This window comes from Prunus mume, linkage group LG3 (assembly GCF_029339155.1).
Source record: "Prunus mume cultivar Tortuosa linkage group LG3, ASM2933915v1, whole genome shotgun sequence".
Taxonomy (NCBI): Eukaryota; Viridiplantae; Streptophyta; class Magnoliopsida; order Rosales; family Rosaceae; genus Prunus; species Prunus mume.
In genome coordinates this window covers 23087436-23159524 of record NC_142700.1, presented here as the reverse complement: position 1 = coordinate 23159524, position 72089 = coordinate 23087436, and the positions used below count along the sequence as shown (strand labels likewise).

Sequence of the window (72089 nt, the reverse complement as noted above, 5' to 3'; positions counted from 1 at the left end):
GCTTTCAAAATTGAAGCCCTTCCCATCCTATTCTAGATTTTCGGAGGATAATGTGCACGTGACGGAGGGCCTCACAAGGAAAGAAATCAAGGGAGTTTTTATAGTAACTCCGAGTGTTCCAAAACAAGGAAGAATCAAGCCTGTCAGAATATCAACGCAATCTCACGGATTTAGGAGGGCTTCGAAAGGAAAGATTTTAAAGAAGAGTTGACATTTGGCCATTCAATGGCTAGCCCATGGGCTGACGAGTGCCCTATATAAACCTTGCTCCATGAAGACATCAGACACACAACATCAGACAAACAAACCTATCTTTCGTCTCGCACTTTTCTTTTCCTAGACTTAGGATTTTATTTTTCAAGCACCTAGTGTAGTGAGTTCCTCGTTTTGCTAGTGTAAGTTTAATATTTTCCTTGTCATTTAAATTCTTGTTTCAGTTTATATTTCTTGTCGTTTCAATTCAAGTTTATTTCAATTCCTTTACATTTAATTGTTATCGACTTCGATTAAATTTAATTTCAAGTTTATTTCCTTTTCGTCCTTATTGTTCTTATTGCTTTTATTTCGTTTTCGCTTTACTTATCGCTTTGATTTATTTTATTGCATTTCAATTCTTGTCTTTACGTTTATACGCATATTTAGTTTAATCGCATTATTTTTACCTAAACCATAAAAATCACAAAAATATCCGTACGAAACCTAACCATTCTCGAGCCCGAGAAAGTGAAAGAATCTAGGCCAAGAAGAGGTTCCTTGCTTGGTCGATCAATCGTTTGCTCAGAAGTTAGAAGTGCAACACATCCATCTATTCTCATTCCATTCAAGCCTAATTTCGGGGCTTGGTGGTGGCACGCCCCGCATCCAAAAGAAGAAGGACCAAAAGTTCCTTCCGTTGGCCGCCCCGGCCGAAAAGAGGGTAACATAATTTGGCACGCCCAGTGGGACCACTAGGTTTTGTATGGTCGTAAACACTAGGAGGAATCCTAGAAGAGATCAAGAATTTGAAGAGTCTAGACTTCGGTCGGAATCAGAGACAAGCATGGCTGGTTCACTCCCTTTGAATACTCAGCCACAAAATGTTCCGACCACTCAAGAGCAAAATGGCCCCGGCCAAACACGGCCGTTGGCCACGATCACGTGGTGGTTGAGGATATTACTAAGTCGCGGGGACCAGATTGAGGCCGAATCCGGCCACTTCATTGGAACTCCAACAACTCATGCGTGTCATGGAGACAATGGCCCAAACGATGGCCACTCAAAGTGCTCAGATCAACGAGAGATTTGATCGATGGTTAGGCCAGCAAAATGGCCAAAATGGAAACCAAGGGGCGCCTATTGGAGCACCAGCGGTTGGGCCACAAGTGGAGGCCCAACCAAATGGTTTTGGAGTAAATCGCCCCAACTTAATCCACCAAATGGGGCAACCAAGCCCTGGTTAATATTCCGCCGATGGGCAACAACCCATATGCGGCGGTCAACCAATTTCAAGTGTTCCCGCCATATAATCAATTCCGCCCACAAGCTCACCAAGCGGCTGGGGCCAATTTCGCTGGGCCTCATATCAACCAATTCGGAGTTGGTGGTTGGAATAACCCCGGCGGGAATGCTAACAACCCATTGCTAGGGAATCAAGCAATCGACCGAGGTGCGGTCGAACAAATGATTCAAGATATGGTGCCCCATGCTAGGAGGATTGGTAGGCCAGTCTACCGAAGGCCATATCCGGAGCATTTTGATCAAGAGGAATTTCCGAGGGGCTTCAAGGTTCGGATTTCGCACTATTTTTAGAGATGGGCTCCATCGACCGTTGAGCACATTGGCCGATTCACGGCCCAATGCGCGGAGATTGGGCATCGCGAGGCCTTGAAACTAAGGCTATTTTCGAGTACCCTTACGGGGGCAGCTTTTTCATGGTATGTTAAGCTTCCACAAAATTCCGTCCCGAATTGGCAAGTTATGGAGCAAGTCTTCCACGAGCAATTTTATCGACCGGAGCCGGAAGTCTCAATGGCCGACTTGGCAAAGATAAGTCGAAGCCAAGTGAGTCGGTCCAAGAATATTTGGGGCGGTTTAGAGAAGCAAGGGCTAGGTGTACGGTCAATATGCCGGAGCACGAGTTTGCAAAATTGGCCCAAGGAGGATTGTTGCTTGACCTCCGAAAGAAATTCGAAGGAATTGAGTTCCGCGACATTTATGATCTCTTACTTCGGGTGGATCGATACGAAGCCCTTCTAAAGGAGAAGCAACAAAAAGGGCGGCGGCACCGGCCGACATTTTATAGGATTCAACCAAACCTTCCGGGTCTAGGACCACGGCGGTCCACGCTGTAGACATTGGAGATATAGACTCAGAAGAAAGAGGTGATGAAGTTTACTTAGAGGAGGAAGAACAGTCGGCCGAGGTAAACTTGGTTGAGATTGTGGCCAAAGGGCCATATGTGTGCAAGGCTTTGTCTAAAGCCTCTAAGGATCAAAGGCCGACCACGGCCCAAATGTCCAAGTTTAGTGGAACCTCCCAAAAGGCGATCGTGACTAAGTCCTACACATTTGATATTTCTAAAGCCGAACAAATTTTCGACCAACTCTTGAAAGAAAAGATCATAAAATTATCTAATGATCATGATATTCCGTCGGCTAACGAACTTAGAAATAAAACTTATTGCAAGTTTCACAATGTGTGGTCTCATACGACTAACAATTGTTTGGTTTTTCGGAATGCCGTGCAGGATCTCATCGATCGGAAGATCTTGAAGTTTCCGGAGAAAGCTACAATGGGTGTCGACCAGAATCCTTTCCCAAATGCTCAAGTCAACATGGTGAATGCTAACTTCCCAAGGCCAGACCAACCTAGGCCTAGGTTGGACTTGGGTGGCTCAAAGAAGGCTGCGTGAAAGAAGGGCAAGGGAAATTCCGGCGGATCCTAAGGTGAAGGGCAAGGCTAAAATGTACCCTGAGGTGGCCAAGGTTCCCGAGACAAAAGTTTTGACCAAGGAAGAACCTCCAAAGGCCATTGTGCTATGTAGTCGATGCCAATGTGAGGTGACTCTCGAAGTGGTTTCGCCAAAGCCCAAGGGGCCAACCAATGAACCCATTAAGGGGCTGATTAAGGAGCAAACCAAGGATCAAGTCCAAGTGGGCAGATCTAGGAGTTTTGAAAAGAAGGTGATAACAAGTCCGGCCGAGAATTACGGCCCACATAGCCCAAGGGGCGAAATGGAAGTAAGGTCGAACAAACGGCCATTGCATGAGTACCAAGATAGGTATGAGAGGCCGAGATATCAGCCGAATAGGAGAAATCAACATGCCCCTTTAAGATATGAAGACATTGATTCACCCAATTCAAGCCAAAACCGAAGCATGTGGATTTCGGTGGGAGAAGGCAAAAGCCGAGATGTGGCATATGTATCAAGACCCCGCCCCGCGGACGGTAGTGGTGTCCCAACTTTCAAGGTGCCAAACACAAAGGTGGGCCAATGGTATAGAAGCAGGGGCCCAAAACTCCCGCCTGTACCTTTGAGTAAGACTCAAACAAGAAGGGCTCAAAGGCAATATGCCAACACTTGCAAGGCAGAATTAGATTGGGCGGATAAAAGGCAAGCTCAACTTGACCGATTGGTCGAGCCGCGAAAAACCGATTGGAGGAGTTGGAGTTGGCCAAGGCCGATGCCGTCGCTTCTTTGGAGGCAGCCGCGGCCGAGGAGATGAAAATACGTCGAGAATGGGTGAATGGCCGAGTTGTGGTAACGGCCCCAGAAGAGCCAATCTCGGAATTGGAGGCCCATTTGACTGGGGCTTTCGAGGCAAATAACTCTAAAGTGGAAGCTAGTGAACCGACTAAGAGGAGAGGAGATAAACCTCTCAAGGTTCAAAAGGCAAGGGAGGCTCCACCAAAAGCCAAGCCTCTGGTCGCCAAGGCCCCGACCATGACCAAAGTGGCTCAACCCACCAAGGTTGAGAGTAAAGAAGAAAATGACCAAAACATGGTCCAAGAAGTTGGGGATGTGCCCCATAAAATAGTAAGCGAGCCTAGGGCGGAAGAAGACCAAGTTATGGTCGACGCTGAAATTAATGTGGTAGAAGAAGAGGCCGAGCACACGGCCGAGGAAGAAGCTAAGGAGCCATTGGAAAATCTCGAAGGTTCAAGTGGCCGAAGACGAAGAGATATATGGGAAGATGAGGAGTATGCGGACTACGAATACTTAGAGGATCTGTCGGAGGAAGCTATAGAACACTTAGAGAAAGAACGGAATGAATAGATGGCCAAGTTTGAGAATGAGCTAAAAGTGGGCAAGGTCAAAGTAAAGTTTGGAGACTTTGACGAGGTAAATGCCATGGTTTTACACTCCCATTATTTTTCGAAGCTCGGCCGGATCAACCTAATTTTATGGACGGAGATGTGTTCGATGAGGTTGAGTCCATGGTCCAAATGGAAGGGGCCAAAGAAATTGGGATGGCCCAAGAAACTCCAAAGGAAGGGAATGCCCAACCTTGCATCATGGTGCCCGAAAAGGAGGAGAAAGTGCCCAAGAAGGTGTGCTATGACATGCCCACCAAGAAAATGTCCTCCCACCTTAAGCCCTTGTATGTGGGAGCTCATTTCGATGGAGTTCCGGTGAGTAAAGTCCTTGTGGATATGGGGGCTACGGTCAACATCCTACCAGCCTCAATCATGAGGAAATTAAAGAAAGGCTCAGATGAGTTAATCCCGACCGAGACAACGGTCAGCGGGTTCGTGGGAGACACCACGACTTCAAAGGGAATTCTCCCACTCCAAGTTAGAGTGGGGCAAAAAGTTAGAATGACTGCCTTCTTTGTGGTGGAGACAACGGCCCATTTCAATGCTTTGTTGGGCTGAGATTGGATCCATGGAAGCATGTGCGTGCCCTCTTCACTTCATCAATTTTTACAATTTTGGCATGAGGATGGAAGTGTAGAGATTGTTCAGGCCGATGTACGGCCCTTTATGGCCTCCGCCAATGCGGTAGAGGCAAAGTTTTATGAAGATGACATTGGGCCCCTTTATTTTACGGGGTCAGATAAGAACGGCCGACCTACGGGAGTCTCGGCCCAAAAGTTGATAGACTTGGGGGCACATGATGCCCAAGCGAATGGGGAGCGTCCCACTATAGCTGATTTTTTCTCCCCAATGAATGATACAAACATAGAGGAAGAGAAGAGGGCCGCGGTGGAGGACACTTTGAGACGGCTATATGGTTTTTGGGCCGAAAGAGTGGCCGAGCATGGGTCCACCGCCAACTTGGTGGAATTTCTTCATGAAGGCCCGGAGGATGATGCACTTGAGCTCGAAGAGGTAGAGTTGGCACCAAGCGAGATGGATGATTCGAAGGCGGAAGTCCAAGACCCTTTGTTAGAAATCAACTTGGGGACGGAAGACAACCATCGACCAATCTACATCAGTGGTCTAATGGAGCCAGAACTTCGGGCCAAGATGGAAGAGCTTTTGAGAGAATTCAAGGATTGCTTCTCTTGGGATTACACCGAGATTCCCTGATTGAGTCGTGACTTAGTCGAGCATCGCTACCAATGGTGGAAGATTTCAAGCCCTTCAAGCAGCCTTCACGGATGTCGGCGTATAGAATTACAGTTAAGGAAGAAATTGTAAGGCTTGCAAAGCCAAATTTATTAGGCCAGCTAGATATGTAGAATGGCTTTCAAATATTGTACCTGTAAAGAAAAAAACGGGAGCAATAAGAATATGTGTTGATTTTCGCAATCTTAATCTTGCAACTCCCAAAGATGAATATCCCATGCCCATGGCCGACCTCTTAGTCGATGGGGCGGCCAAGCATGAAATTTTATCATTCATGGATGGGCACTCCGGCTATAACCAAATTTTTATAGCCGAGGAGGATGTCCACAAGACAGCCTTCAGGTGCCCCGGATCCATTGGAACTTTTGAGTATGTAGTGATGCCCTTCGGCCTGAAAAATGCCGGGGCCACATATCAGCGGGCAATGAACGCTATTTTCCATGACATGATCGGTCGAAATTTAGAAGTTTACATCGACGATGTTGTTATAAAATCGGAGTCTAGACTAGGCCACTTGGATGACCTCCGGTCGGCCTTTGAAAGAATGCGGCGGCATCAATTGAAAATGAACCCAAAAAAGTGTGCTTTTGGGGTATCCGCCGGAAATTTCTTAGGATTCTTGGTGCACCAAAGGGGGATTGAGATTGATAAAAATAAGGCGAAGGCTATCATTGATGCGCCCCCTCCAAAAAACAAGAAAGGAGTGCAAAGTTTATTGGGCCAAATTAACTTCCTTCGAAGGTTTATAGCCAACTCCGCAGGGAAAGTTGAGCCTTTCTCATCTTTGCTAAAGCTCAAAGATGAAGAGAAATTTCGGTGGGAAGAGATTCACCAAAGAGCATTTGACGCCATTAAAGAATATTTGGCCAAGCCTCCGGTGCTCATTCCACCAAAGCGTGGCCGACCCTTGAAACTATATATTTCGCCGCGGAAAACTCCATCGGAAGTTTACTAGCCCAAGACAATGATGAGAAGAAAGAGCAAGCGGTATACTACCTCAGCCGAATTCTAACGGCCACCGAGAGGAAATATTCTCCGGTGGAGAAACTTTGCTTGGCCCTGTATTTTACTGCGACCAAGTGCTAAGGCATTACATGTTGCCCTCCGTGGTGCATATAATCGCCAAGACTGATTTGATAAAATATATGCTCACTCGCCCAATCATTAGAGGGCGAATAGGAAAATGGACAATGGCATTGGCGGAATTCACTTTCCGATATGTGCCCCAGAGGCCGTATAAGGGGCAAGCTTTGGCCGATTTCTTGGCCCACCCTTGTGTTGATATGGTGGAGATGGATTTCGAGGTGGGCACATTGAGTTTATTTCCATGGCGCCTTTATTTTGACGAGTCTCGAACATTTAACATGGGCGGGGCAGGTGTCATCATTGAAACGCCCAATGGATTCCGAACTCGTTATTCTTTTCAATTGGACTTTGATTGTACCAACAATCAGGCCGAATACGAGGCCCTGATCATAGGGTTGGAAATTTTGAAAGAGCTTGGGGTAAAAAGTGTGGCGGTCATGGGAGACTCAATGTTGGTCTTAAAACAATTGTCCGCGACTACAAGGTGACTAGCCAAGCTTTGCTTGGATATCATGCGTTGGCCAGCCAATTGATGGAAGATTTCGATGATGTGAGACTCGCCCACTTACCGAGAGAATATAACACTCAGGCCAACGCCATGGCCCAATTAGCATCCGGAGTGGAGATCTCCGAAGGGCTCTCTGAGGAGCTTTTTAAAGTTGAGAAGAGGTCTCTCCCCTCCGTCTTTGAAAGAGGGTTCCAATAGAAGTTATGGTGTTAACCATAGCACCGGAGGATTGGAGGCACGACATCGTGCGTATTTGAAAAATCCAAATGGGTCATATAGCCAACAAATTCGGCGGAGGGCCCAATATTATGTGATAAGGGATGAAGTATTGTTCCGCATAGGTTCCGATGACTTGCTCATGAAATGTTTGGGCAAAAAGGAACAACTCGTAGCAATGACCGAGGTCCACGAGGGGATATGCGGTGCTCATCAAGCTGGCATCAAGATGAGGTGGCTTTTAAGAAGGCACGGTTATTATTGGCCGACTATCCTCAAAGATTGCATTGAATATGCCAAGGGTTGCAAAGACTGTCAAAGGCATGGGCCGATCCAACATGTCCCGGCCGGACCAATGAATCCCATTGTCAAGGCTTGGCCTTTCAAAGGTTGGGCAATGGATGTGATTGGCCAAATATACCCAAAGTCATCTAAGGGCCATAAGTATATATTAGTGGCCACCGATTTTTTCACAAAGTGGGTGGAGGCTGTCCCACTCAAGCAAGTTACTCAAGTTGAGGTGATAGAATTCATTGAGAAGAATATCATCCATCGATTTGGCTTGCCCGAGTCCATCATGACTGACCGAGGAACGGCGTTCATGGGCGAGGCTGTTCAAGCCGCCGCGAGAAATTGGGGAATTAGGATGGTTCAATCCACCCCATACAATCCCCAATCAAATGGCCAAGCGGAGGCTAGTAATAAGGTGATAAAAGGGATTTTGGAAAAAATGATTGATAAAAATCCCAAGGAATGGCACTCTCTTCTTTCCAACTCTCTATGGGCGTATAGAACCTCGAAAAGGTCTGCCACGCAAACAACGCCATTCGCCCTCACCTATGGCCATGATGCCGTCTTGCCACTTGAGATTTCGGTTAAGTCCTTAAGAGTGGTTCGCCATGCCGAATGGAGTGAGGACGAATACGGGCAAGCCATGACACAAGAGTTAGATGACCTTGACGAGGTCAGATTGGGCGCTTTAGATAGATTGAAGGCTCAAAAAGAGGCCGTGGCTCGAGCATACGATAGGAAGACCAAGGCCAAGAGTTTTGGGGTCGGAGATTTAGTATGGAAGACCATTCTTCCGGTGGGATCAAAGGATCCAAAATTTGGCAAGTGGTCTCCAACTTGGGAAGGCCCATTTCTCGTCCACCAAGTGTTAGGAAAAGGGGCATACAAGTTAAGTGACCAAAATCGGTCGGGTCCATGATGCGCCGATCAATGGTCGATTTTTGAAAAAATATTACCCAACGGTTTGGGAAATGGCGGAGAGATAACCTGCCACGAAGAAATATATCATAATAAAATAATAATCTTTATTGGAAGAATGGGCATCATAAAAGAATTTCTTCCAAAAGATATCACATATATATATAGGTGAGCAAAAGTCTACAACAAAATGGGGCCAAGTAATGGCCTAGATATCCACCAAAGGTTCAAGAAATAAAAATCTCAAATTTCAGAAATTGAAAAGTTTTGGGTTTCAATTTGCTTACCTCTACACCAATTCCGAAGCTAAACAAATCGGGGGGCAATGTTTGGGGGTGGTGGAAACCCACCTAATCCGGGCACGGGATATTGATGGGCACGAAAGAATTGCGGCTGCTAGTGCATATGGATTGTTCCGCTGGGCACGGCCAGATTGGAGGAGTTCGTAGGCGACTGGAAGTTCGTGGAGGCGGTGGAAGTTTGTAGCGCACTGGAAGTTCGTGGCAGTCGCAGGGTGGAAGTTCGTAGTCGCAATTGAAGTTCGTGAGCCGCGCACTGGAAGTTCGTGAGCCGTGGAAGTTCGCGCCGGGCACTGGAAGACCGCGCCGCACTGGAAGGTTGTAGCCGGCAGAATGGAAGACCGCGCCGTGCACTGGAAGACCGAGCCGGGCAGATTGGAAGATCGCGGCGGGCGAATCGAAGACCGCGGCCGGCAGAATCGGAAGATCGCGCCGGGCAGAATCGGAAGATCGCCACGGGCAGACGGAAGATCGCCGCGAATTAAGATCGCGCGGTGTGATGAATATGCGGCGGGTGTGATGAATAGGCAGCTGGACACAATTTAGTGCGGCCGGATGAATATGCGGCTGGGCATAAAAGGGATGAATGCGGCTGCCAACTTATTGACCTAATATATATATATATATAATATTGTATATCACAATGGATGGCTTCACTTTATGAGCCCATCCGCATGGGCCAGGCATTTCAACCAAGCTGTCTTGATTCATTCTCCCATATATGCATATATTGGTATATATATATATAATTATTTGTATACATATACAAATATGTGTAAACTAAGGAAACTGTTGGGCACGACCAGCTTTCAAAATTGAAGCCCTTCCCATCCTATTCTAGATTTTCGGAGGATAATGTGCACGTGACGGAGGGCCTCACAAGGAAAGAAATCAAGGGAGTTTTTATAGTAATTCCGAGTGTTCCAAAACAAGGAAGAATCAAGCCTGTCAGAATATCAATGCAATCTCACGGATTTAGGAGGGCTTCGAAAGGAAAGATTTTAAAGAAGAGTTGACATTTGGCCATTCAATGGCTAGCCCATGGGCTGACGAGTGCCCTATATAAACCTTGCTCCATGAAGACATCGACACACAACATCAGACAAACAAACCTATCTTTCGTCTCGCACTTTTCTTTTCCCGACTTAGGATTTTAATTTTCAAGCACCTAGTGTAGTGAGTTCCTCGTTTTGCTAGTGTAAGTTTAATATTTTCCTTGTCATTTAAATTCTTGTTTCAGTTTATATTTCTTGTCGTTTCAATTCAAGTTTATTTCAATTCCTTTACATTTAATTGTTATCGCACTTCGATTAAATTTAATTTCAAGTTTATTTCCTTTTCGTTCTTATTGTTCTTATTGCTTTTATTTCGTTTTCGCTTTACTTATCGCTTTGATTTATTTTATTGCATTTCAATTCTTGTCTTTACGTTTATACGCATATTTAGTTTAATCGCATTATTTTTACCTAAACCATAAAAATCACAAAAATATCCGTACGAAACCTAACCATTCTCGAGCCCGAGAAAGTGAAAGAATCTAGGCCAAGAAGAGGTTCCTTGCTTGGTCGATCAATCGTTTGCTCAGAAGTTAGAAGCGCAACACATCCATCTATTCTCATTCCATTCAAGCCCAATTTCGGGGCTTGGTGGTGGCACGCCCCGCATCCAAAAGAAGAAGGACCAAAAGTTCCTTCCGTGGCCGCCTTACGAAAAGAGGGTAACATATATATATATTAATATTGTATATCACAATGGATGGCTTCACTTTATGAGCCCATCCGCATGGGCTGCATTTCAACCAAGCTGTCTTGATTCATTCTCCCATATATGCATATATTGGTATATATATATATATATAATTATTTGTATACATATACAAATATGTGTAAACTAAGGAAACTGTTAGGCACGACCAGCTTTCAAAATTGAAGCCCTTCCCATCCTATTCTAGATTTTCGGAGGATAATGTGCACGTGACGGAGGACCTCACAAGGAAAGAAATCAAGGGAGTTTTTATAGTAACTCCGAGTGTTCCAAAACAAGGAAGAATCAAGCCTGTCAGAATATCAACGCAATCTCACGGATTTAGGAGGGCTTCGAAAGGAAAGATTTTAAAGAAGAGTTGACATTTGGCCATTCAATGGCTAGCCCATGGGCTGACGAGTGCCCTATATAAACCTTGCTCCATGAAGACATCAGACACACAACATCAGACAAACAAACCTATCTTTCGTCTCGCACTTTTCTTTTCCTAGACTTAGGATTTTATTTTTCAAGCACCTAGTGTAGTGAGTTCCTCGTTTTGCTAGTGTAAGTTTAATATTTTCCTTGTCATTTAAATTCTTGTATCAGTTTATATTTCTTGTCGTTTCAATTCAAGTTTATTTCAATTCCTTTACATTTAATTGTTATCGCACTTCGATTAAATTTAATTTCAAGTTTATTTCCTTTTCGTTCTTATTGTTCTTATTGCTTTTATTTCGTTTTCGCTTTACTTATCGCTTTGATTTATTTTATTGCATTTCAATTCTTGTCTTTACGTTTATACGCATATTTAGTTCAATCGCATTATTTTTACCTAAACCATAAAAATCACAAAAATATCCGTACGAAACCTAACCATTCTCAAGCCCGAGAAAGTGAAAGAATCTAGGCCAAGAAGAGGTTCCTTGCTTGGTCGATCAATCGTTTGCTCAGAAGTTAGAAGCGCAACACATCCATCTATTCTCATTCCATTCAAGCCTAATTTCGGGGCTTGGTGGTGGCACGCCATCCAAAAGAAGAAGGACCAAAAGTTCCTTCCGTCGGCCGCCCCGGCCGAAAAGAGGGTAACATATATATATATATTAATATTGTATATCACAATGGATGGCTTCACTTTATGAGCCCATCCGCATGGGCCAGGCATTTCAACCAAGCTGTCTTGATTCATTCTCCCATATATGCATATATTGGTGTATATATATATATATAATTATTTGTATACATATACAAATATGTGTAAACTAAGGAAACTGTTGGGCACGACCAGCTTTCAAAATTGAAGCCCTTCCCATCCTATTCTAGATTTTCGGAGGATAATGTGCACGTGACGGAGGGCCTCACAAGGAAAGAAATCAAGGGAGTTTTTATGGTAACTCCGAGTGTTCCAAAACAAGGAAGAATCAAGCCTGTCAGAATATCAACGCAATCTCACGGATTTAGGAGGGCTTCGAAAGGAAAGATTTTAAAGAAGAGTTGACATTTGGCCATTCAATGGCTAGCCCATGGGCTGACGAGTGCCCTATATAAACCTTGCTCCATGAAGACATCAGACACACAACATCAGACAAACAAACCTATCTTTCGTCTCGCACTTTTCTTTTCCTAGACTTAGGATTTTATTTTTCAAGCACTTAGTGTAGTGAGTTCTTCGTTTTGCTAGTGTAAGTTTATATTTTCCTTGTCGTTTAAATTCTTGTTTCAGTTTATATTTCTTGTCGTTTCAATTCAAGTTTATTTCAATTCCTTTACATTTAATTGTTATCGCACTTCGATTAAATTTAATTTCAAGTTTATTTCCTTTTCGTTCTTATTGTTCTTATTGCTTTTATTTCGTTTTCGCTTTACTTATCGCTTGATTTATTTTATTGCATTTCAATTCTTGTCTTTACGTTTATACGCATATTTAGTTTAATCGCATTATTTTTACCTAAACCATAAAAATCACAAAAATATCCGTACGAAACCTAACCATTCTCGAGCCCGAGAAAGTGAAAGAATCTAGGCCAAGAAGAGGTTCCTTGCTTGGTCGATCAATCGTTTGCTCAGAAGTTAGAAGCGCAACACATCCATCTATTCTCATTCCATTCAAGCCCAATTTCGGGGCTTGGTGGTGGCACGCCCGCATCCAAAAGAAGAAGGACCAAAGTTCTTCCGTGGCCGCCCGACGAAAAGAGGGTAACATATATATATTAATATTGTATATCACAATGGATGGCTTCACTTTATGAGCCCATCCGCATGGGCCAGGCATTTCAACCAAGCTGTCTTGATTCATTCTCCCATATATGCATATATTGGTATATATATATATATATATATATATTATTTGTATACATATACAAATATGTGTAAACTAAGGAAACTGTTGGGCACGACCAGCTTTCAAAATTGAAGCCCTTCCCATCCTATTCTAGATTTTCGGAGGATAATGTGCACGTGACGGAGGGCCTCACAAGGAAAGAAATCAAGAGAGTTTTTATGGTAACTCCGAGTGTTCCAAAACAAGGAAGAATCAAGCCTGTCAGAATATCAACGCAATCTCACGGATTTAGGAGGGCTTCAAAGGAAAGATTTTAAAGAAGAGTTGACATTTGGCCATTCAATGGCTAGCCCATGGGTTGACGAGTGCCCTATATAAACCTTGCTCCATGAAGACATCAGACACACAACATCAGACAAACAAACCTATCTTTCGTCTCGCACTTTTCTTTTCCTAGACTTAGGATTTTATTTTTCAAGCACTTAGTGTAGTGAGTTCTTCGTTTTGCTAGTGTAAGTTTATATTTTCCTTGTCGTTTAAATTCTTGTTTCAGTTTATATTTCTTGTCGTTTCAATTCAAGTTTATTTCAATTCCTTTACATTTAATTGTTATCGCACTTCGATTAAATTTAATTTCAAGTTTATTTCCTTTTCGTTCTTATTGTTCTTATTGCTTTTATTTCGTTCTCGCTTTATTTATCGCTTTGATTTATTTTATTGCATTTCAATTCTTGTCTTTACGTTTATACGCATATTTAGTTTAATTGCATTATTTTTACATAAACCATAAAAATCACAAAAACATCCGTACGAAACCTAACCATTCTCGAGCCCGAGAAAGTGAAAGAATCTAGGCCAAGAAGAGGTTCCTTGCTTGGTCGATCAATCGTTTGCTCAGAAGTTAGAAGCGCAACACATCCATCTATTCTCATTCCATTCAAGCCCAATTTCGGGGCTTGGTGGTGGCACGCCCCGCATCCAAAAGAAGAAGGACCAAAAGTTCCTTCCGTGGCCGCCCCGGCCGAAAAGAGGGTAACATAATTTGGCACGCCCAGTGGGACCACTAGGTTTTGTATGGTCGTAAACACTAGGAGGAATCCTAGAAGAGATCAAGAATTTGAAGAGTCTAGACTTCGGTCGGAATCAGAGACAAGCATGGCTGGTTCACTCCCTTTGAATACTCAGCCACAAAATGTTCCGGCCACTCAAGAGCAAAATGGCCCCGGCCAAACACGGCCGTTGGCCACGATCACGTGGTGGTTGAGGATATTACGGAAGTCGCTGGGGACCAGATTGAGGCCGAATCCGGCCACTTCATTGGAACTCCAACAACTCATGCGTGTCATGGAGACAATGGCCCAAACGATGGCCACTCAAAGTGCTCAGATCAACGAGAGATTTGATCGATGGTTAGGCCAGCAAAAATGGCCAAAATGGAAACCGAGGGGCTTATTGGAGCACCAGCGGTTGGGCCACAAGTGGAGGCCCAACCAAATGGTTTTGGAGTAATCTGCCCCAACTTAATCCACCTGGGGCAACCAAGCCCGGTGGTTAATATTCACCGATGGGCAACAACCCATACGCGGTCAACCAATTTCAAGTGTTCCCGCCATATAATCAATTCCGCCACAAGCTCACTGCGGTGGGGCCAATTTCCTGGGCCTCATATCAACCAATTCGGAGTTGGTGGTTGGAATAACCCCGGCGGGAATGCTAACAACCCATTGCTAGGGAATCAAGCAATCGACCGAGGTGCGGTCGAACAAATGATTCAAGATATGGTGCCCCATGCTAGAGGATTGGTAGGCCAGTCCACCAAGGCCATATCCAGAGCATTTTGATCAAGAGGAATTTCCGAGGGCTTCAAGGTTCCGGATTTCGACTATTTTCTGGAGATGGGCTCCAATCGACGTTGAGCACATTGGCGATTCACGCCCAATGCGCGGAGATTGGGCATCGCGAGGCCTTGAAACTAAGGTTATTTCGAGTACTTTACGGGGCAGCTTTCATGGTATGTTAAGCTTCCACAAAATTCCGTCCCGAATTGGCAAGTTATGGAGCAAGTCTTCCACGAGCAATTTTATCGACCGGAGCCGGAAGTCTCAATGGCCGACTTGGCAAAGATAAGTCAGAAGCCAAGTGAGTCGGTCCAAGAATATTTGGGGCGGTTTAGAGAAGCAAGGGCTAGGTGTACGGTCAATATGCCGGAGCACGAGTTTGCAAAATTGGCCCAAGGAGGATTGTTGCTTGACCTCCGAAAGAAATTCGAAGGAATTGAGTTCCGCGACATTTATGATCTCTTACTTCGGGTGGATCGATACGAAGCCCTTCTAAAGGAGGAGCAACAAAGAGCGGCCGCACCCCAGGCCGACATTTTATAGGATTCAACTAAACCTTCCGGGTCTAGGACTACGCGGTCCACGCTGAGACATTGGAGATATAGACTCGTAAGAAAGAGGTGATGAAGTTTACTTAGAGGAGGAAGAACAGTGGCCGAGGTAAAGTTGGCCGAGATTGTGGCCAAAGGGCCATATGTGTGCAAGGCTTTGTCTAAAGCCTCTAAGGATCAAAGGCCGACCACGGCCCAAATGTCCAAGTTTAGTGGAACCTCCCAAAAGGCGGTCGTGACTAAGTCCTACACATTTGATATTTCTAAAGCCGAACAAATTTTCGACCAACTTTTGAAAGAAAAGATCATAAAATTATCTAATGATCATGATATTCCGTCGGCTAACGAACTTAGAAATAAAACTTATTGCAAGTTTCACAATGTGTGGTCTCATACGACTAACAATTGTTTGGTTTTTCGGAATGCCGTGCAGGATCTCATCGATCGGAAGATCTTGAAGTTTCCGGAGAAAGCTACAATGGGTGTCGACCAGAATCCTTTCCCAAATGCTCAAGTCAACATGGTGAATGCTAACTTCCCAGGCCAGACCAACCTAGGCCTAGGTTGACTTGGGTGGCTCAGCAAGGGCTGCGTAGAAAGAAGGGCAAGGGAAATTCCGGCGATCCTAAGGTGAAGGGCAAGGCTAAAATGTACCCTCGAGGTGGCCAAGGTTCCCGAGACAAAAGTTTGACCAAGGAAGAACCTCCAAAGGCCATTGTGCTATGTAGTCGATGCCAATGTGAGGTGACTCAAGTGAGTTTCCAAAGCCCAAGGGGCCAACCAATGAACCCTTTAAGGGGCTGATTAAGGAGCAAACCAAGGATCAAGTCCAAGTGGGCAGATCTAGGAGTTTTGAAAAGAAGATGATAACAAGTCCGGCCGAGAATTACGGCCCACATAGCCTAAGGGGCGAAATGGAAGTAAGGTCGAACAAACGGCCATTGCATGAGTACCAAGATAGGTATGAGAGGCCGAGATATCAGCCGAAGAGGAGAAATCAACATGCCCCTTTAAGATATGAAGACATTGATTCGCCCGATTCAAGCCAAAACCGAAAGCATGTGGATTTCGTGGGAGAAGGCAAAAGCCGAGATGTGGCATATGTGACAAGACTACCTGGATTTAGTAGTGGTGTCCCAACTTTCAAGGTGCCAAACACAAAGGTGGGCCAATGGTATAGAAGGCTAGGCCCAAAACTCCTGTACCTTTGAGCAAAACTCAAACAAGAAGGGCTCAAAGGCAATATGCCACCACTTGCAAGGCGAATTAGATTGGGCGGATAAAAGGCAAGCTCAACTTGGACCGATTGGTCGAGCCGCGAAAAACTTCGATTGAGGAGTTGGAGTTGGCCAAGGCCGATGCCGCCGCTTCTTTGGAGGCAGCCGCGGCCGAGGAGATGAAAATACGTCGAGAATGGGTGAATGGCCGAAGTTGTGGTAACGGCCCCAGAAGAGCCAATCTCGAATTGGAGGCCCATTTGACTGGGCTTTCGAGGCTAATAACTCTAAAGTGGAAGCTAGTGAACCGACTAAGAGGAGAGGAGATAAACTTCAAGGTTCAAAAGGCAAGGGAGGCTCCACCAAAAGCTGCCTTCACGGCCAAAGTGCCAAATTATGTTACCCTTTTTGCCGGGCGGCCACGGAAGGAACTTTTGGTCTTTTTCTTCTTTTGATGCGGGCGTAGCACCACCAAGCCCCAAATTGGGCTTGAATGGAATGAGAATAGATGGATGTGTTGCGCTTAACTTCTGAGCAACGATTGATCGACTCAAGCAAGGAACCTCTTCTGGCCTAGATTCTTTCACTTTCTGGGCTCGAGAATGGTTAGGTTTCAGTACGGATATTTTTGTGATTTTTATGGTTTAGGTAAAAATAATGCGATTAAACTAAATATGCGTATAAACGTAAAGACAAGAATTGAAATGCAATAAAATAAATCAAAGCGATAAGTAAAGCTTTAAAACGAAATAAAAGCAATAAGAACAATAAGAACGAAAAGGAAATAAACTTGAAATTAAATTTAATCGAAGTGCGATAACAATTAAATGTAAAGGAATTGAAATAAACTTGAATTGAAACGACAAGAAATATAAACTGAAACAAGAATTTAAACGACAAGGAAAATATAAACTTACACTAGCAAAACGAAGAACTCACTACACTAGGTGCTTGAAAAATAAAATCCTAAGTCTAGGAAAAGAAAAGTGCGAGACGAAAGATAGGTTTGTTTGTCTGATGTTGTGTGTCTGATGTCTTCATGGAGCAAGGTTTATATAGGGCACTCGTCAGCCCATGGGCTAGCCATTGAATGGCCAAATGTCAACTCTTCTTAAAATCTTTCCTTTCAAGCCCTCCTAAATCTGTGAGATTGCGTGATATTCGACAGCTTGATTCTTCCTTGTTTTGGAACACTGGAGTTACTATAAAAACTCCTTGATTTCTTTCCTTGTGAGGCCCTCCACACGCACATTATCCTCCAAAATCTAGAATAGGATGGGAAGGGCTTCAATTTTGAAAGCTGGTCGTGCCCAACAGCTTTCCTTAGTTTACATATATTTGTATATGTATACAAATAATTATATATATATATGCATATATGGGAGAATGAATCAAGACAAGCTTGGTTGAAATGTTCGTCCCATGCGGATGGGCTCATAAAGTGAAGCCATCCATTGTGATATACAATATTAATATATATATATTGGGTCAATAAGTTGGCAGCCAGATTCATCCCTTTTATGCCCACCAGATATTCATCCGCCGCACTAAATTGTGTCCAATGCTATTCATCACACCCGCCGTTAGCTTTCCACCTGCCGCCGCCTTTCCAATTCTCGCCTGCCACGATCTTCCAATTCTGCCTGCCACGATCTTCCAATTATGCCCGCCACGATCTTCCAATTCTGTCCGCCACGATCTTCCACCGCCACCACGATCTTCCACTGCCCGTGCTCAATGTAACAATCCATATGCACTAGCCCACCGCAATTTTCTTCTCCGTCACACCAAATCGTGCCCACTGCTATTCATCACACCCGCCGCTTATTTCCAACTCCATTCGAGCTGTGAGGCCGATCTTGTATGCCCAACTTTTTCGGTCACGCCAAGCGAAAAACCTTGGCCGCAACCTCCCGCTTTCAGCCCTTTCGAACAAAACCCAGCGCTATTTTAGAGATCGCTCAGCCCGATCAGATTCTCCTCGTGCAATCCAATATCCCGTGCTCGGATTAGGTGGGTTTCCACCACCCCCAAACATTGCCCCCCGATTTGTTTAGCTTCGGAATTGGTGTAGAGGTAAGCAAATTGAAACCCAAAACTTTTCAATTTCTGAAATTTGAGATTTTTATTTCTTGAACCTTTGGTGGATATCTAGGCCATTACTTGGCCCCATTTTGTTGTAGACTTTTGCTCACCTATATATATATGTGATATCTTTTGGAAGAAATTCTTTTATGATGCCCATTCTTCCAATAAAGATTATTATTTTATTATGATATATTTCTTCGTGGCAGGTTATCTCTCCGCCATTTCCCAAACCGTTGGGTAATATTTTTTCAAAATCGACCATTGATCGGCGCATCATGGACCCGACCATTTTGGCTACTTAACTTGTATGCCCTTTCCTAACACTTGGTGGACGAGAAATGGGCCTTCCCAAGTTGGAGACCACTTGCCAAATTTTGGATCCTTTGATCCCACCGGAAGAATGGTCTTCCATACTAAATCTCCACCCCAAAACTCTTGGCCTTGGTCTTTTTATCGTGATGCTCGAGCCACGGCCTCTTTTGGGCCTTCAATCTATCTAAAGCGCCCAATCTGACCTCACAGGTCATCCAACTCTTGTGCCATGGCTTGCCCGTGATTCGTCCCTCACCCATTCGGCATGGCGAACCACTCTTAAGGACTTAACCGAAATCTCAAGGGCAAGACGGCCATGGCCATAGGTGAGGGCGAATGGCGTTGTTTGCGTGGCAGACCTTTTCGAAGTTCTATACGCCCAGAGAGTTGGAAAGAAGAGAGTGCCATTCCTTGGGATTTTTATCAATCATTTTTTCCAAAATCCCTTTTATCACCTTATTACTAGCCTCCGCTTGGCCATTTGATTGGGGATTGTATGGGGTGGATTGAACCATCCTAATTCCCCAATTTCTCGCAAGGCTTGAACAGCCTCGCCATGAACGCCGCTCTTCACATGATGGACTCGGGCAAGCCAAATCGATGGATGATATTCTTCTCAATGAATTCTATCACCTCAACTTGAGTAACTTGCTTGAGTGGGACAGCCTCCACCCACTTTGTGAAAAATCGGTTACTAATATATACTTATGGCCCTTAGATGACTTTGGGTATATTTGGCCAATCACATCCATTGCCCAACCTTTGAAAGGCCAAGCCTTGACAATGGGATTCATTGGTCCGACCGGGACATGTTGGATCGGCCCATGCCTTTGACAGTCTTTGCAACCCTTGGCATATTCAATGCAATCTTTGAGGATAGTCGGCCAATAATAACCGTGGTCTTCTTAAAAGCCATCTCATCTTGATGCCAGCTTGATGAGCACCGCATATCCTCGTGGACCTCGGTCATTGCTACGAGTTGTTCCTTTTTGCCCAAACATTTCATGAGCAAGTCATCGGAACCTATGCGAAACAATACTTCATCCCTTATCACATAATATTGAGCCTCCGCCGAATTTGTTGGCTATATGACCCATTTGGATTTTATAAATTGCATAATGTCGTGGCCTCCAATCCTCGGTGCTATGGTTAACACCATAACTTCTGCTGGAACCCTCTTTCAAAGACGGAGGAGAGACCTCTTCTCAACTTTAAAAAGCTCCTCAGAGAGCCCTCGGAGATCTCCACTCCGGATGCTAATTGGGCCATGGCGTTGGCCTGAGTGTTATATTCTCTCGGTAAGTGGGCGAGTCTCACATCATCGAAATCTTCCATCAATTGGCTGGCCAACGCATGATATCCAAGCAAAGCTTGGCTAGTCACCTTGTAGTCGCTAGACAATTGTTTTAAGACCAACATTGAGTCTCCCATGACCGCCACACTTTTTACCCCAAGCTCTTTCAAAATTTCCAACCCTATGATAAGGGCCTCGTATTCGGCCTGATTGTTGGTACAATCAAAGTCCAATTGAAAAGAATAACGAGTTCGGAATCCATTAAGGGCGTTTCAATGATGACACCTGCCCCGCCCATGTTAAATGTTCGAGACCCGTCAAAATAAAGGCGCCATGGAAATAAACTCAATGTGCCCACCTCGAGGAAATCCATCTCCTCTATTTCAACACAAGGGTGGGCCACCAAGAAATCGCCAAAGCTTGGCCCCTTAACGGCCTGCTGGGGCACATATCGGAAAGTGAATTCCGCCAATGCCATTGTCCATTTTCCTATTCGCCCTCTAATGATTGGGCGAGTGAGCATATATTTTATCAAATCAGTCTTGGCGATTATATGCACCACGGAAGGCAACATGTAATGCCTTAACTTGGTCGCAGAAAATACAGGGCCAAGCAAAGTTTCTCCACCGGAGAATATTTCCTCTCGGTGGCCGTTAGAATTCGGCTGAGGTAGTATACCGCTTGCTCTTTCTTCTCATCATTGTCTTGGGCTAGTAAACTTCCGATGGAGTTTTCCGCGGCCGAAATATATAGTTTCAAGGGTCGGCCACGCTTTGGTGGAATGAGCACCGGAGGCTTGGCCAAATATTCTTTAATGGCGTCAAATGCCCTTTGGTGAATCTCTTCCCACCGAAATTTCTCTTCATCTTTGAGCTTTAGCAAAGATGAGAAAGGCTCAACTTTCCCTGCGGAGTTGGCTATAACTTTGAAGGAAGCATTTGGCCCAATAAACTTTGTACTCCTTTCTTGTTTTTTGGAGAGGGCGCATCAATGATAGCCTTCGCCTTATTTTTATCAATCTCAATCCCCCTTTGGTGCACCAAGAATCCTAAGAAATTTCCGGCGGATACCCCAAAAGCACACTTTTTTGGGTTCATTTTCAATTGATGCCGCCAGCATTCTTTCAAAGGCCGACCGGAGGTCATCCAAGTGGCCTAGTCTAGACTCCGATTTTATAACAACATCGTCGATGTAAACTTCTAAATTTCGACCGATCATGTCATGGAAAATAGCGCTCATTGCCTCACGATATGTGGCCCCGGCATTTTTCAGGCCAAGGGCATCACCACATACTCAAAAGTTCCAATGGATCCGGCACCTAAGAAGGCGTCTTGTGACATCCTCCTCGGCTATAAAATTTGCTATAGCCGAGTGCCCATCCATGAATGATAAAATTTCATGCTTGGCCGCCCCATCGACTAAGAGGTCGCCATGGGCATGGATATTCATCTTGGGAGTTGCAAGATTAAGATTGCGTAAAATCAACACATATTCTTATTGTCCTGCTTTTTTTCTTTACAGGTACAATATTTGAAAGCCATTCTACATATCTAGTCTGGCCTAATAAATTTGGCTTTACAAGCCTTACAATTTCTTCCTTAACCAGTAATTCCACTTGCCGATATCCGGCGGTCGCTTGAAGGGCTTGAAATCTTCCACCATTGGTGCGATGCTCACTAAGTCACGACTAACGCATCTCGTGTAATCCTGCGAAGCAATCTCTGAACTCTCTCAAAAGCTCTTCCATTTTGGCCCAAGTTCTGCTCCATTAGACCACTTATGTAGATCGGACGATGGTTGTCTTCCGTCCCTGTTGATTTCTAACAAAGGGTCTTGGACTTCCGCCTAATCATCCATCTCGCTTGGTGCCAATTCTACTTCTTCGAGCTCAAGTGCATCATCCTCCGGCCTTCATGAAGAAATTCCACCAAGTTGGCGGTGGACCCATGCTCGGCCGCTCTTTCGGCCCAAAAACCATATAGCCGCCTCAAAGTATCTTCCACCGCGGCCTTCTTCTCTTCCTTGATGTTTGTATCACTCATTGAGGGAGAAAAAATCAGCTATAGTGGACGCTTCATCCGCTTGGGCATCATGTGCCTCAAGTCTATCAACTTTGGGCCGAGACTCCCGTGAGGTCGGCCGTTCTTATCTGACCTCGTAAAATAAAGGGGCCCAATGTCATCTTCATAAAACTTTGCCTCTACCGCATTGGAGGAGGCTATGAAGGCCGTGACATCGCCCGAACAATCTCTACACTTCCATCCTCGTGCCAAAATTGTAAAAATTGATGTAGTGAAGAGGGCACGCACATGCTTCCATGGATCCAATCTCGGCCCAACAAAGCATTGAAATGGGCCGTTGTCTCCACCACAAAGAAGGCAGTCACTCTAACTTTTGCCCCACTCTAACTTGGAGTGGGAGAATCCTTTGAAGTCGAGGTTCCCACAACCCACTGATCGCTGTCTCGGTGGGATTAACTCATCCGACCCTTTCCTTTAATTTCCTCATGATTGAGGCTGGTAGGATGTTGACCGTGAGCCCCCATATCCACAAGGACTTTACTCACCGGAACCCCATCAAATGAGCTCCACATACAAGGGCTTAAGGTGGGAGGACATTTTCTGGTGGGCATGTCATAGCACACCTTCTCGGCACTTTTTCCTCCTTTTCGGGCACCATGATGCAAGGTTGGGCATTCCTTCCTTTGGAGTTTCTTGGGCCATCCCAATTTTTTGGCCCTTCCATTTGGACCATGGACTCAACCTCATCGAACACATCTCCGTCCATAAAATTAGGTTGATCTGGCCGAGCTTCAAAAATAAAGAGAGTGTAACAACCATGGCATTTACCTCACAAAGTCTCCAAACTTTACTTTGACCTTGCCCACTTTTAGCTCATTCTCAAACTTGGCCATCTCTTCATTCCGCTTTTTCTAAGTGTTCCATAGCTTCCTCCGACAGATCCTCTAAGTACTGTCGTCCGATACTCCTTATCTTCCCATATATCTCTTCGCCTTCTGCCCAACCTTCGAGATTTTCCAATGGCTCTTAGCTTCTTCCTCGGCCGTGCTCGGCCTCTTCTTCTACCACATTAATTTCAGCGTCGACCATAACTTGGTCTTCTTCCGCCTAGGCTCGCTTACTATTTTATGGGGCACATCCCCAATTTCTTGGACCATGTTTTGGTCATTTTCTTCTTTACTCTCAACCTGGTGGGTTGAGCCACTTTGGTCATGGCTCGGGCCTTGGCGACTGAGGCTTGGCTTGGTGGAGCCTCCCTTGCCTTTTGACCTTGAGAAGTTTATCTCCTCTCCTCTTAGTCGGTTCACTAGCTTCCACTTTAGAGTTATTTGCCTCAAAGCCCCAGTCAAATGGGCCTCCACCGAGATTGGCTCTTCGGGCCGTTACCACAACTCGCCATTCACCCATTCTCTCCAACAACGCTGCTGCCTCCAAAGAAGCGTATTTACATCGGGCCTTGGCCAACTCCAACTCCTCCAATCGGTTTTTCGCGGCTCGACTAATCGGTCCGTTGAGCTTGCTTTTATCCGCCCATTCTAATTCTGCCTTGCAAGTGGTGGCATATTGCCTTTGAGCCCTTCTTGTTTGAGTCTTGCTCAAAGGTACATGCGGAGTTTTGGGCCCTCGCTTCTATACCATTGGCCCACCTTGTGTTTGGCACCTTGAAAGTTGGGACACTACTACCGCTCATGGCGGGTCTTGATACATATGCCACATCTCTTTTGCCTTCTTCCACCAAATCTACATGCTTCGGTTTTGGCTTGAATCGGGCGAATCAATGTCTTCTACATCTTAAAGGCATGTTGATTTCTCCTCTTCACTGATATCTCGCCTCATACCTATCTTGGTACTCATGCAATGGCCGCTTGTCTGACCTTACTTCCATTTCGCCCCTTGGGCTATGTGGGCCGTAATTCTCGGCCGGACTTGTTATCATCTTCTTTTCAAAACTCCTAGATCTGCCCACTTGGACTTGATCCTTGGTTTGCTCCTTAATCAGCCCCTTAATGGGTTCATTGGTTGGCCCCTTGGGCTTTGGCGAAACCACTTTGAGAGTCACCTCACATTGGCATCGACTACATAGCACAATGGCCTTTGGAGGTTCTTCCTTGGTCAAAACTTTTGTCTCGGGAACCTTGGCCACCTCAGGGTACATTTTAGCCTTGCCCTTCACCTTAGGATCCGCCGGAATTTCCCTTGCCCTTCTTTCTGCCGCAGCTCTTGCTGAGCCACCCAAGTCTAACCTAGGCCTAGGTTGGTCTGGCCTTGGGAAGTTAGCATTCACCATGTTGACTTGAGCATTTGGGAAAGGATTCTGGTCGACACCCATTGTAGCTTTCTCCGGAAACTTCAAGATCTTCCGATCGATGAGATCCGCACATTCCGAAAAACCAAACAATTGTTAGTCGTATGAGACCACACATTGTTAGCCCAAATAAATTCTCGGCCCAATGCGATGTTTTACCAAGAAGAAACCCGATTTGGGCTTGCGAAAGTTCATCATATGCGCTTGCACACATGCCACGCCAAACGACACGCCACGCTAAGCAAGGAATTATCATTCCGCACCTAATCACGCCACAAGTTTCCTAAGCCACTCAAATGCCCGGGCTTGCTTGAGTGGGTTGTGGTATGGATGGTAATAAATTGTCATGAGGCCTATTGATGGACCAAGAAGTGGAGGTTCCCGTGTTGGGAGCCTGAACCCAAGCCCATTTCTTAGGCCCAAACATATGGGTGAGCACAAAAGGGGAAAATAGTCCAACTAAAAGCCCACAAAATGACCCACTAAACTAACCCAAATAGCCCAATATTTGATAGGGTGGCCCACTTGTTTAAGGGGCTGATTTCTATCCTAGAAAATAGAGGTAGCAAACAACTAAAAACCCCATCTATTGGCTGAAGGATAAAGCCATAAAGAAGCCATGGAATATCACGCTGGTCGATGAGAAGGAAGAAACAAGTTTCAAAGCAAAAGAAACATGCAAGGACCCAAGGGAATATTAGCATGTAAGCTGCCAGAAGAGAAGCACCTTCGCACCAAGCATGTGCATCATAATGGAGTCCCCACTGTAGGCACCATGGAAAGGAGAGCCTTGAGCTCCCAAAACCCTGATTTTGTGCAAAGGAACAGAGAAGATTTCACCAAAAAGGATGATTGAAGGGATGAAGGGAGAAAGGAAGGGAAAGACTTGACAAAATGGGATGGAAACCATTAGGGTTTTTGAAAATGTCAGCCTTCCAAATGCTATAAATTGAGGCCTCTTCAACCTAACAAAAGCAATCCACAACTAGAGAGCAAGCTTCCTCTCATACTTGCAAAACCAGCAATTTCTGCACTATTCATCTTCCTCCATTTTCTTCTTCTGACAAGCCGCCAGAAGAACATAGTTCTTCCCTTTTCTCTTCCTAGCCACATATGTTTGAAAACCTCTTCTTCCTTACCTTAAACACTCCCTTTTCTCCCTAGGAAGCCATATTTCCTTTTGGTGCTCAACTCATGCTAATTTTGCTCCCATGCCACAAGCCCCTCATGCCAAATTCAAAAGTTTATCCTGTAAGCATGAAGAAATTACCTGTAAGCTACCATTATTTTGGTTAGAAGATAACCAAAATACTTCCTAAGGCTCTCGCTTTTGAGGTATTTTGGGCTTAATTTTCGAACTCAGCTCAAGGAGCAATTTCTTCCATTTTGCCCTTTACGCAGTCAGCCCAGTAGTAGCTTAAGAAAAAAAGCCCCTACATAAATTGGCGATTTCACTGGGATTAAGCCACTATCTCAACCAATGCCCCAAAGAAGAAGACTATAATAAACCGAGAAAATAAAGAGATAAGAGCATTCTCTTTCTTTTCTTTTTCCTTTCACTGCTATCTACTTGTAGAACAAACATAATATAGATTACTCACATGCTCCCTTTGCTTGTGTCTTAGATATCCATTGTCAAGCAAAACAATATCCGTAAGAGGATCGGGGTTTACTAACGTGCAAGTGTCACCGACCACCGCTGCTAATGGTTGAGGCTAGCTCGCCATTCACCTTCCGCCATGATACATCATCGCAAGTCCGCCATCGCCAGAATCACCTTCATAGCAGCCCTCACCTCTCTAGAGTTGTGAAACACTGTTAGAGAGGGAGAAGGAACACTTGCTCAATGCTCTCACCTCATCTCTCCAATGGCTTCACCAAGATAAGATTTTTATTATCATGCCTTGTTGATCTCAATATAGTATATATATTTGTTTGTTGTTTTAAGATATCCATAAAATTTATGTTTCATTGAACAATCTCAAGCATAGACAAAAGCATGTGCATTCAATTCCAAAAAAAGATTGATTGATTAGTTGATATTCATATGGTGCACCAGCTTGCATCATTTTCTTGTTATGTATTAAACCACCTTTCAATTTTGCATCTCCAAAGAAAATTTCTCAGGGCCTTATTCCACGACTATTCACTTATCTTACTTTTATCATTTCAGATCGATCCACCTTTGTGTTAATCAATCCAAGTTACACATTGCAATGTAGATGCCAACTATGCATGCTCAGTACTAAAATCATACCTGCCCAGATGCTTATGTCAATTATGTTAGTCATTTGCAAGCTACAATGCTTATATTATTTTTATGCTTTGGTCATGCAAGCATTATATCGGTCCTGTGTAAGGGACCCAAGCCTCCAAACAACAAACAAGAAAACAAATGCTCTCATGTTTCCTACCCAACATCTCAACACACCGCCATTATCATTTATTCCTTAGACAAATCTCTCTCTATACTTCCAGTCATAGAAGTTCAAGCACCACTGAAAGAGCCTGAAGAGTCACGCTGTACACATGCTACCACCGAATCATGTCAAGTCGTCACCATTGCAACAAAGGATATCCTAAGTTCATCATGCCATGCAATAACCCAAACAAATACTAAGAAGGCCATGTTGCAAAAGTTTTGTAGCCTATGCCCATCAAATCCTTTTCTGATGATTATGGTGCACTTGGGGTGAGGAAGGAATTCATTGCAATCACCACGGCACATAGTTGATTCAAAACCCCAAATGAGTTAAAAATCCATTATTACCAAAACCACTATTCCTGCACCAAAAATCTCCTTGAAATCCCAATTATGTTACTATGACCTCCAAGTTCACCATCACTTGTTATTGTAACCCAACACATTTGCTGCAGACTACATACAAAGCTCAAGCTTCAATAGCCAAGTCCAAGCTTTTGGTTCCTAAAACATGTTCTAAATGCAACAAATAATACCTGTTGCTATAATGATATGCTCCAACGCTCAAGCACTTTCTAAGCCTTGACCATTCCAATGACCAAGTTTAGGAGTCAAAACCAAAAGGCTATCGGGATGTCTCAATTGCCACAATTCCATAATCAAGCATCATCAAGCCCCGAGCCTTAGTCAAGAAATCCAAGCACTATGCTTTACTCAAGAAGGAAAGCATCTCAATTCATGGCAAATGAAAGGAAAATATTAAGGTAGTGCTATGATATCACTGGAAGAACCTAAATGCTCACTAAGATGAGTTTATTTTACCAAGCAATCAGAATTTTTGAAGCGATGTCAAGCTTTCAAGAAAAGGGGTGCGGAAGCGTATTTTCCTATATTCATCCATTCTTCACCTGCAACATCCACCACTGCTTGCCATACTCTAAGGAAGATCTTACACGCCGAGATACATGACAAAACTCTAAGAGGCAAGCTATTGACAAGCACCCCTTGCCAAAACGAAGGGGAAAGTAGATGGCTACTGTCATTACGTGCTTTGATGACTTGCTCGACGATTTACGACAGCCACCTATGAAAGAATGACCCAAAGCCACCGGAGGCTATGTGGGAACCTTGTGGAAATATGAGGAAGGCCAACTTGAGCAAATATTCAAAATCTGCAAGCTTATAACACCCCATGGCTACTTACTAATTGATGGGAGAATGGTTCCAAAGAAAGGGTATTCTACATTGACATGTTGGAAGAAAGCCACCGGAGGCTTCATTTTGTCATCAAGATTATCAAGAAGCAGCTGTTGTAACCTCTCATAACTTCACAAAGGTTGAAGAAAGTACAATGGGTTAGGAGCTGCAAATCACTCTTTGATTAGTTTGGTTATGAGTCTGCAGTGCAAAGCAAAGAATCGTGGCTCGTTAAATATCTCTATAGAGCATGGCATCCTAGTACGACACATGCCAAATACATGCCAACCTAAGCCACAAGCTTTCATACTATTGCAAGTCATGCACGCTCCTTGGCCCTTTCATACTGAGTTGCTTTTGCACCTATCCTTTTGTTTTTGGCTTTTCAAATTTATTTCAAAGATGAACTCCTTTTGTGTTTTCACCATATGTTTTCACAACTTTGGTAGAATGCACTACCATTATTGCATGCCAAGGCATAAAACGATATTTGCAAGGAGAATGGAGTATTTTGGAAAAAGAAAAAGCCTCTAGAATTCTTTCCTTACTTTTATCTTCTTCTGTTTTGCAAAACGTGTTCTTTGAAAAGAAAAAGAAAATAGACAAGCAAACTTCCCTTTTAAAAGCTTAGCCTTTTAGCAGTAACCATGCCAAGCAAAGTCACTTGGATGGGGTCCCGAACCATTAACAAGCATCAAGCCTAAGCAAAATGATGTGGGGTATGCAAAATCAAGCTATTACAAAGAAACGAGCAGTAAAAGTGTATTTTGAGGCGCTGGAATAACGAAACCGCTGACTCTAATCGAATGCTCAAAAAAATTCACAACATCCAGCAATTTACAGAGCCTTCGTGAAATCATGCATACAAAGGGTATGACCCTTTAAGACACGGAAAGAGGGTGCATTTTAGGCCAAATGAGTAGACGAGCCTTGCAAAGTTTTATAGAGCAATGCATCAAGATTTAGCTTAAAGGTCTTGTCAAAATTTTGGGCAGCATATACCTTACTTTTAAGGCTTGCCAACTCGTCAAAAATTTCAAGAAGTTCACAAGAGCAAGTTCTCCCAACCAAGCATATATATAAGATGTAATGAATTACAACATGCCTCAAGCATTCAGAAATTAATGCAAGTTCCAAAGTGGTTCAAGAGTACATTACAAAGTCATAATGACATAGTCGTTAGATTATCCGAAAAGTACACACCATCGCAAAAACAAGGTTACACATGCCGGAGATTAGTACATCCTATGGTATCAAGAAAGATGGAAGCTGTGCACCAAGCCAACTGACTAAGCCAAAGAAAACAACCTGTGAAATAAAAGGAGGCAGACGCTGAAGATGCGGCAGCTATGTCGCATGTTCCGAGAAGAGGATGAGTAGGAGGCAAAGATCGCTTAAGGTGCAGGCAAAGGCGGCAGCTATGTTGGATGTTCCAAGAAGAGGAGAAGTAGAAGGCAGCACGCTGGAAGATGCAAGGTAGCGCCGACAGAATGTCGCATGTTCCGAGAAGAGAATGAGTAGGAGGCAAGATCGCTGAAGGTGCAGTGGCGCTGCCGGCAGCTATGTTGGATGTTCCGAGAAAAGGATGAGTATGAGGCAGCACTGCTAGAAGGAGCAGGGCATTGTCTACCCCTGCATCGGATGTCCCAAGAACATAGGGGCTATGGGAATCATGCCGCCATGCGCTATTGCTAAAGCCAAGGGGAACACTCTGCGCATGCAGACAATCTTAGGAAAAGTCACAGAGGAGGAATTTCCCGAACCATAATGATACAAACGCAGCAAGACAACACTGGCTCTTCGCCTACTGCAACATCTTCACAAGCATTCTTGAGCAATGGAGGGGCCTTCCCCTCTTCAATTTATCATCCGTTGAATAAAGGTGGCCACTAATAATTGACGACGGGTTAGTGGATGCCATGGCAGATCTTGACAAGCAATGAATCCCTGCAAGAATTGCCAACAAAGAATACGCTGAAAAAACGGCAAAGCATAAAGCTAGTTCTCTGTGTTAAAGCCAAGCAATCTCCACACTAGCATGCAAGCCATATGAACTTTACAAGCCAAGCAAAGCAAGCTATCTCATGCCAAGCGAAATGCATAAACAAAAAAAATATTTTTGAAGCATCATGCAATCTATTACTCGAGCTCATGATAAGCAAATCTCCCATTCCATGCTCAATCAATCATTCCAATGCACTTTTTCACAAAGCAAGTGCTACAACTGAGCACTATTTACCTCTATAGTAACCTTTTCACAAAATGAAATACCTACGAGTTACACAAAGATCCTTGCAGACTCCATCATACACATGTTTATGTCTATCCCTATAAAGCCAAAAATAAACAGCTACCCGTGACCAAATTCTAAGCTCAAAAAATAAAATAAAAGAAACCAATGGTGCTTTCTCAAGCTTTCAATAGCCTCTAATCCTATGCATTAATCATACGATGACATAAGCATGCGCCGTGATGGCATATAGTTCAACAACAAAAAGCGGTCAAGAACGCAAAGCACACGCAAAATATACGCCAAGGTGGGCAAGTCAAACTCAGACAAAGGAAACACTTAAGCAAATACCCAAGGTATACAATTTATCCATGGTGTTTAAATTTTCAAGCAATTCCTATGACAAGCAAATTCTTCCTCAAAATGCAAAAGGATCTGTATTGCAGAGCATGCACTCTATCAATTTCTATTTTCACAACATGGGAGAAAAGTCCAAATTTATTCAAGCATGCGAAAAACAAGCCTAGGCCAAGATATCAGTCTATATGTATTCCTACAGAGTTAAAAAGAAAGACCTGAGATTCCAAAGTGAACGAGCAAAGCCCATGGGCATGAAGAGCCCAACAAGCCCCTCGATAGATTCAGAAATTGCAAAAAGGAAAGGGCATACCTTGTCAATCACCTCAAAGGACGACCTCAAATGCACCAAGAAAGAAGGAAGGTTGGTGCCGAAGAAGGGCAGTAGGTGCCGGGAGAAGGGTAGTTGGTGCTAAAAGAATATCGTATCTTCTATTTCACGTTACCATCTCCTTCATCACCATTGTTGATCTCAATATTTATGCAACCAGCTGACCCATCATTGCAATTATCCGCATGTTTTTCTGCGCAGACTTTGGCACCATCATTATTTTCAGGCATACTTAAGAATTGGTTTTTTTGAAGATGGATACTTCGGCAACTAATACTTGCAAGAACTTCTTCTCATGGCCATACGACAACTCCTGAAAATCACAAGCTTTATTCATGCAATTGCACTACAGCAAAATTTAAAGCTTTTCAGACAAAACATCATGCGAAAGGCTTATGAGGCTTAAGAGAATCCATCATAGCAAACAGCACATGCAAACTCCAAATGACTTGGGGGCTTCATGTCAAGCAAAAGAGAGAGACAAGAACTCCTGAAGCTGTTGTAAATTTCAATTTTCCTCTTGGAGGAAAGCAAACTGCTTGTTACTTATCCGAGGAAAACAAGTCAGATGAATCTCTTCCAAAGAACTCGCTTAGCCTTTTCCTTCTCATCTTCACCACTTCTTCCAAAAATCTTCCTTGAAGCAAGTTAAAAAAAAAATAAATAAAATTTACAAGCAGCCTCTACTTTGTTTCTAATTCGAGTAAGCCAAAGAGAATATAACCCAACTCACAACCAATTGCTGACCGCAACAAGCTGACTTGAGGGCTTCATGCCAAGCAAATTCAAGGAAGGACACCGTGTCATCCAAACAAGCAAACCCATCTACCTTTTTTGCCACACAGTATAAATCATCTCTTTGATTACAACAAGCCTAGATAATCTTGCATTATGGTGAGAAACATTTTTCTATTTCCCCTTTTTGAAACAAGCCAAGTTACATTCTTCCAACTCCTACTCTACAAGCAAAGAATTTTTGGCGCTTGCCTTATTTCAAATCTTCTTAGCCCCTGTTTCAAACATTATGCTAGTAAAATTTATCCCACAAAGCAACAGCTCAACAAACTCATCACATCTTTGGAAGAAAACTCAAAACGGCCTCAAGAACTAGCTTGTTCTCTTTCTCACCCAAAGTCCCTCCGATCAAGCAATTCGAATCTTTCATAAACCTCCATATTGCAAGTCAAGATGAAAAACTCACCTTTATTCTATCAAGATCCCAGCAAATCAGTAAGAAGATGGCATTCCTCATGCTTTGGAACCTCTCAATCAAGCCTCAAAAAGAAACAAGGGAGTACGCTGATCAGCCTAAGGAACTAGTAAATGTAAAGGGGTGCAGGAAGTAGAATCGCTATTAAAGCATAATGTTTTCCAAAGACAAGTTGCAAGAGACCAAGACTCACTTTCATGCTATCAAATTAGACTTCATGCTTTATCATGTCATTGAGCTTTTAAAACAAGAGAATATGTTAGCCAAAATCAGACTGAAAGGTACTCATACACAAACGGATGTGCTGAAGCATAATTTTCAAAGTGCAAGCAAACTCATCTATCAAGCATTTGACAAAATTCACAAGGTATGATACCAATTCACATACCAAGAAATTTCATTTCATTCAAGCATTCCAAGCAATTCGGACATTTCAAGCAAATTGAAGAACTCATGCTCTTGCGACAATACCATTCCACTTCATGCTCTCACAACAATATTGCTCAAGAACATGCTCTAGCAATACTCAGATCAGCACTCAATACCAACAGAAAGGACATGCTAAATTCCCAAGCAAAAGCAACATGCCAAGCAAAACTTATACACAAGCTTTCCAACCATCCTAGCTAGAATATCCCACCTTTAGAAAATCACTATAAATCAAGCTTACAACCAACAAATCCCAGACTTTCCAGATTAGAATTAGACATATCAAGCTTCATTTTCCCAAAATTTCGTTACATTTCGAGCTAGGGAAGCATGTCAAACAGATTTCTAAGACAGCCCACACAGCAGAAACTGTACAGCTCCAGCACCTTAACCCTTACTTTGAAATTTCACCGAAAATTTATTTTTTCTTCAAGTGATGCAAAACCAATTCCAACATAACCATTGAGAAGTCCATTTTTATATCTCAAAAGCTCCAACTCAGATTCGAAAAGAAACATTTCAAAAGTTCAAAAAGCAGCCGGCAAGCTACTTTGAGATATTTTGACAAACACTTGGCATGCATACCCAAGTGAGCTTGTATAACTCTTGTTTATCACCAAGCTAGAATCCTAAATCAAAAGCTCAACCTTAGAATTTGATTTCTAGTTCACAAATTCTGGGAAATACAGAGGAACTCAAGCATTCACACAGAAGACAAGCATGCAACAAAGGCATCAACATCAACTCATGAACATGCTTTAGAAAAATGGAGGTAGAGAGCACTAGAATGGGTGGATGATCCTCAATTTTGGATATGTTATAGACAACATATAATTTCAAGCAAATTTTGTGAAGCAAGCGCAATCATACGAGTATCATAAGTTAAAGACATATGCAGAAGAAAAATCTGCAAAAACTCACCAGCCATGGATGAATGCAGAAGTTGCAAACCAGCTTTGAGGTATCAGAAAATTTCAAAAAATTCTGCAAATTTTACTGGCTATAGTACTCGAGCAGATGAACAACTTTGATTGAGGAAGTTTTCTGATCCGAGCTTCCAAAATATGACTTATGTACTGATGCACAATACCCACGGGTTTGGGTCTTGAAGAAGAAGAAGAAAGAAGAGAATGAGAGAAAATCAGAAAATAAAGCACATCATGCCAAGTTCAGCCTTTTTATATACAAAAAAGAGGTCAGAGCAAGATTAAAGTAAGAAGAGGAAAAGGTAGAAACCCATACCAACAGTTTTGTTCACACGGAAATTGGCACCCTTCCAGCAACTCGAGCAAATCAAAGAAAAGGGAATCCCAGAAGATTAGTGCGAGCCCTTCCTTGCTAGCACCCACGTTGTAAGCACTCACGTTGCTGCAATAACAAAATAGGTCAAAAGAGGGTTTGATGCTTGACAACCAAAACAAAGGGCAATATTCATGGATGACGGGAACCCAACAAATTCCTCAATAAATCCAAGAGAAAGCTAGAGAAGGGACATACCTTGCTAAAATCCCAACGGGTGACTTTGAATATACCAAGAAGGGAGCGAAATTGAGAATCATAGAGGAAAACCCGCACAAAAAGGTCCCTTCTAGCAACGGCAGAAGGGCTTCTTCAAGGGAGAAGGGTCAAGGGGTTGAAATCGACTTGGCTCTTTTCCCAATGGAGGCAGATGTTTTCCACTTGATCTTACTCTCTCACTCAGCTTTGAGCTGGGGGAACAAGGGAAAACGAAGAGAAGAAAAGTAGGAAGAAGTTGGATCTGGTGCAAGAAAAGGGAAGAGAAAGAAAGAAAATAATAAAAAAGAAAGGAGGAAGGCGTTTGGCATTGGGAAATCAGCAAATAACATGGGCCAATTATGACACGTCGTCATTTTGCACGCGGGAAGAAGAGAAGTTCTCTACAAATACAAATCTGATTTTTTGGGTCGGGTTTAATTATTCGCCCATTCCAAAGACTCCCCTGCTTCAAATATCCTTCCAAAGCACCTGCCATGTTTTCAAACATCCTTCCAGCACATGCCCTATTTCAAGCATTCTTCCAATATCTAGCCATAATGTCACATGATATCACCTTCATTGAAGTTTTGTCCTCTAAATTCAAAGTGTTCGGAGGCTGGTGCTTAAAATCAAACACAATGGTGAATCCAAGCTTATTGCATCCGCAACTCTAAGATTGGATCCCCACTATCCACTAGCACGTCCGCCATCACAAATGACATCCACCATGCTAAATGTCCCAAAAGCCATATTAAACCATGCTACCTTAGCCAAAACCAAGCATCCAAGCATGCAAGCCAAAATCAAGCATACACGCCAATACCAAGTATCAAGCCAAAATCAAGCATACATGCCAATGCTAAGCATCAAGCCAAATACCAAATATACAAGTCAAAGCAAATCATGCAAGCCAAAATCAAGCATACATAACTAATATTAGATACACAAGTCAATGCAACTCTTGCAAACCACAATCATGCAAAATCGCTCTCTAGTCACTCAAGCAAATAAATCATGCGAGCTAAGTAGTTATCTTGAGCTAATCCACCAAGCATTTTCTTCTATATCATGCCACAAAATAAGGTCAACTCTTGGTAACTCTAGTAAGTGACCTCCAAAATTATAGTGTCTAGGAAAGTTCTTCAAGGCAACACCCTGGTGTTTAAGAAGGATTGGGTTTTAAGCTGGACCATTGTGACCCTCCAACCTTCCTTAAAAGACGGCTATGTAATTTCAGAGACTCTTAACCTGTTATCCTTGAGTTGCTCCTAAACCCATGCCATGCCATGCCACGGTAATTTATTTTGGGCTGAAAATTGACTATTCGGACCATTTCAATACACATTCATGGCCCTAATAATCAAGGGGGCTAATGTTGAGGCCTAAAATATTCACGATTCGGCCCAAATAAATTCTCGGCCCAATGCGATGCTTTACCAAGAAGAAACCCGATTTGGGCATGTGAAAGTTCATCATATGCGCTTGCACACATGCCACGCCAAACGACACGCCACGCTAAGCAAGGAATTATCATTCCGCACCTAATCACGCCACAAGCCTAAGTGGGCCCAAGCCACTCAAATGCCCGGGGCTTGCTTGAGTGGGTTGTGGTATGGATGGTAATAAATTGTCATGAGGCCTATTGATGGACCAAGAAATGGAGGTTCCGTTGCTTGGGAGCCTCGTAACCTGCCCATTTCTTAGGCCCAAACATATGGGTGAGCACAAAAAGGGGAAAATAGTCCAACCAAAAGCCCAGTCAAAATGACCCACTAAAACTAACCCAAATAGCCTAATATTTGATAGGGGTGGCCCATTTGTTTAAGGGGCTGATTTCCTATCATAGAAAATAGAGGTAGCAAACAACTAAAAAACCCCATCTATTGGCTGAAGGATAAAGCCATAAAGAAGCCATGGAAGATCACATTGGTCGATGAGAAGGAAGAAACAAGTTTCAAAGCAAAAGAAACATGCAAGGACCCAAGGGAATATTAGCATGTAAGCTGCCAGGAAGAGAAGCACCCTTCAGACTCAAGCATGTGCATCTCATTAATGGAGTCCCCACTGTGCAGCAAGGGAAAGGAGAGCCTTGAGCTCCCAAAACCCCTGATTTTGTGCAAAGGAACAGAGAAGATTTCACCAAAAAAGGATGATTGAAGGGATGAAGGGAGAAAGGAAGGGAAAGACTTGACAAAATGGGATGGAAACCATTAGGGTTTCTTGAAAATGTCACTTCCAAATGCGGCTATAAATTGAGGCCTCTTCAACCCAACAAAAGCAATCCACAACTATAGAGCAAAGGCTTCCTCTCATACTTGCAAAAACCAGCAATTTCGTGCACTATTCATCTTCCTCCATTTTCTTCTTCTCGACAAGTGCCAGAAGAACATAGTTCTTCCCTTTTCTCTTCCTAGCCACATATGTTTGAAAACCTCTTCTTCCTCACCTTAAACACTCCTTTTTCTCCCTAGGAAGCCATATTTCCTTTTTGGTGCTCAACTCATGCTAATTTTGCTCCCATGCCACAAGCCCCTCATGCCAAACTCAAAAGTTTATCTGTAAGCATGACGAAATTACCTGTAAGCTGCCATTATTTTGGTGGTGAAGATAACCAAAATACTTCCTAAGGCTCTACTGCCTTTTCGAGGTATTTTGGGGCTTAATTTTCGAACTCAGGCTCAAGGGGCAATTTCTTCCATTTTGCCCTTTACGGCAGCCCAGAGTAGCTTAAGAAAAAAAGCCCCTTACACTTATCCACGATGCTTTTCTATTACTGTCTTGCTAAACACAATGACGGTATTTATTTATTATGTCGTTGTTTTACGGTCGTCTTTTTTCATTTTTGTAGTAGTGATTGCATTCATAATTCATGCATAAAGACCATCAGCCACAAAGGCCAATACAAAATACAAAGAACCAAATAGGGAAGAGTCCACCTACAACACAATAATCTCAAGGGGTTAATAAAAAAATGGAAGAGCCCACCTACAACACCAAGCGCACAAGGTGTAGCCCCACTCATACATAGAGCCACATAAATTGGAGCACAAAATCCACAAGCCTCGACAAATCAGGCAAAGGCCTCAAGGCAAAAACTACAACTACAACTACAACCTTTTAACTCTCACAAGTAAAACCTACAAGTAGAGACTCCAAACACGCAGAAAACTCAAAAAGAGTTGATATATTTATTACAACTCAAAAAACTGCAACACACAACAAGAAAATAAAAGCGGATATGACATCACGTTGTCCCCAAGGCAACCAAACAACCAAAAAACTCAATCAAGGCCGCCAAGCATCAAAGTTGAACTAAAAAAAGGGTAAAAGGCTCAATGAGGGGAAGGGTGGGAGGAGGGCCAGTGAAAAGCTTGAGGGGATGGGCGAGGGGTGGAAGGGAGGGGGGAGAGAAAGGGAGGGAAAGGGGCGGAGAGAAAATGATATTGGAAGGGAGGAGGGGAAGAAAGGAGAAGGGTGGAGAGATGGAGGCCACCAACCCCCTAATGGGGACAACGACTGAAACTTTTCTCAGCTTAGGTTTCCTCTCTTAGTTCTTGCTAGTGGATTACTTCCTAACTTGCTATAGTATGTGATAGCTAATAACTCGGTCAACTATTCCTAATTGTTGGACGATTTAAAAACAAATCGAGTGGTGAAGCTACCATACACACTATGATACATTTACCTACAAGTAATGGGAATAAGAAGAAAAAGGAGGATTTTCATTCTCGACTTCTCCTACGTTTAGTTACACATGCGGAATCATTTAATATGAATGTCCCACCTTAAAATTATTAATCAAATGTCCAAAAATCATGAATCGGATAAACTAGGCTGTTCTTGTTGATATGATTCTCATCCTTTATTTATCACATTCATTTTCATTTTATTACCACCACATATAGGTAAACATGCCATGAGGATGAATGAATTGAAAATTACATAGAATTCTAAAATGACAGAAGTTAGATTTCCATCATTTCAATTTCTAGCAATTAAAGATTTCAGTGTTTGAATTTATGTATGTTGAATTTTGTAAATGACACTATGAAAATTGTGAAATAACGCATATTTTGGGGGAAATTAAATTCGGGAATTTAATGTCCAAATTTTCATGATTACACCGGTCATTTAATAAATTCCGCATTTAAGTAGCCAAACAAGAGAATTGTCAATTTTTCCTTTTAAATTTCTGATTTTTAGATAAATTCCGAGTTATTTTTCATCATCCAGACGGAGGGTAAAAGAGAAAATGTTGGGGAAGGGGAGGAAAGCTAAAGCGTTGTGGAGTTGTTTGGAGAAAAGCAAAACAACAATTGAGATGGGCAGCACACACAAATTAGTTTGTGAAACAAAGACCTTAGAGAATCTCCAAAGGTCGACCAAAAAAAGAGAAGAAAAGTCTAAAGATTTGAAAAGTATAAGGCCCCAAAGGGCGCTCAAAGTCAAGAAGAGACTTTCAAGAGAGAGAGATCCACTCCCGCATTTCCAGACTTCCAGGATTGAATTGAAGTGGAGTGAAGTTTTTAAAGCATCCAATCCATGGCGTCCAGCTACAGTCCTCAACGCCTCCTCCCTCTGTTATCTCTCATCCTTCTTCTCTTCGCCTTTTGTTCCATCTCAGAATCAGGCCAGGTCTCCTCGATTCACTCTCCACCTTCTGTTTGGTTCCCGAGAAAAAAAAAATAAAAAACAAAAAGTCTTACAGTCTTTTGATTATTTTGTTATTTCAACGTGTGTCAGTTTTGCGATGCTGGAATTGGACATGGCGAGTCGTGTGGCGTTTCTTCGTCTTCGTCGACCAAGTTGTTGATCAAAGGCGGAACTGTAGTGAATGCTCATGACATGGAGGTCGCTGATGTTTTTGTGGAGGATGGAATCATTGTTGCTGTTAGGCCTAATATTAAGGTGCAATATTTCAATCTCTGTTTTCTTTATTCTGTATTTTTTGTCAAAATTGGATGAATTTCATTGGTATGTTGTAGTTGAGCTTGCTGGTCATTGATTTTCTAAATCTTTAACCACTATTTTCTTTTTCCAAATATTTTTGTTTCTGCAAATGGGGTGGACGTTCTAGTTTTAGTTACTAAAAGTGGCTCGTAACTTCTTAAGTAACAAGCTGATATTGGAGGTCTAGTTATAACTTGTAGATAGGATATTGAGATTGGTAGGTTTGATGTATATGCTTGGGGGCCTTAGGGGCAGTGAAGGATGTGGGTTTTGCATTTTCTGTAGTTTTCCAATCCGTGCGGACCTGTTTCCTACTAGTTTCTTTACTAGTTCTGGACTACTGGAGCAATGCAATCCTCTGCCCCCATTTCTTTTCCAACTGATAATACAATTCGTAAACGTGATTATAGGATGAGTTTTTAGGGTAAATTCATCTCAATCAGTTTTATGGTGTGGGATTTAGGCACAGTGGATATGGTTATCTCTTTTCTTCCCTTCAGACTCTTGTTATTTTTGGAGAAATTTGAGGGGGTTTTGTCTGGAAGGTAGTTGAAAAGATTATTTAAATTTTGGTGCAAGGTTAGTTCCTCCCTATGTTCTAAGTTCTTTGTCGATGTGCTTTAATATTGGATTGCCAATTGATGTTGTGTTAAAGAGAATATAGAAGTGTATATAAGGGGCAAGGCAGCTCTTATTAAGAGTTTCATCCTGAGGTTTTCCAATCAAATCCATGCAAAAGGAGTGCCTAAGATGTGATTGAGATTTTCTTGTGGATGAAATGTATGCGGTGTTGATTTTGGCATTAGCGAGGATGCTTTGGCAAAAGTATATTTTCAAAAGAATCATTTCATGATGAGGATGAGGCCTGCAGACGTGGTTAGTTATATGGTCTGGTCTATTGTAAAACCTCACTGGTTCCAAAGCTTGCAGATTAGTCCTGATACTTGTGGCAGAGTATCCTGATACTTGTGGCAGAGTATCCTGATACTTGCCTTTTTCTTTTATGTAAAATAATCATGGATATTTTTGATCTCTTGCATAAACTTAAGATGGTGGTCTAGGAAGCATGGATGTCTATGACCAGGAGATACCTATAGATAAATTCATTTTTATGTAGAATTGACGAGGACAAACTATAATTCTAGTCACACCTATATATTAATTAAGTTTAAGTTGACTTTTAACTTTTGTATATATAATGAGATTTTTTTATATAAAGCCAATGTCAAAATATATGTATAATAGACAACTTTTATGACCAATCTTTGGTTCGTGCAAATCATTCTCCTGTAAATTAGTGTTCGAGAGAACATTAAAACTGATGATTTTCAAACTATTTTCAGTTACAATATCATAAAATTAGAGAATGGAATACAATACTTCCAAAATCTCATAAATTGTGAAATTATTAGTACAACCCCACTAACTCTAGAATTTGGAGAAAAACTTTGGTTGCTGAAGATAAATCTTATATCCATTTGAATGAAATAGTAATTGCGCTTGCAATATCACAGAAAATGAAGTGCTCTGTATCCAATTTTGGGGGTATATATTTATTGAAATGAAAGTGTAATGGTCTTGATCTAAATTACTCAGAGCGATGTAGAGAATGTTATCCATCTAAATCACTTTTTCATTTGTGCTGAGTTCTTTATCTCCTATTTACTCTTTGTATTATCTTTTATTTCTTTATGCTCTACTTGATTTGATGTCATATTACCGTCTTTTAAAAAAAAATGCCATTGGCAGGTTGGTGATGATGTTACTGTGCTTGATGCCACTGGAAAGTTTGTCATGCCAGGTTAGTTTCATACTACACCTATGTGATAGGTTACTGCAGCTTTTAACTATTCGGAGTCGGGGGAGTCTATAATAAGGGACACAATGTGCAAGTCAGGATCACAATACTGTTTTCTGCACAGGCTTCACCTTTTGAGGTCTATCATGTTGTTCAAGCTTTTCTTGTTATGTATATTGGTATTTGGATTTCTATTCTTCATTATTAAATATCCCCTAATAGTGAAATATGACTGTCATTCTTTAGGGGCCAATCTGTGTTCTCTAAACTTTAATTTGTTTGACATTAACAGGAGGCATTGATCCTCATACCCACCTAGACATGGAGTTCATGGGTTCAGGAACCATTGATGATTTCTTCAGTGGTCAGGCTGCAGCGTTAGCTGGTGGAACAACAATGCACATCGACTTTGTTATACCAGTTAATGGAAGTTTATTGTCAGGATTAGAAGCTTATGAAAAAAAGTCTAAGAAGTCCTGCATGGATTATGGTTTCCATATGGCAATTACAAAATGGGATGAAGTTGTTTCAAAAGAAATGGAAATAATGGTCAATGAGAAAGGTTAGTCTATGTATTTCCAGGTTTTATTGAGTGAGCTTAATTGTTGGCCATCCTAAGTTTTATGAAATTTATTTGTATTTATAATTTGTGAACTTAATTCAGGTATAAACTCTTTCAAGTTTTTCATGGCATACAAGGGGTCTTTTATGATCAATGATGAGCTTCTGCTACAAGCATTCAAAAAGTGCAAGTCTCTTGGTGCGTTAGCTATGGTTCATGCGGAAAATGGAGATGCTGTATATGAAGGACAGAGAAGAATGATAGAACTTGGTATTACTGGTCCAGAGGGACATGCTCTTTCAAGGCCCCCAGTGGTAATTATAGAAATAGATTCATGGTGCATACATAACTTGGATAAGATGAAAGCGTGGTTTTTTTTTAAATCCTATTGTGCAAACATAACTTTGATATTAATTAGTAATTATTAAATGCGCATTTGTTATGCTGTAATATTTAATGCCTCTATGCATTGCCCTGTAGCAATCTTAACATAATAGTTATTAATCTTACAATTCAATAGTACTTTATATTCCATATCTACCTGTTATGAATATTTTATTTTTATTTATCAGTCCCTATTTTTATGGGTAAACTTTCTTCTGCAATCATGACATAGATATGGTAGCAATCCTAATTCTGGGTGAGGCTCTTGTTTCTTTCTTTGAAACTAAGAAGATGTTCTCATTCTTACTATATTGGAAAAACTAATTAAAACTTTCTTTGAGATTGAGGAAAGATGCCCATCCAGTTATGCTGTTTTCATGTTATCAGGTTGAACTTTTGTAAAAGAGTTCGGTTTTGTGGCCCTCACTGTTTAAGAAAGACTACAACAAGTAGGATACATGCTTCTAATCTCATCCCCTTTCCAGCTGAATGCAAAGTATGATTGTCTAAAATTTGGTCCTTTAGTAATGAATATGCAATTATTTAGGCAGGTATCTTTTTATGCTGATGTCATATTAATGGAAATTCATTTGTTATATTTGTTCTGTTGTTCTTTAAATGATCTAATAGTTATTTGCAAGTATGTTAATGAGCATATGATCAATGTCCGATTCAACTTAAATAACAATGCAGCTGGAAGGAGAAGCAACTGCTCGAGCAATTAAACTCGCAGGTTTTGTGAACACTCCCCTCTATGTAGTTCACGTGATGAGCATTGATGCTATGGAAGAAATTTCTAAAGCTCGCAAATCAGGTTCTTTGTGTTTTACATTTCTTGCTCTGCTGTTAAATTTATTGGTCAGCAGGACTATGATTTTTTCTTTTTTCGATGGGGGACTATCTTGTTATTGATAACTAGAATTTCTTCTATTTCATTTGTTTGTTTATTTAGTTACAATATGTGTAAATAAGCAATAAACTCTCCTTTTTTCTCAGAACTATACATTAATTGCCTAAGTAAATAGCTTCGGTAGTTGGTCTTGGTATACAACAAATTCATTCTCTAACATTACCGTGTCATGTCGGAATCATGTTCAACCACCCTTTCCCAAGGTTCCAAAAATTTTGATTTGTTGAAGTGGCGTCACAAAGAATACGCTGCAAGAGTTTATGATAACCAGCCAGAGTGCATTTTAGCAACTGCAAAGAATTTCTTATCTAATTGTCGATTCATGGTAGCATAGAGACCAAAAAGCTCAAACGAAGGCTAATAGAAAGAACACAATGAACAAACTGTAAAAGAAACTTATAGACAGACTTCCACAAATACGTGTATTAATAAAGATAGATGAAGCTGATTAAGATGGCATATAAACTCTAGACATTTTTCAGGACAGTATCCTGTTTCTTTTTTACCTATCATTTTGGGAAGGGAAAAAAAATGACTCTCTTAAACTGCAGGGCTGAAGGTTATTGGAGAACCAGTAGTTTCTGGGTTAGTGCTGAATGATTCTTGGCTTTGGGATCCTGACTTTATCACTGCCGCTAAGTAGGAGGCTGCACTTTTTGTTAGTCTTCTTTATTGAATTTTTTCAATGTTCTGTCAGTCAAATAGAGCCATGTTAAGTATAGCCGTCTTCTGAAAATTCAGGTATGTCATGAGTCCCCCTATAAGGGCCGCAGGACATGGCATAGCCCTTCAAGCTGCTCTTTCAATGGGAACTCTGCAGGTGTCTCTCTTATTCAACCTTATTTAAGAATTATACAAGAATTATCTGATTTGGTCCATATTGCTTCTTGGTACTGCAATGATTTATTTCATAGCTTTGAAAGGATGGGGAGAACTAGTAAGGAGTTACTGTAAATGATGAGACAAGTTTATGGTTATCCATTGTATTCAGAACTAGACTTTGATCAAACATGACGGGACATATACTATTCAGCTGCCTAAACTTTTGTTTTTTTCATAGCTTTAAAAGGATGGGGACAACTACTAAGGAGTTATTGTAAATGGAGACAAGTTTATGGTTGTCCCTTGACATTGTATTCAGAACCAGATTTTGATCAAACATGATGGGATATATACTATTCAGCTGCCTAAACTTTTGTTTTTTGTGTGCGTGGATAATTTAGCTACCTGAACTTAATGGTGAACATATTTGTTTTAAGAAAGTATAGATTGACCTAGATTTTGCAATGTGCAGCTTGTAGGAACCGATCATTGTACCTTCAACTCAACACAGAAAGCTCTTGGAATTGATGATTTCCAGAAAATTCCAAATGGTGTCAATGGTAGTTACAGAAATGGTCTTTGATTTTGTTCAACAAGATATATGCTCTGTTTTCTATGCCAATTTCAATTTCTAATACTTAACACGGCAACTGGAAATTAGGTATTGAGGAGAGGATGCATCTTGTATGGGATACAATGGTGGTAAGCTGCCATAAAATTCCTGCTCATCCCCTAAATAAGCAGCTTATATTAGAATCAGTGTTTTGGATAATCTTTATTTTTTTAAATTTCTGTGCATACTTTCAGGAATCTGGTCAAATTTCTGTTACTGACTATGTCCGGGTGACAAGTACTGAATGGTATTCTTGCAGCAAATTGTGTTTACTATAAACTCCCATTATGCTGCCTAAAGTACGTTATAATGATTTCAACGTCCACAAAATTTTCAGTGCTAGGATTTTCAATATATATCCGAGGAAGGGAGCAATTCGTGCCGGTTCTGATGCAGATATAATTATACTCAATCCGAACTCAAGCTTTGAAATAAGTGCCAAGTCCCACCACTCTAGATCTGATACCAATGTCTATGAGGGATGGAGAGGGAAGGTAATATTTGTCACATAAAGGATTTTATTTTTCCATAAGATAGTATGTTATTACTATACAATTAGGAAGCTACTGCTCCCTCTTTGGGGACACCTTGGTGGCTATGATCTACAGACATGGCTGAGAAAAAACCAAAAATGAGATGAGGTGTCTGAAATGACATATATTATATGTGTGTGTATTATATGCATTCCCAGATAATGGATACTATTAAATGTTATTTGAAACAAATTGTTTGATGTCAAACCCATATGTGATACAACGAATTTGATATTGAACTGATTCTGTATCTAGCAACCTAAATGGCCTTTAAAATTAGAATTGGTCATTTTGGAATTAGTTTTATCTGGGATTGTGGATTTTAATTTAATACTTACTTTTAGTAGCCAAAAAACTATTTTTTAACATAAGTTCTCCTTCGTTAAAAAGATTCATATAGGTAGAATAGAAAAGAGCATTATTAAAATTTTGAAGTCCCATAAAGGAATAATGTTGGATCAAAATAAGTAAAACAATTGCTGTAGGAGTTTGATATAGACTAAGTAACACTAAAGTGCAATTATAGCTTTCAAAATCTACATGGTAATCATAATATATTGGAGAACATGATTTATTGAAGAAAATTATCGATTTAGATAATAGTTAATATGTCAAAGTTCAAATCCCGCTTTTATTTATTTATTATTTATGTTTGAATAATGAAATGTATATGTGGATTTTATTAACATATCGAATTAATATTTTTTTCTTTCTAAAGTTAAATTAAACAATTTACACTAAAAGCTCCGATCCAATTCACTCCTTTCAGATTTACATTACACCTAAGATGCTTGACTTAGTAAGTATAGTTAGGCTGCTCTTAGCCAAAATTTAGACAGCATCATATTCATCAAAATAAGAAGAGAATACAATGTTAATTTCAAGAATTGGCTGGTTAACTTATGCAAAGCAGCGAGTGTTTATTCTGTTTATATTTCTAATTTTCAGTCTATATGAGGCATATAAGAATTATCGGTGGCATTAATACACTTTTATTTTACATTTTAATGCATTATATGATTGGACATGACCATGACATCCTACTTTTCTTTTGTCTTCTATTTTATTCTATCACTGCAAATAACAACCACTTCAAAAAGATATTGAATATTAGGAACGTTGGTCTTCTCATATGCAACATTTTTGATGTAGCAGGAATAGACACTTCCTAAGGTTTTTCCAATTTGACTAGAATTTTGCTATTTTCTTTTACGAAATTCTATGTTTCCTTTAGCCTAAGGATTTTTCGCTTATTTCTGCCCCTTTTTCTCAAAAAAGGATGTTTAGCGTATTTAAATGGTGTTCTGAAGATAGATTTGGTTCTTTTCTGCTACCATTATTCTTGGTATTTTATTGGTGAATCAACAAGGTTGGTACCATAGTTTTGACCTTGCTTTATTCCTTGAGGAAGTCCAAAAGGGGAGAGCCCATTATCTTCTATATATAATAGCCATCCTCACCCTCTCATCGGAACTCTCTTCGATTCACTCTCTCAAAAGGCTCTCATGCCTCAATGTAAATATAACACTCATTACATAGTGAAAACCGACGTGGATGTAGCACGAATTCGGTGAGCCATGATAAATCTCATGTGTTCTTGGTGTGATTATGTGATTCACAGTTTTTAAGTTCTATTCACAGTATTTTCATGGGAGAATCAACAGGTTCCAAAGAAGATTGTGGATTGTTATATCTTTTTTTATTGTAGTTATATGCTTCCCTGTATCATCCTTCTAATTCTTTGCCCCCGTGTGTGGTATTTTCCCCTCAAACTTCTCTCCAGTTTGTACATACACAACAAAATATACTTGCATTCATGAAGTTTCATTCTTATACGTGTCTGTGTGGATTGAGCTTGTACAAAGCCTGTGTAATACTGTGCATGCATTCATGTTGCATTTTTATGGCATGCCAGACATTAAAAGTTCATATTACATTTTTTCTGGGAAAGGTTGAAGTGACAATGTTCTATTTTCGCAGGGAAAGGTTGAAGTGACCATTTCTGGTGGAAGGGTTGTTTGGTTAAATGATGAGCTGAAGGTTTTTCCTGGTTCTGGCAAGTACGTAGAAATGCGACCTTTCAGTTATCTTTTCAATGGAATTGGCAAGGCAGATGAAAAGTATCTATCTTCTCTTAAAGCCCCTGTAAAGCGTTTTAGAGCCACCACTTAAAAAGCTCAGGTACTTCTTTCCTTTTCGACTAAACTTGAGGTGTAAATGGACATGATGCTCCTGTATATATGGCAAATGGTTTGAATAATAAGATCAAAGTTTCTATTTTTGTTGTACCATGTATGTGAATTCACTTTAAAGTCAATAAATAATATTCTTGTTGCAGTTTGCAGTTGGCAATTTATTTGAATGGATGAGTTTATATTAACCAACTTCACTCGTGTCATAACTTTGTTAATGATATAGGCCGTTGACGATGTGTTACATTTGTTTAATGTAAGTGTTGGATTGCCTTAATTGAAGGCTCGTTTTGTTGGCTTCATTTGAGGCTGGTTTTTTGTAGAGCATAATATTAGGAGAAGTGATTTGTTGGTTTTCTAATATAAACATGTATGCACTCTATTGACCAGGAACACAATACCGTGATCTTCTTATTCTTCTAACTTTTATTTCCAACTTGATTTCATGGCATTGTGCTACTAAGACCCAATGCAGCTGCCCATCACGCCACCTTTCTCAGTCTCTCTTTTCAGCCATCACTTGCCACAACCGTTCTCTCTCCCTCTGATTCAACACTGGTTTCCATTTTCTTTACAGTGCTTTCTTCCTAAAATCACTGGTTCTGAGAGAAGCACGAAATGTGAGCTCACATTTCTCAGCATTGTTTTTTTGAATAGAAACATTTTTATTCAAATTGAAAGGATCAAAACAAGGGCATTTAGATCACAGATCACAGATAAAAAGAAAACACTAGCCGGAGAAACAAACACAAGGCCACTCAACACAGAACTAAACAACCAAACATAAACAACCCCTTAAGATTCTACAGCCGGCAGATTACGCATAATTGAAGGATAGGATATATCCTTAAAAGCAAGGGAAGTTGATGCCCAAAGGGCAGCCCAAAACTTCACTCTATCCCATAACTCTACCACTTCCACTCCCTTATAAACCTCGAAGATTCTCCTATTACGTTCCAGCCATAGGTTCCAAACCACTGCTTGCATCAGACAACCCCAGAGAATTTTAGCTTTCTTTCCCCTTCCCAAAGCATCAAATCTGATGGAAAAAAGTTCAAAGCAGCCTTCTAGTATCACCCACACCACGTCAACTTCCTTCAGTAACGTCTCCCACAACTTTAGAGAGAAAGGGCAGTGAAGAAGTAGATGGTCCACACTCTCCCCTGCCATATTACATAAAGCACACCAGTGAGGGCTCAGGTACAAATAGGGGCAGCGTCTCTGTAGTGTATCACCTGTATTTAGTTTTCCCAACACCGCTTACCACACAAAGATCTTAACTTTCGGAGGAGTTTTGGCCTTCCAAATTTGAGTGTACAGAGAGAAGATCTCCCCCTCACCCCTATTCTGAATATGAGAACAGAGAGAATGACATGAGAATAGATCGGAGGGGTCAAGCTTCCATCTTCTCTTATCCAATCTGGAATTGATCAACCTCACACCCTCCAATAAATCCAATAGTCTAGCTGCCTCCTCTATCTCCAGTTCGTTGAGATTCCTCCTGAAACCAAAATCCCAACTGAGAGGGAACCCATCCGAGCCCGTAAAAGAGGAAATATTGTGGTTTTGCTTCCTGGACAGATTGAAAAGTCTTGGAAACACCTCTTTCAAAAGTCCGCCTCGACTCCAGTAGTCCTCCCAAAATCTGACCCTAACTTCACACCCTACCACGAAAACACAGCCTTGAAGAAACAAATTATAGCCTCTAGAAATGTCTCTCCAAGGCCTGCGACAAGTTCCCCAAATCGCAGGTTTAGCATCCCACCTATTTGTATCCATTCCATAAATACTTCTGATCACTTTATGCCAAAGAGCGTGAGGTTCGATAGGAAGCCTCCACAACCATTTAGCCTGTAACGTTGTACTTCTAGCCCTCAACGAACCCACCCCTAACCCTCCACAGAATTTTGCTTTACCCACAACCTCCCAACACACAGCGTGGTTTTTTTCCCCATCCAAACCTTCCCACAAGAAGTCCCTCATAAGCTTCTCGATTCTATTGGCTACTCCGATGGGAATCCTGAAAAGGGACATGTAGTAAATCGGAATACTACACAACACTGCCTGAATCATTGTGAGTCTTCCCTCTTTGGATAAGCATGCTCTCTTCCATTTTTGTAATCTATTCTCCACCTTTTCCACAACGGGATCCCAGAACTTGATCGCCCTTGGGTTCCCGCCTAGGGGAAGACCCAAATACGACATAGGCCCAGCCCCCACATCGCATCCCCAAGCCCCTGCCAGCTCATTCACCAGCCCGTCGTCAAGATTAATGCCAACTAGGGAACATTTCGATTTGTTAATTCTCATACCCGACACAAAACAAAACAATTCCAGAATCTGTAGGAGATTATTCCAGTATTCTTCTTTATCCTCTAAGAAAAAAATGGTATCATCGGCGAACTGAAGGTGGGAAACCTCCACCCTCTCGTGCCCTGAAAAAAGTCCATGAACCTCATCAGCATCTTGAGCTATCTCCATAATTCTGCTTAACACATCTATCACCAAAGTGAACAGGAAAGGGGAGAGCGGGTCTCCTTGTCTCAGACCCCTTGAGGCTCTAAATTTACCCCTTGGTCTTCCATTAATCATCATCGAGAAATTAGCCGTCTCGAGGCATCCCCGAATCCAGCTTCTCCATCTGTCCCCAAAGCCTTTCCTTATCATAACTTCATCCACGAATCTCCATTCCACATGGTCGTAGGCTTTCTCAAAGTCAATTTTGAACACCATTCCAGATTTATTTAGCCTTCGACACTCCTCCAGCACCTCGTTGGCAATCAAGGCAGCATCCAAAATCTGCTTACCCCTCACAAAAGCACCCTGATAACTAGATATTGTGCTCCCCAAAACTTCCCTCAATCTAGACGCCAAGACTTTCGGCACAATTTTATACAAACTTGTCACTAGGCTGATAGGTCGAAAATCACTAACTTTGATGGATTCCTTCTTTTTGGGAATGAGGCAAATAAATGTCTCATTTGTGATTGCATTGATTATGCCACAATTGAAGAAGTCCAACATGACTTTCATAAGATCCTCTTTCACAACATCCCAGCAAGATTGAAAAAGAAGCATGGAAAACCCATCTGGACCTGGCGATTTATCTGACCCACAGTCAAAAACCGCCCTTTTAACCTCCTCCTCTTCAAAGGGTCTGTCCAGTCATTCAGCCTCCTCAACGTTAATTGCATTCCAATTCAAGCCTTCCAAGCACCACCCCGCCTCTGTGTTGCTGCTATATAGATTTTTGAAGAAGTTAATGATCTCCAGTTCAATTTCCCCCTCGCTGACAACCACACTAGAGCCCTCTACTTCCAACTTCTAAATAAAGTTCCTATTCCTTCTGCCACTTGCTATACGATGAAAAAACTTAGTATTGCTGTCCCCATCTCTTGCCCACTGAATTTTCCCCTTTTGTCTCCACTTCACCTCCTCTTTGTGAACTAAATCACTCACCAAAAGGTATAAATCTTCCTTTTCTTTTCTCAGAATATTATCTAACCCGCCCTGCCCTTCCATCAAATCAAGAGCCTACGCCTCTTTCTTTGCAGAGACCAAATCCCCAAATACTTCTTTATTCCAATCCTTCAATTTCTATTTTAGAGTCCTCAGCCTTCTAGAGAATTTGTAGCCCTCCCACCTGTTAATTTGATCTTCCCCTCACCACTATTTGAATTTCTTCTTGAATTCCGGATGTTCAAGCCACATATTCTCAAAACGGAAAGGGTGGGGACCCTATTTCACATTAGAAGTGTCCAACTGGATGAGACAGTGATCAGAAATAACTTTTGCCAACGCCGTATGTTTAACTTGGGGGAAAGAATCTTCCCAAGCTTCAGAAAAGAGGAATCTATTAAGTTTTATGCACACTGCGTTTTCTCTAAAATTAGACCATGTAAAGGAAGCATTCAAGAGACTTGGGTCTCGCAGATTTGTGTCGTTGATAAAATCATTGAAATTCTTCATACTACTTGTCATCATTCCCCCGTTAGATTTCTCATATACAAACCTAACCATGTTAAAATCCCCCCCAATACACCACTTATTACCACACAAGCCGAACAACCCCGCTAATTCCTCCCAAAATCTTCTTCTATCCCTAGGATGACAAGGGCCACAAATACCTGATAGCCACCAATTCACCCCAGAAGCATCCAAAATTCTTATAGAGATAGAGAATTCCCCAATTTCATAGTCCGAAATGGAGATAGTTTGAGAATTCCACATCACCACAATCCCGCCAGACCTACCCCTTGAAGGGGCGTACACCCACTCTTTGAATCTAGACCCCCAAACACCAGCTGCAAGTCTTCTATCAAAAACTTATTTCTTAGTCTCCTGCAAAATAACAATATCTAGATTTACACGTAACAACTGCTCCTTCACCCCCACCCTTTTCCTCTTGCTCCCGAGACCTCTCACATTCCAAGATACAATCTTCATTGACTGAACTTAGCCTCCCTCTTAAGCAAATTAGACTGCACACTATCCACTTCTGGTCCGACCCTAGTCAAACTCCGTTTCCCCTTCCTGCTAGATTCACCATTTGATCGGCTAGATCTCGAAAGACAACCAAGTGATAACTGTTTCCTAATGGGAACCATCGTGAGGTTCAACTTGGCCAAAATCCAGGAATGTTTATCCTCACCCAGCCTCTTTCTTCTGTTGCAACTCACTAATTCCGTTTCTTTAGTCGTCTCCCCCGCCATCCCCCCAACGTCATCCCCTTCAATATCTTGTGAATTCAAAGGCACGACTTCGTCGCCTCTTCCATACCTGGCACCCTATCGTTGTCGTCGTCGTTGCCTCCCCCACAAATTATATCCTCCAGCCCACCATGACCCTTCAAGACTACCCCTTCAGTCTGCCCATTCAGAATTCCAGCGACGGACCCGTCGCCGCATTCAATTACATCAATTTTCTCCTCCACCTCAAATGGAAGATCATCCTCCTCTATCCAACTGAAACAATTGATCTACCATCTACAGAGTCGCAAGATTCATCCCCCTGCCTTGCTTTAGCCACAGTAGCAAACTCCCTTCCGTGTCTAGGTCGCACATCCTAAGTGAAGGAGACGCATCGTCTTCTAGATAAGAGTCCTCCTTCCATTTAAAGAACTAAACTTGGATCTAAATCTGATTTCATGTTGAGCAGGTCCAGCCCAACTTCCAATCCCCTGGAAGTTAGGTATTGGGTCCCGAATACCTCCAGGCCCCAGAATTAGATAAGGAATGAATTACAGGATTGGGCTTACAAGTAGTTTCCGAAACAAGCCCAATTTTTGGGCCTACATTAATAGCCCATGCACAGGGTTTTTTAACCACCATCGTGGTTGACTTCCTGACGAGATCTTCTGGGAATTGACGAATTTCTATAGTTGGCACCAGCTGTGGAGCCTGCGACCCTGATAATCTGTCGATCCCACAGATCCCACTTCCGCATTCCAACGTTTTAGCTGCCAAACTGCAGTGATCCTTCTCGGTACCTTCAAAGTTCCGCTTCTCGATGTGATTGCCCCATTCCCCCCCCACGTGGGGTGTGAGAGTCTCCCTTGAATTGACAAGCCACATTGAACCGCCACTGTCGTTCGGTTTCTGGCCACCTGCCAATTTAGGCGAAGGGAGCCGGGAGTTGGTTGGCCTAATTGCAGGAGATATAGGTCTGATCTTCACAAAATAGCTCTCTAAACCTTCAATGATAATCACAATCTCATGAAGAAATCCGACGTGATTTTTCCTGGTTTTGATTCTTGCTTCGAATAGATACTTGAAGCTCTTCGTCCTCTGGTCCAATTCAATCAGCCCCCCACATTCATTCCCTATACGTTCAAAGAAGTCTTTTCTCCACCAGTACATAGGGATACCGGAGACCCCAAGCCAGCCTCCATACCTAACAATTTTATGGATATTATTTTCCAGACCACGTTTCCAACTATATAAAAGTAGGGACATTTTAAAAACCAAAAGGAGAGAGAAAATTTTAAAAGAAGAAAATACAAAACGCCTTATTTATTTTTAGATTTCTAATCCAATACATTCGTACGCCTGATTGAAATGAGTTTTTTTTTTTTGAAAAGCTTTGCTTTTTCCAAAGTGAAATTTTTTTTATGTCTAACACCTAAAAAACCTATAAAAGTACATCTGTTTGTCCCTCCACCGCCAGCTTACCAGTGCTACTAACTCTCATAGCCTCCGCTTTACTTTCACAAACGAAGAAAGCCTTGTTAACCTGATATGGAAATAGCTCAACATCTTTATCTAACCAGCTTGTTAGGGCCGACCTGATACATTCCAAGATTGATGTAGAACTTGCCTCTCACAGGCCACCACCCAACTCCAGTTCGATTTCCCGACCGTGGTGTTGTTCTCAGTAGCCGTACTTGCTGGCCTATTCTCACTTTCTACCACCTCCTTGTAAGTTTTGCCCACCTCTTTACCTCTACCACACGATACAGTACAATCAGTTTCAGCCGATGGGATGATCCTGTTCGAGTTGATTCTCCCTGTCAATATGACCTCTAAGTTTTCTTTCATTAAGGCCCATCCAAAGTTGTTTCGACCCTGAGGAACAACCACTGACCTAACTACGCCATGTACGCACTTCGTCAGACGCATGTGAAGGCCCTTTCCATTATTAAGCTTTTCCACCCACACTTGATAAGAATCTCCCTTGTATTGTCGGAAAAATCTCTATTCTTTATTTTCCAAAAGTGCCTGCAACTCTTTGACCAGCCAGTTCACACACCGAAGGTCAAGAGAAACATGGAACACACGTGCTCTAATCTTCTCTGTAATCAAGATTGACCCTCCATAGGAGAGGTCATCAACCTTGACTCAGGAATTCCTTTGCTTCAGTATTAAAAAACCTGGGCACATGTCTTACACTCACCGCTCCCCCTCCCACTTTCTCTCTCTCTCACCATACTTCCAAAAGGTAATGTTTCCTATGCAACTTGTGCTGGCTAGGATGTAAAACCGATCTCAGAAACATATATTAGTCTCATGTTATGGCACTGCCTACATTTCTTAGCATTGTTTCATAATATGGAGTTTAACCAACAGCCCCATCATTAGCCTACTGCATCTTTCCCATTTTTTTGATCCATCAAGCGAATGCATCTTTAGCTATCATTGGTATTCTTTCATGTCCAAAAGGAAAAGGGATGTCTGGGAGCTGTTTCCTTGGATCCGAAAGAGAGTACTTGGGTTCTTCCAATAACTAAGCAGTATATCATGACTGAATCTAACTGGGTTTTGTGGTGGTGGAGGAATTGGATTGGAAAAGAGAGGGCCCTGAGCATTTTTGTTGATATGGGTTGTCTAGTTGGGCCTTAATTATATTTGGGCAAAGCCCTTACCATGGAAGTTGAAGCCCTAAAAGAACAAACTTCCAAGGACCATAGAGAAGAACTCCTTTGAAGGACCTCAAATCTTCACAATGAGGAATATAAGAGGAAGCAGCCTTAAAAGTTTATTAGAGCTGTAGCAAAGAGAGTTCGAATATCCGATCCTGAATTTGGAATACATTAGATGATGAGCGTACTTTGGATTTTGTTAGGCCTCGTCAAGTTCAATTGATAATTGCTACTGGAGTCTTTGACGTTATTTAAGTTAGGGGTATTTCTTAAGAAAAGAAGAAGATGAAGTTTTCTTGGTAAACATTGTCTGCCTGCAAAGAAACTGAATTATATTTCTGTTCTTGTTATTGTTTATTCTTTGAATCCGTAACGTATGATTGAGAAAGACTTATTTTCCATGACTGCTTGAACCTTGTTACACTGCTGCCACCACATTCGTGTTTACAGCTGTTATTTGGCCTTTGATATCAATTTGTTATTTATTTTTTTATGAGGCCTTGAATCAAATCATGTCTAACGGTGGTGAGAGGTCTTGAAGGAGATGAGAGGAAGAGAGTCAGACAGGAGTGTAAGAGTCAGTTACAAACACTTAAGTAGAGATTTTAGAATTGAACAAAAGGTTTAAATACTTGAGATAGATGACATATTGTACGCGGCAGCAATGAAGATTATGGAGAGTTTGCTTCTGGGCATCCTTGTGGGCTTCAGTTTCTTTAGATTTTTGAGGACTGGTCCTTTTGGGAGGCTGTTGCTAATTAGTTTTGTTTCCGTTGGCTTCGGTTTGTTGATTGTTTAGTTGGCTGAAGTCTTGGGTACATCTTGTCCCCTGTGCAGCTGTGCTGTACATTCTAATGTACCTTTCGTTTTTTATCGAAAACAAAATGTCATGGCCATTTCACAACTTTTTTTAACTAGGGTTTCTCTTAAGTTACATTGTTGTAATCGTTCCGCAAAAATTTTGGACAATTGAATAAAGGTGCAGCAGTTTTGCTTCTCTCTAGGTTTTTGTGGTGCAACCTAATCTTAGGTGTGTTGCAAGGCCTCTAGGAGTGATTCCTAGAACCCTATTGCTGTGATGCTGCTAGTGGTTTATATCCTTTTTTTACAATTTTCGCTTCTCGTTTCATAAAATCCATATGGATCTCACTTAACAGTCTTACAGCAATGGGAATACCTAATTTAAACAAAGAGGAGCCTTTCTGCATACTATTCCTCTTTGCTCTTTATCAGTTTTGGGATCAAAGCCTGGTTGAGGTCAATTTTACATAATGAGGAAGGGATTTTAAGGGAAGATTCTGTAAATGAACGAGATGAGATGATGTTCCACATATTGAGCAACTTAGGCACTGAACTCTCAAATTGACAACATGGATACTGAAAGTCTTCAATCCACTGATGATTCAGCAGGCTAAGAACAAATAAGCAGCCAAAGTTCAGGAATTCAAGGTTTGAAGGTTAAAGGTCGAAGTTGAAGTCAAAGCTACATAGAGGTTTCTAAGTCATCACTTATCCTTAGGAAAGGTAAGTAAGACTTAGAGGCTCTTTCATATTCAGTAGTTATTTAGATGCATTATGCATGTCTACATGTTCATTCTTAAATTAATGCATATTTCTAAATGTACATTGGATTGGATTTTAAGTCTGGGCTTTATAGTACAAAACCTGTTTTTCTGAGTCTTTCCCTTTGTGCATGCACGAAAAAAGAGTTTGTGCATCCATAGCTTTTTGAGTGATTTTTCTTCCATGAACTTCTAGGTTTTTCTGCACACATCTTTGAGTAGTTCATGGTGCATATCATTCAAGTTCAGTAGATTGTTCCATGTGAAATCTACTGAAGCTGTCACATCCATCATCCTTCTAGGTTGTGACATGTGCCTTCTCAATAAGACAAGTCTAGGTGAGTTCATGCTTCAAGGCGATTGACAAACTCATAGAGTTCTGTGCTGGTTTTGGAAGAGATGATAGTTCATGAAGTTTGCGTGGTTGAAGTAGTAGAAAAGGAGCGTAGGGTTTCGGTGCCTCCTCGAGTCTAGTGAGATAAGTAGAAATAGTCTCTTATATATTGCTTTCTAACCAGTGTATTGATTCTTATTGGTCCGGGTCTCGTGGTTTTTCCCGGGAAGATTTTACACATAACAAATCTTGTGTGCAATTTAGGGCTAATTTGGGATTGCTGTCACTTAAAAAAAAAAAAAAAGAAGTTGCTTTTGCTGTACTTTGAAAATAATTAACTGTAAAATAAAGCAGCTTTAGGTTTGGTAAATAATTCTTTTAAAGTGCTGTTAGTACAAAAAGTAGTATCAATTCGGTAAATTTTAATATAAAAATGTTGTAATTGTTAATAATGACTTAAATAGATATGATGTTGAAAGTGGAATGTGCTAATTATGTGGTGGTAGCGGAGGTGGTGAAAGAGAAAGAGGTGAAGATGGTGGTGAAAGAGGTGGTGGTGAAGGTTGTGGTGGTGGTGGTGGTGGGGATGGAAGTTGTTGAGGTTGAGGTAGAGGTGGTGGTGGCGGTGGTGGTGGAGATGGTGAAGGTGGTAGTTGTGGTGATGAAGGTGGAGGTGGTGGCTGTGGAGGAGGTGGTGTGGGGATGGAGGTTGTGGAGGTGGAGGTGGAGGTGGAGGAGGAGGAGGAGGAGGTGGCTGTGGTGGTGGTGGTGGTGAGATGGTGAAGGTGGTAGTTGTGGTGATGAAGATGGAGGTGGTGGTTGTTGTGGTGGTGGTGGCAATTGTGGAGGAGGTGGAGGTGGCGTTAGTGGTGAAGGAGGAGGTGGTGGTGGTAATGGTGGCAGAGGATGATGTTGTGGTGGTGGTGGTGGTGGTGGTGGAGGTGGTAGAGTTGGATGTGGTGGTGGAGGTGGTGTCATTTTTAAAAATGAATGAGGGTATTTTGGGAATTTAAAAAATTTATTATAGGCTTTATCTTTGCTTCTTTTGAAAGCAATTTTCAAAATAACCTGAGCTTGCTTTTAAAAGTTGTTGTCAAAAGACCACTGCTTTTAAAATAATCGAGATATTTTATTTTTACCAAACATCTTAAACTTCTGAACTTTAAAGTGAAGTAGATTTTTGCCTAAAAAAAGCAATCCCAAACGAGACCTTAATTTCAGTTTTTTATTTTAATTTGCATTATACAACTTAGGTCTAAGGGGGTGAGTTCCCGCCCCTGGCCAACATGCCCAACTCACACCTGCACTATATAAAAATTACTTTTTTTCCGTCAAACGAAAGGTGTCTTGCATTTAACATAAGGGTAAGTTTACATCAGTTCCTAATGTTGGAGAAAGCCAAAACGGTGGCCACCCATGCCAAACATAAGCGCCACCAACTTTTGCTGCAAAATCAGCGACGTCATGAGCTGCCATATTACAACATCGCGGTACATCAGAAAAAGAGACACTGCAGAAATCCTTTACAAGCCCAGTAATGTCATGAAAGATGCCCTCCAGCATCACATCTGGAATTGTTTGAGTGCACAGAGCGTCAATCATGATTTGACTCCCTTAAAAGAAGCTTAGGAAATTATCCCGTCATTGTATGATATGGTTTCTATTCTTTCTTATCTATTTTACTTTGTTCACAATGAATGAGTACAAACAAATCCAACAGTATAGGCTAAAATAGAATGTATATTGCTCACTCAAAGATTGATGAACGAGTCTTGTCTATAAGATTACATGTCGATAATAGATTACGAAGGACAGGAATGGATAAATTACTCCCATTCTTAGGAAATCAAGGCCTAATACAGCAATTTATGTAGGTCAGAATCGTCTTTTTCCTCTGCATGAAAATAAATGTGAATAAAATTAGAAAGAAAGCTTATATGGTAGAATTGTGCTTTCATCTTATTTTTCCTTTTGGTTTTGTTTTAAAAGAGCGGTTTCTGGAGAAGCATATACATAACATGTGCTTGTTCAGGAGTCACTTTCTAGTGCTTTTCCATGAAGCATTTGATCTTGAATAAAAATTTTGGCATTTTTTAATTGAGGCACTTTTTGAAAACGCGTTTATGAGCAGAAATGCTTCCTACAGAAGGACTCCCAAACAGGTTCTTAACCTATGTTACTTAATTAGCAAAAAGATGACAATAACGTTGCAGAAGTAAGGACAGGAAAAGTAGTGTCTTACCATAACAGAATCGTCTTGTTGATGATGACCATGTTGAGAATGAGCAGCCAAGAATTCCTGTTCATTCCCCAGGCTGTTGCGCTTGAACTCAGTCAAGTCTGTCTTGTTTTGCTTCCTGTTAGCACGAGCTTGGGTGAACACCACGGTGTAGTTTGTAGGATCTGGGCCATTTTGATCCCATCCTCCGAACTGAGGAACAGACCTCCGAACATTTTTCTGCAAAATGCAGAAAACCTAGTGTTCAATATACATCTCGGAACGCTTTGATGTCGAAAACTACATTTCGTTCACATTCACACATTGCCATCCGGAAACGACTGTTGTACATACGCACGTATAGAATAGTAATCCAGTACACAGATAAGTAAGATATTATCATGCTGGGGATGACATCTTGAGCTTGTATTGGTTAGCAATTAACAGACCAAATAAGATATGTTCTAAGGACACAACATACATACGTTGGTGCTGCTTTGTTTTGTCTGCTTACAAGTAAAATATCATACAAACAGGATTGGAAGCACAAAGGAGCTTCGTTCTCGTACTTTGTGGTTTCACTTACTCATATATATTTTTTTTATAGTAGCCTTTTGTTTAATCCCAAGTACAAATGAGAGAAGGGTAACAAGCTTGAATTCATTTTACCATGAAACACCAACCAGTAAAACACAGCTTTGTAAAAACGAAAGAAGAAAAATGAGAACGAACAAGATATAAGAACTAAATCACAATAATGGAATACCAAGTGATGAGAAAATTACTTAGCCAAAACTCTTGAAAGGTTTTTTCACTTTTGAAAGATTTCTTAGCAAAATTTTAAACAAGTTTACATATTAATTTTCCGGGTTTTGCTAGGACAAGAATGTCCGAATCAAAATCAAATAGAGCTTCGATTTCGATAAGGAAATTTTTACAGATCTACTTTGAAATAATAAATTCTTGTTCTTCATAAAGTTCAATAATAAAATTGAGAAAATATGAAGAAACAGAATCTCATTAATCTGCGTAGGCAAATAAAAACAGGAAAGATAATTCTTTTTTATTTTAAAATAAAATTTAAAATAAAAAATAAAAAAATAAAGCAATCAGAACAAAGCGTAATTTAAAGAAGAATGCATGAACATTGAACAAGAGAAAATAATCTCTCTCTTCAACATGGAGGAAAACAATTCATGCATCAAGAACATCGAAACGAAGAGGATTAATATCAAATATCTATTCAAAACTCGAAGTTCTTGGGCCTTACCTCCTCCCTGTGACCCATGAAATCCTGGAAGGAGAGGTTGAGACGAATGCAGCTAAAAAAAATGCTTGGTAATAATTTTCAGAATTTCTTAAATTATATATGTCTCTAACTGGAAGAAGTTCAAAATTATTTTTAAGAGGTGGCGAAACATGATTGGATGATAGTAAGGACAGCCTGTTAATCTAGCCATTTACCGTCCTTGTGTAAGGTGGTATAACTGAATGAAGCCATTTTCAGTTAGAAACTTATGGTAAAGTAGCATGAAAGACAGAAGGAGAGAGAGATGTTAAGCCACAAAACGTGGCAACCAAGAGAGTGCACTGGTTTTGTTAGAAATCCAGTAAACTGAAACGGATAGTAACGATAAACAGAAACAGGCCATGAATGTCAAGTTGTTAAGAGTGTATAGTGTTGGTTGATTTTAATATTAATTGCATTATTATTATTATTATTTTAGTGAGAAATTATGGTGTGTCGACACTTTTCATTTCTTATAATTTGTACCCGTTCATTCTTTTGGTTTTTCCAATCCTATTAATTTAGCGGTGGTCCTAGAAGCCTATAAATAGCACCACATTTTTTTATTAATTTTTTTTTTTTTGGAATAAGCGATAGTTTTTTTTATTAATAAACAAACGAAAGTACAAAGTAACGATGTGCCAAATATGGGTAAATCTTCTTCAGTGACCAAAACACAACATGTTGAATTGATCTAAAGATGACTAAATCTCCAATTAAGCAACTAGGAGCACATGTACCCAAACCTGCAGCACAGATATATGTTGCGCAACGTTACAAACGACAAATTCGTATTGAAAACCAAAGCTAAATAGAAATAAAATAACCTAAAGATAAGACAAACCACAACAAACTCCTAAAGAGTTTCTGAAAATTATTAGCACTACTACATTTTTCACTTTGCACGACGAAGAGAATTTCGTCACAAAAAATACATTATAGTCGCACAAATTTTAGCGCGACGTAAACTTCGTCACAGATTCCGCGCAAAGATCGTGAAGAAAGACTTTGCGCGATTTAAAAATATTGGTTGCTCAAAGTGACTTTGTGCGATTTAAACATATTGGTCGCGCAGTCACTTTACGCGACGAATATTGATCGCGCAAAGCAACTTTGCGCGACGAATATTGGTCGCGCAGTTTACTTTGCGCGACGAAAATATTGGTCGCAGAAACATTGCGCGATTTAAAAATTTATAAAAAATCCCGCCTCATTTTTGGTACTACCAAATTTTTAGAGTTTTATTTAAAATTTTAAAAAAATTCCTACGCCCCATTTTTGGTACCACTAAATTTTTAGAGTTTTGCACAACGAAATATTTTGGTTTTTGACTTTTTGTTTTATTATTTCTTTAATATTAATTTAATTTTATTAATTATTTCAAATTTTTAAATTTTAAATTTAATTTAATTGTATGATTTTTTTTGTTACTTTAATTTAAATTGATATTAATTTAATTATATTAATTTATTCAAATGTTTACTTTTTAAATTTAATTATTTTAATTTAAATTGACATATTCAAAATAAAATTACATATGAAAAATAGTGATCAAATTATCCAATAAATATATATATAATATTCAAAATGTACACATAAATTAACAAAGTACAATAAAAAAAAAGGGATAATCTCCCCTAAAATTGTTATACCACAAATCCAACCCAAACTCCAATCCTTCCCCTTTACTCAACCCCAAACCCCACACAAACTCAAAACTAACTCCAAAAACACATATTAATGAAAAAAATTAAAATTTGGAGAGAATCTACCTTTTGGCAAGATTGAGAGTGAGTGAGAATGAGAGAGAGAAATGAGTGTGAGAGAATTAGAGAAGATAGTGATAGAGAGATGAGAGAGTGAGTGAGAGTGAGAGATAGTGAAAAGAGAGATGAGAGAGTGAGTGAGAGTGAGAGATAGTGAAGAGAGAGATGATGAGAGATTAAGTGAGAGGAGTGAGTGTGAGAGAAATGGTGGGATTTGGGGAGAGGGAAAGAGAGAGGAGAGGAAAGAGTAGAGAAAGACAATGAGAAAATGGTGGAGGAGTTATTTTCATTTTAAAAACCGATCACTTTGCGCGATTTAACGACATTGTTGAGTCACAAAACTTTATGCGATTTAATATTAGTATATTGGTCTCGCAAAGTCAAAAAAATCCTGCGTCCCATTTTTGGTACTACCAAATTTTGAAATTTTTGCGCGAGGAAAATACATATTGTCGCAAAAGTCTAAAAAATTATATAAAAATTCCCACGTCCCATTTTTGGTACCCGCCAAATTTTATGCTGATTTAAAATATATATTGGTCACAAAGTCTAAATTTTTTTTTTTTCATCCCGCTGCCCCATTTTTAGTACCGCCAAATTTTTAGAGTTTTGCGCGATTTAATTGTTGGTCGCGCAAACTTTTGAGAGACGAAAAATTGGTTCGTAGCACGATATTTATAAAAATAATTGTTATGAATAATAAAATTATTTTTTTTACTATTTAAAATATAAATAAGGTTAAAGCTACTTAATAAATGTATATACCAATTTCTTAAGTGTTATACGTACAAAATAAATAAATTTAAAGCTACTTAATAAGTAAATAAATATATATATATACACACACACACCATTCAACGATCCAACCGTCAGACTTGTTTGTATATACTTCAAGATCGTATACCCCAAAAATCGTAAAAAACAAACATTCGAGACCTAGTAACGGGACAAAAAATTTCAACGGTTCTTAATGAAAAATCACGATTTAACGGTTATTTTAACTCCGATTTTGATGATTTTTTACAACTACATTCCTTGACCCTATATGAATACAATGAACTAATTCGATCGTCAATTTAAAATATTTGCACTAGTGGATACCACAAAATCTTATGTTATATTTAACAAAAGTATAAATAAACTCTTAATTGTTAGTGAATATATTGTTTTGATGGCATACACATTCAACAAAACTAGTTTCAACGATCCAACCATCAAACTTATTTGTTTATACTTCGAGATCATATACGCCAAAAATCGCAAAAAATAAACATTCAGAGATCAAGTAACGGGACAAAACTTTTCGACGGTCATAAATGAAAAATCTTGATTCAACGGTTATTTTAACTCCGATTTTGATGATTTTTTACCGCTACACTCCTTTACCCTATATGAATACAATGACTGAATTTGATCTTCAATTTAAAATATTTACACTAGTGGATACCACAAAATCTTATGTTATATTTAATAAAAGTATAAATAAACTCTTAATTGTTAGTGAATATATTGTTTTGATGGCATACGCATTCTACGAAACTAGTTTGAACGATCCAACCGTCAAACTGTTTTGTTTATACTTCGAGATCATATACGCCAAAAATCGCAAAAAATAAACATTCATATATCAACTAACGGGACAAAACTTTTCGACGGTTATAAATGAAAAATCATGATTCAACGGTTATTTTAACTCCGATTTTGATGATTTTTTACCGCTACACTCCTTTACCCTATATGAATACAATGACTGAATTTGATCTTCAATTTAAAATATTTACACTAGTGGATACCACAAAATCTTATGTTATATTTAGCAAAAGTATAAATAAACTCTTAATTGTTAGTGAATATATTGTTTTGATGGCATACGCATTCTACAAAACTAGTTTGAACAATCCAACCGTCAAACTTGTTTGTTTATACTTCGAGATCATATACGCCAAAAATCAGAAAAAATAAACATTCAGAGATCAAGTAATGGGACAAAACTTTTCGACGGTTATAAATGAAAAATCACGATTTAACGGTTATTTTAACTCCGATTTTGATGATTTTTTATAGCTACACTCTTTGACCCTATATGAATACAATCAACTAATTCGATCGTCAATTTAAAAAATATATTTTCTAATAAAAACCCAATCGAAACAACAATAATATATTTTTCTAACAAAGATTTTAAAAAATAATTTATTTAATTTATTTATTTTTATAAGGACTTTGCGCGACGAAATTAATTGTTTCGTCGCTCAAAGTAGCTTTGAGTGACGAACTGTTTTTCGTCGCGCAAAGTTACTTAGAGCGACGAATTATTTTTCGTCGCACAAAAGTTGGTCACGCAAGGTTTTTAGCGACGAAGTTTTGAGTTTTGTCGCGCAAAGTGTCTTTGAGCGACGAATAATTTTTCGTCGCGCAAGGGTTATTTTGTAGTAGTGTAGACTTAAACAAACTAAAAAGCATGACCACTACTCCACATTCTATCAGGCAACTCGAAGAGAGCCATAGCACCATAGTATCGCACTGGCTAAACCAAAACCCGATGCAACTCGAAGAAACTAATATCGAGTTTGTTTCCCACTCGATGTACAGTAGTTTGATTAGAAATTAGTTTCTTAACTCACAATCCATTATAAATTTATTTAGTACATTAGCCCCTTTTCCACAGCTAATAGTGGCATGCTGGTACATTTAATCTCTTGGCAAGTTTATGAGGGTATGGCTACTTTGGGGTAAAGAGGATAAGAAGAGTGCTTATTCAAATGCCATCCATCTGTAACCAAAAATATGGATGATAAGACGTCTTAACAGACACGACAAACGCATTTGGATTTCAAGTGATGGCTAATAGCAAACGTAGCCCCACCAAAAAAAAAAAGAGAAAAAAAAGAATGCACAGCCAGTGGAAAAAAAAAAAAGAGTAGAAGAAATTGTTTATGTTCCCCCTTGATTAGATGTATTATTATTTGTTGTTATCAATGAAATTATATCATACTGTTTTATATTTATTTTAGTATGTTTATATGTAAATTAAATTTAGTCTAGTCAAATTTAAAATCCTAGGTCCGTTCCTGCCTACCAGCTCCTCTTACAATCAGATTTGTTGTTTTGTCAAGTTTGGATTTGAAGTGATGGCTATTAATGCAAGTTAGCATGTTTAATTTACGACTTTGATTTTTATTAGTTGATTGTAATTAAAGGATCGGGATTGTAAATTCAATTTTTTGACCACTGGATTCACCATTTAATTTTACTCTTAAAAATAAAATGAAAGATATTTTTAAAATAACTTTAGGAAAACAAAATCCCCAAAAACCACCTACTTCATTGACGAACCCACCCCGGCCCCCTCCCCAATCCCCGCCTACAGATGGCAAAAATTCCCGTCGGGTCCCAGGCCCACATATTTTCAATATTGATTGCTGTAGATGATGATACTTTTTGTTCACGTTGATGGTTTGTCGTGGTGGTAAGTTTGTGGAAGTAATGATTGGTGGTGATACAATTAATTTGGGTGACTGGTGCCAGGTGACTATTGTCTTTATTATTCCAAGGACCTTGCAACAGCAAAATTGGTGAAATTAGACAGTTCTTGACCTAGAGTGTGGCCATTCCAGCCTTATTCATACAATTGTTGTTGAAGAAGTAGAAGAACATAGTTAAATTTTCTGTATTAAATACATATATAGAAGAACATTGTTGCCAACATTGTTGTTTTGCTGTTGAGTTGAATGAAATATATAGCTTGCTCTAAAAAAAATAAAAATAAAATCAATAACCATAATTATGCAAATTAAGCTTTGACACCGACGAAGGCCTTGATAGGAGAGGGTTCCTTCTTCAGCTCAGGAATAGTAGCATATTTTCGAATAAAGGCACGGCTATCAAATGGGTCGTAGAGGAGTGGGTGGCTTTCGTCCACTAATTCTTCTGGCACTTGGAAAATCCCGTTGTTGAAAGTAAACAGTCCAATTGAGTATCTTGTTTTGTTTCCGCAATGCTTCACTCGGTGATGGCAAGCTTTCACTCTGTCATTGCTCCACACCTACTTAATTTAATCAAACACCTTTCTCATTAAAGTACTGCAAATTTGGTTGTATATAACAAACTCAATGTGCTTATTTAAGAAGGGCACGCGTGTAGAGCAATTTATTTATTTATTTATTGATGTCCTTCAATTTAAAAAATAAATAATATTATTGGTCTTCAAGTCTCTCATAGATATATACAAAAATTCTCATATGCGGACATCCTGACGTTATTATCGGACACCATGTATTTTCTATAGTAAATTTGGCTTACACCCTTTAAATTCAATTTGTAGTACCTAAAACCCTTCACTTTTTGTTCCTATAAATAATACCCAATTTGTATAAGTAAAAACCCATGACTAGGATCTAACTCAGTAAGTTACCTAATTAAGCATAAAATCTGATTTATTGTACTTTTTCGATTCCAAAAATACCCCCAACTAAGCAATTATTGCATTTTGTATATTAATGTAGGAATCAATATGGAAATAGTTTTTAATTGGATTGTATATAATGACAGATGTTGAATTTGGAAAGATCTCCAAATGGTTGTAATGGATGTAAGAATTAATTTTGAAACATTTTTAAAAAAATTTAACAATAAATTCAAATTTGGGTAATCGGTTTGTTTAATAAAATGTTTATGTTATTTTCTTTTTATAAATTATAAATGACTAATAATCCACTTTATAATTGTTTATGAATAAAACTGTACATACTGGTTATGTTGAAAAAATAATGTACCTATTACTTGTTTATTTTATGAAAAATATAATTTACTTAGTATGAAAAGTGTACATAATTATCTATTCCAATATACCTACATTATACGACATCCAATATACCTACATTAATTTTAATGTACTTACAATTAGGATTTAGGTATTATATGCCATCCAATGTACCTACCATTTGAATAATATACCTACTACGAATAAAGTGACTATTATTTATCTAATTAATGTACCTATTTTTTTTATAAATAATATAGCCTTTTTTCTCTGAATAAAGTACCTATTATTTGTTTTATTAAAAGCAAATTTTTTAAATGAACCTATTTTCTCTCTCCAAATAACGTACCTATTTTTTCCTCTAATAATGTACCTATTTTTCCTCTCCAAATAATGTACCTATACACATTTACAGGTATATTGTAAAATAATTTACCTATTAGTAAATAATGTACCTATATTTTATATAAATTATTGTGTACCTATTTTTAATTATGAAAAATATACGCAATTACAAAATAACTGACTTTGTTTTTTTTTTTTTGGTAAATAATATACCTATATTTTATATGTATATATTTATATTATATTTTTCATAGGTACATTATTGGATATGTAATTTACAGATTTTTTTGTTTGCAATTTTAGTGGGCGAGATGTGAGAGGAAATGACAACTAAAAGAAATGGGGTGATTGATATGCTATTAATAGGGAGTATATTAATTACAATTATGGCAGTTAATGAAATGCTTGAAATAAAATTATAAATAAAATATGAAGTTTAGTGGCAACAATGTAAAAACATAGAAATACTACGACCTCTTATATCCTATTGGTCATTTAAATTTGAAATTGGGTTTTACACATAGATTTATAGAGTGATGAGTATATGTCTAGGAAATAGAAAATGTAGGGGTCTATATTGGAAGCCCTATTTTCTATTAATCTATAATTTCCTCCCCGCTTACAATGACATTCACACAATAATAATATGCAGATATCTTGATGAGAGAATAATATATATATATATATATATATATTATTTGAGGGACGTACCCATAAAAATAGATGTAGTCAATACATTAGAATATATTAGCATCGCATTCAATCCCATAAAAATATACCAGTCAATAGAAGTAACAGCACGACCTGACACACAGTTCCCGGAAGCCAAGGAAATTAAGACAGATTCCAAGCAACCAAATACACATTTATTATGGCTTATTAAGCTTTGACACCGGCGAAGGCCTTGATAGGAGAGGGTTCCTTCTTCAGCTCAGGAGTAGTAGCATATTTTCGAATAAAGGCACGGCTATCAAATGGGTTGTAGAGGAGTGGGTGGCTTTCGTCCACTAATTCTTCTGGCACTTGGAAAATCCCGTTGTTGAAAGTAAACAGTCCAATTGAGTATCTTGTTTTGTTTCCGCAATGCTTCACTCGGTGATGGCAAGCTTTCACTCTGTCATTGCTCCACACCTAATCAAACACCAAGTTCAAACTTTCACATCAAACTAATGCTTTTATATAACAAAACCAATATTTTTAAAATAAAAAATTAAGTATTAATTTATTGGTTGGTGTATGGCACCCACCTGCAATCCATCACCAGCCATGAATACGAACTGTACTTGTGAGGGTTTGCACTCAACATTAATCCAATCTCCTTCCTTTGTTCTAACCTCCAAGCCAGCGACATCATGCTGAACGACAATGGTGGTGAAGTTTATGTCTGTGTGGCTCGGAAACCTTACGGTGGCATCCTTGTCCTCTGGTACTGTATATCTGATGAATCTAAGAAGGTGACCGTTGGAACTACCAACCGACTCGTACTGCTTTCCAATCCCATAGCTTTCGAATAGCAGTTGCTCAACTGTGCGTTCCAAATTTGCCAATAACTGACCAAATGAATCTGTGGTTTCACTGCATGCGCCAAAACAAGAAAAAATAAGATGGAAGTATGTACAACAAATAACAAATTAAGAAATTAATCGAGTCATCTTCTTTCGGTAAACTTATGTCGCCAAAAAAATGCTTATATTGTCATATTGTGAATTCAAATCAAAATATGAACCCTGCAAATAATTAGAAAAGCTATTGATAATATAAAATATTTTTATATATAAATGAAATTACCAGAAGTTGCTTTTTCCTTCGGGCCACATGAGATTTTTAAACTTTTGGGTTTCTTGTGGGGATGTCACATTATCGATGCACAAGCTTTCATAGAGTGGCATGCCGGGGTTTGGACCCATATGCCCACGATAGGTTCCTCACCAACGTTCTTGACTTTTTTTTTGGGAACCTCAAACAAATCTTTGGCTTGGCCAAACATGTTGTTTAAAAGTTTCTGCAGAAATTTGCTCATATTGTGCCACAAAAGAGCCGTATTCTTCAAGCGCAAACGGACTTGTTTGGCGGTGGACAGCCAAGAAGCTGATCCAGGCTTCAAGTCTTCAACGGAGAAATTGATGGTAGGAGCTTAGGCAATGTTAGGGAACCCATTTCACAAGAACTGGGATGTTTATGGAATATTTTTTCTCTACTTGGTAAGCACATTGCTAGCACAAGGTGTGAAAATGATAGGTTTCATGCTCCTTTATAGTAGTACTTTGTGCAAGTTGTCATCAAATTATATATACGTTGAAACACATGTGCATGATATCATGTGGGAAGAACACTGTCAGCCTGTCAACCTGTCCTTTCTTTGATTCTGTGAAAGTCCTGAAAACACAGCCATATGGAAATTTCTCATTTGCTACATCATCTATGATCTCAATCTTCTTTGTTTTATTTTATTAATTCTGTTGAATTTTCAACGCAGTTGTGGTTTTAGGAGGTTGCAACAGTTTCATTTGATTAGTCTCTGAAGAATAATCAGATTGATCATGATCGTTCGTTGATGTCTTTAAAACCCACCTACAATACTGGTACCAACCAACGTAGATGTCAAATCCCACATATGCCCATTCATGTACTATGTGATTTTAATTATGACGTCGCTATAAATGAATAAAAATTAAAAACTTAACATGACATGACTCTGTATTATATGTATAGGTGGAAATAAAACATTGGTCATACAAATTGACAATTGAAGTTCTCCTTCTATTCTTTCCTGACAAATGGCAATCAAATTGACTGATGACTATTCAATTTTAATATTTTTCCTGCAACGGGCACCCGAAGTCCAAAGGCTAATTATTTGGAGTCAATGGCAGCAAAGGTTTGGTAATTCACTTTGGTTTTTATCCCAGTTGATTTGTGGAATATATGGGGACACTTAGCGCAACGCCATTGATATCTGACGTTGAAACTTCACGCTGACCTAATTCCACGGTGATAGTAGCGGCCCCATGAAAAGGACTTATTAAATTATGGTCCAAAGTCCAATCAACTACTGGGCCTGTACCAACTTAAACAGCTGGATTAAAGACCTTCATTATTTAGCCCAAAAATAAAAAATAAAACTACTCATTTTTTGGGAGATGTTGTTGATAACCAAACTGAGACATACCATTTACGTGTCACAAGCGGAGGAGGTTTGAACTCAGTGTCACTAACTGTAAATCAACGTCATTTTTCACTGCGCCAAGCCCCATCGACTATGGAATGCAACAACTCGCTTAGTTGAATTTAATACATGTCACCTTTCTTACAAAGTGTACTAATCACACGTCCCCACAGGCACAACAAATTAATATCGCATTTGTGACATGGGATAAAAATTGGAAGTCCTTGTGTGTTTGTTTCTTATTTTCTAGGATTCGTTTCGCTATAATGATCCTGTACCGTAACGTCATATGTCGTTGCTGTATGGCAGAAAATCTAATTTTTTTTGTGTAATTTAAGGTGCTGAAGGCAACAAACTCATGATGAAGCTAAAGAAGATTTGGTCAAATTTGTCATCACCTTTTGTCAGTGCTATATACAGTGGAGTACTCAATAATAAAGGGTGGCTATGTCGATAATCGCTAATTTTTGCCTCAAACCGCAAACCACGACTATTTGCAAGATGGTGATTTTGAAATGCAAACAGACCGCTTTTTGCGGTTTACCGCATTGCCGTGAATTAGCGGTCGATTACCATGAATTAGCGGTTTAAAACCGCAAGTTATTTTTATGTCATAAAAATCCAATCTTCCATATTTTAGGCCTAATTTTGATGCTTTGAAGCCTTTTTATTTCAAGCATACTTTAACCCAAAAATATAAATTCACAATCTCAACTTCTCAAGCATATATAAATTCACAACCTCCTCAACTTCTCAAGCATTCACAACCTAAAGAAAATTAAAGTTACAACAAGCATTCAAATTAAAGAACTTCTGCATTTACAACCTCAACTTCTCAAGTATTCCAATCCAAACTTCTTTAAAGTTACAAACCAAAAGGAAAATGCAATGCAAATGAATTAAAGTTACAACCCAAAGGAAAAATCCAATTCAAAGTTAATTAAAGTTACAAACTAAAAGGAAAATGCAATGCACCAATGTTACAAATTAAAGTTACAAACTCAAGTGTTGGTGGTGGTGAGTGGATTTGAAGGACCCCGTTATGTTGTTTGAGCACCAATGCTATCTACAAAATGTAATTTTAATTTTATAATATAGTCGTGGTTTGTGGTAACTAACTAGTTTTAAAATCAACATCGCAATCGAACTACAAATGTAGTTCGTTCTTCATACCGCAAATGCGGTTTGGTTTCTAATGACAAGTGTTCTATTATGTAAATTATCGTTTGTTTTGCGGTTTTTTGTCTAAAATGCCATCCCTACTAATAATGCATTTAAAAGCATGAACAATGCGATCACACGAAGAAATTATGAAATCATGCTGAGAAATTCAACAGAGACGGAAACATTATTTATCATTATCCAAAAATGTCATTGCAATTACAGATAACTATACATAGTCTATTACAAATGCATTGACAAATTTAATTAAAATATGCATGAATAAAAACAATCCTATGATTCCATTACAGCCCTTGTTAATTGTTTTCTAAGCAAAGCGACTAGCTATCGCGATACAGAGGGCTGATTCAGTGATCTTTGCATTGAAGAGATGATTGTTCATGGATAGGTTATAAAATTCTGGTAATCAACCAAAAAAGAATCAAACTCATCATCACAGGATAAATGATTGAAGGTTTCTTAACCACCTGCCACCTAGCAATTAGCATAAAGCTCAATTAATTAAAATCACGAGCCAAACATGATCACTTACCGAGCAAACTTATCATTAACGGGTCCAAAGACTAGTTAATTGAAATTTTTTAGAGACAATCGTTAGATTTCCTTAATACACAAACAAGATCTTTCACACAAATCAGAACACGATAAAGACATAGAAGACATTTGAGCCATCTTCTTGAGTACACAAATTCATCCAACTACAAGAAAGAATCCTAGCAAGAACAGGAATAGCTCAAGGCTTTGCTCTCTCAACTGTTTACCATCTCTTTATGATGAGAATAGTTTAGAGAACGTGTCTGATGAGAGCAGGCCTTTAGTTTATATAGGGCTAGGTCAAGTCGTTTCAACTCATCACCGAGTGCCAACTTGACTTATCTTCCAAGCCCACTTAATCGGTTCACACATAAATGGAAATAAAAATAGGCCTCAAACCCTTCCTTATTTCACTAGGTTTTGGGCCTCAAGGTACAACTTAATTTAAACTCTTATCAAACCTGATATGACTTAGTATCTAGTGCACCGATCTAAATAGGAAAACGTAACATTCTCCCTCTAGATCAAGCACTAGAACACTAAGCTTCTGTATTTCGAAAGGTTTGATAATCTTTATTGGCCATGAGTTTAAAACAATTAAGTCCTTCCCCTCAAGCTAC

At 40.1% G+C, this 72089-nt stretch overlaps 2 protein-coding genes, 1 long non-coding RNA gene and 2 pseudogenes across 4 annotated transcripts; 1 reads left to right on the top strand and 4 right to left on the bottom strand.

The window, feature by feature from the left end:
* Positions 1 to 29689: 29689 nt before the first annotated feature.
* Positions 29690 to 34312, bottom strand: LOC148919138 (uncharacterized). The gene is made up of 6 exons (XR_016124969.1): positions 34192 to 34312; positions 33937 to 34062; positions 33616 to 33798; positions 32257 to 32330; positions 31038 to 31368; positions 29690 to 30084 (listed from the first exon to the last, which is right to left on the bottom strand). It is a non-coding gene; the product is annotated as an uncharacterized LOC148919138 (long non-coding RNA).
* A 4209-nt stretch (positions 34313 to 38521) lies between these two features.
* On the top strand, positions 38522 to 47100 carry LOC148919137 (dihydropyrimidinase-like). Its single transcript, XM_089048306.1, has 13 exons — positions 38522 to 38826; positions 38935 to 39099; positions 40891 to 40942; positions 41232 to 41501; positions 41604 to 41815; positions 42579 to 42699; positions 43347 to 43434; positions 43537 to 43615; positions 44090 to 44177; positions 44279 to 44319; positions 44425 to 44477; positions 44568 to 44724; positions 46744 to 47100. The coding sequence occupies exons 1-13, from the start codon at positions 38734 to 38736 to the stop codon at positions 46933 to 46935; spliced, it is 1611 nt and encodes a 536-aa protein (XP_088904432.1). The 5' UTR covers positions 38522 to 38733; the 3' UTR covers positions 46936 to 47100.
* Positions 47101 to 52010: 4910 nt separating this feature from the next.
* Positions 52011 to 54192, bottom strand: LOC148919136 (uncharacterized; annotated as a pseudogene).
* Positions 54193 to 57539: 3347 nt separating this feature from the next.
* Positions 57540 to 59749, bottom strand: LOC103326806 (uncharacterized). The gene is made up of 3 exons (XM_008229050.3): positions 59697 to 59749; positions 58451 to 58666; positions 57540 to 58102 (listed from the first exon to the last, which is right to left on the bottom strand). The coding sequence occupies exons 1-3, from the start codon at positions 59712 to 59714 to the stop codon at positions 58055 to 58057; spliced, it is 282 nt and encodes a 93-aa protein (XP_008227272.1). The 5' UTR covers positions 59715 to 59749; the 3' UTR covers positions 57540 to 58054.
* A 7564-nt stretch (positions 59750 to 67313) lies between these two features.
* On the bottom strand, positions 67314 to 68744 carry LOC148919135 (deoxypodophyllotoxin synthase-like; annotated as a pseudogene). The gene is made up of 3 exons (XR_016124962.1): positions 68376 to 68744; positions 67835 to 68162; positions 67314 to 67718 (listed from the first exon to the last, which is right to left on the bottom strand). The product of XR_016124962.1 is annotated as a deoxypodophyllotoxin synthase-like (transcript).
* Positions 68745 to 72089: the final 3345 nt, after the last annotated feature.

Coding starts and splice junctions, on each gene's coding strand:
- LOC103326806 (XM_008229050.3), bottom strand. Junction 58,103..58,450: donor AACAAGACGATTCTGTTATG/GTAAGACACTAC, acceptor ATTTTCATGCAG/AGGAAAAAGACGATTCTGAC.
- LOC148919137 (XM_089048306.1), top strand. CDS start 38,734: ATGGCGTCCAGCTACAGTCCTCAACGCCTCCTCCCTCTGTTATCTCTC. Junction 41,816..42,578: donor CTCTTTCAAGGCCCCCAGTG/GTAATTATAGAA, acceptor ATAACAATGCAG/CTGGAAGGAGAAGCAACTGC. Junction 43,435..43,536: donor GACTTTATCACTGCCGCTAA/GTAGGAGGCTGC, acceptor CTGAAAATTCAG/GTATGTCATGAGTCCCCCTA.